This window comes from Thamnophis elegans, chromosome 11 (assembly GCF_009769535.1).
Source record: "Thamnophis elegans isolate rThaEle1 chromosome 11, rThaEle1.pri, whole genome shotgun sequence".
Lineage (NCBI taxonomy): Eukaryota > Metazoa > Chordata > Lepidosauria > Squamata > Colubridae > Thamnophis > Thamnophis elegans.
The window spans coordinates 21451763-21523851 of NC_045551.1; the positions used below are offsets into that span (position 1 = coordinate 21451763).

Below are 72089 nucleotides of genomic sequence, written 5' to 3' on the forward strand. Positions count from 1 at the left end.
AACTCTCAAAAATATGATCATAAAAGCCCTTATCAGCACAATACCAATGAGAAAGAAAAACAAGAAATCCAAGAAGAAACCAGCATTGCTGCACAAAGATCTCTCTGACAAATTGAAAGACAAAAAGGACAAGTGCAAAAAATGGAAAGAGGGACACACAACTGAGCAGAATATCAGCAGATAGCCAGAATCTGCAAATATGAAGTCAGGAAGCAAACATTCAGAATGAACAAAGACTTGCAACAAAAGTCAAAGATAATTTTAAAAGTTTCTTCCAACATATAAATAACAAGAAAAAAAAATCAAGGAAACAGTCCGTCTAAGAACATACTAGAAAAGATAATTTAAAAAATACAGATCTGCAAACATCTAGAAACAAGTAAAGTAATAACTAGCAGTCAGTATGGGTTTGTTAAAAACAGATCATACCAAACCAATCTTATTTCATTTTTCAACATAGTGACTAAATTAGTAGACCAGGGAAATACTGTGGACATAATAGACTTCAGCAAGGTTTTCAACAAAGTAGACCACAACATATCTAAACTAGAAAAAAGTGAGATAGATAGCCTCACCACAAGATGGATATATAAATGGCTGACAAACTATACTCAATGAGTAGTTCTTAATGGGTCTACATCTACAGAGAAGGTTCCATCTTAGGCCCAATACTCTTCAATATCTTCATAAACGGATTAGATGAGGGAATAGGAGGATTTACCAAATTTGCAGATGATACTAAGCTGGCAGGAATAGCCAACACTCTAGATGATAGGCTCAAGATCCAGATGGATCTTGGCAGATTTGAACACTGGGCCCAATATAACAAAATGAAATTTAATGTAGAAAAAGTAAAGCCTTACACTTAGAAAAGAAAAACCAAAAGTACAAATATAGACTGGGTGAAATCAGGCTTAATAGCAGTAACTGTAAGAGGGATCTTGGAGTCTTAGTGGCCAACCAATTAAATATGAGCCAGTAGTGTGCAGCGGCAGCCAAAAAAGTCAATGTAATTCTAAGTTGCATTAACAGAGGGATACAATCAAGATCAAGTGAGGTACTAATAACACTCTATAAAGTAAAACCATACCTACAATACTGCTTCCAGTTTTGGTAACTACACTATACAAAAGACTAGAAAAATGCAGAGAAGAGCAATCAGGATGATTAGGGGACTGGAGACTAAACATATGAAGAACGGTTACAGGAATTGGGCACGGCTAGTCTAGTGAAGAGAAGACCAGGGGAGACATGATAGCAGTGTTCCAATATTTGAAGGGGCTGCCACAGAGAGGAAGGGATCAAGCTATTTTCCAAGGCACCTGAAGTCCAGACAAGGAATAATGGGATGGAACTGATCAAGGAGAGATTCAACCTAGAAATAAGGAGAAATTTCTGGCAGTGAGAATAATCAATCAATGGAACAGCTTGCCTTTGGAAGTTGTGGGAGCTTCATCACTGGAGGCTTTCAAGAAGAGATTGGACTGCCATTTGTCATAAACGTGTAGGATCTCCTGCTTGGGCAGGGAGTTGGACTAGATGATCTACAAAGTCCCTTCCAACTCTGTTTATCTGTATATTAGAAAAGACTAAATGTGCTCACTCTTTCAACATGGAAGTTTCTCTGCCTTTGAATAAAATACCATTCTCTAAAAAGGGATATATAGTATGTGTGTCTTTCACTTCTGTCTTCAAAAAGAATTCAGAACAGGCATGTAGAATAGATGATGGTAATCTCCATATCTTGGTAGTTTACAAATTTAGACTTGTCTAGTCTCCTATGTTTATATAGCGCACACTTCCCATTTCTAGTGCTAAACAGCTGATTGTAAGTTCCCTGACCTTTGAAATGACAATTCATGCAGAGTTTTATAGCTGCATTTATTTATGAGTGAGCAATTTGGAAGGAAAGGTACTTACCTTGTGATAAAGATGCTGGCAAAATTGTAATGGAAGATCATTCCAGATGTACAATATTTGATTATGTGGCTACAATAGTATAGGTTTCAGTTTGGCTCATTTTATTCTACACTGCTACGGCAAAGGAGTCTTTGTTTAAAAAAATAGCTATTAAAGCCTTGATCTTTGTAACTGTGATTTTTTTCTATTCTTATTAATTTGTTTTTAGAATAATTCCCTGAAGTAACTTTATGTACATAGATTAGATTAGATTAGAGGTTTATTTATATGCCGCCCTTTTCCCTGGGGGGACTCAGGGCGGCTCACAATCCTTTTTTTTAGATTAGATTAGAGGTTTATTATATGCCGCCCTTTTCCCTGGGGGGACTCAGGGCGGCTCAAGCCATAGGTTTGGTTTGTTCTATAGCACCTATGTCTGCTACTTATTGCTTTAAAAATAACATGAGATCTAAGTAGGAATTTAATGTAACTTAATGAATATTGAAGTCAAGCTCAGTGATGATGTCTTCATGATCCATGGTTAGTGAAGCAGTTTTTTACCACTTTCTTCCATGAATCTGTGAGGTTCTGATATTGTTGACTTTCAATTCCCAACGTTCCTTTAGGAAACATGATTTACTGTGGTTCCATAACATCTGGAGGACCAGTTTGTTTACACAATGTGCTTGTAATTGATTTGAAAAAATACCAAGCACCTTTCTTTAGCATTTAGGTATTGCTTTGTTAAAGCTTTTGTAAGAGTCAGTTTGGTCTAGTGGATTAAGCTAGAAAGCAGAAGACCATGAGTTCATGCTCCTCTTAGCCATGAAAGCCAACTGGGTGACTCTAGGGTAGTCACTCTCTTTCAGCCCAACCCAGCTCACAGGGTTGTTGTTGTGGGGAAAATTGGAGGAGGGTATTAGGTATGTTCACCATCTTGAGTTATTTGTAAAAATAATAAAGGCAGGATTGAAGTAATAAAATAAAGCCAATATTTACTTGTTTTAATGTTTAGTAATCCACCTAATCAGAAACCAGAATGTAAAGGGAAACAGCATTCCAAAAAGTAGGGATGATGCTAGGACAAAACCTAATTTTATTTATATTTCAATTAATTTTCATTTTCATTTAGTATAATTGTTCTGCCATCCCATATTTATGCATTTTCTTTTTCTGTTACATTCAAAATTATAACATGGTACTATTTTGGAAGTCTTGTTAGTGCTTTTTCCTCAGGGCTGATCTGCCCCTAGAGAATCAAACTGAGAACAAGACAAGCTTTAAGCTAGCTATTCTCCATCATGTTTCATCCTTTTTATTAGAATACATGCCAGATGTTAAAAATGTTTTCACCATTGCAAAATCTGGAATTTCTATTTGTTTTGAATCTATTAATATCAAAACATTTGAACTGTATTACTTATATCATCAGGAAGTATAATGCTGCAGAAGAAGAAAAATGGTCGAGATTTTAGCAGTGATCACTTACATCATTACGATAGTCTATTTTGAAAATGTAAGGAAAATGTGGAGATTCCTTTTACATTTGTTCACCATAACAAAACATTATAGAGCACGTATGACTTATGTTGACAACGTTGATGCATGGGCTAAAGGAATTTTATAAAAACTTGGTGACATTTGGAGAAATCAGTGCTTCACTCTCCATGCACTCCACCCCACATATGGTAAATGCATACACCTGTAAACATAATGAAGCTTACATTTATTGAAATGGCACCACTTTCCACATTCAAATTATATACAATATACTTTTTCAGTCAGATGTGGCAAGGTAGTGAGACAAACCCCAGTAAACTTAATTTTCTTTACACCTTTTAAAAACACCATGAATTAATACTGCCTGAAAAATCACTGGGAACACCAAGTTGACAAAGTTCTTGAAAATGAACATATCAAGATCCTGTGGAACTTTTGGGTCCAAGCAGACAGACATATGGCCCACAACATGCCTGACATCACTATTGTGGAAAAGAAAAAAAAGTCTGGTTCTTTGATATTGCAATACCAATAATGCACAAACTGAACAGAAACAGCCAGAAAAAAAATGATATATTGCGATTTGCAAATTGGAGTTGAGTGATTGTGGTGGAAGAAATCAACGGCTGTGCCAATAGCAGTAGGAGTCCTTGGAGCAATACCCACAGGGTTGCTCAGATACATGGAAATTTTGAACTTATTAGACCTGAATATTTTGACTTTGCAGAAAACCACCCTACTTGGAACTGCCTATATACTCAGACATTATCTTAACAGCTCTTAGGTATGTGGTTAGGACTTGAATTGTTTTTATCAGTCCCAGACTGTAAATCGAAGACTACATAATAATAGTAATACTCTTCCACTTAGTTACATGACTCTAAGCATGTTTCAATGTGTTTCTTTTGAAGAAATTGTGGGGTTTTTTTTAGCAATCTGGCTTACTTTTACAGAAAGCAAAGAACCATGAATGTATGTTCTTAAGCTTGAATGTAGACAAATAGTGATTCTATTATTTTATCAATAGAAACTGAGAGACTTTGTAAAAATCTAAGATATCAGCCCAAGGGAGTAGAAAAATCTCATGCTGTACACATTTATCTGTTAACTGAATGCTAGTGCATGGCATTGTTCTGCCTTGGCCTTTCAAGTTCTTCAGTTTGTCCTGAAGCTCCACCTGAACTTCCACTTAAAAAAAGATAATTTAAATACCGATGGTGTAATAGACTTGGGGAAGATAAGAAGAAAAGTTCAGAAGGGAATAATAAAACTGGGTTTGCACTGAATCCTGTGCTTGTTTTTGTACATCACAGAAAATCCAGTGAGGGACAGGCTCATTCCAGCAATAAATAAAGTCCAAGCTTCATATATCAAAAATAACTTCTCTAAAATTATTTTTCTTTCATTAAGGCCCCTGCCTTTGTTTGAGTTTAGAGCAGTGTTTCCCAACCTTGGTCCCTTGAAGTTGTATGGACTTCAGCCTCCAGAATTCCCAGCCAATCATGCTGGCTGGGGACTTCTGGGAGTTGAAGTCCACACATCTTCAAAGGACCAAAGTTGGGAAACACCATGCTAGACCACCCTTTATCTAACAGATGTCCTCCAAATATGTTTTAATTCCAAATTTCAGAAATCCTGGCTTGTATGGGAATGGCAGATGTTGCAGTCCCTTCACATCTGCAAAGCATCAGTCTAGAAAATATGATCCACACCATGTGAATGAAAGTGGACCAGCATGTTATAATACAAAATCATAAAAACAAAATGCAGGTATGGACAGCCCTTTAACTCTGCATTATTATTTTTCTTGCACACTACCTAATTCTTGGTCTGATCACAGACCCATTTCTTTATGTACATACTGGTATGTACATTTGTTGCTGACTACATACAAATAGGCAGCAATAGTTAGTAAGCTCTTGCAATGAGTATTAATTTCATGCATACTGTGCATTTTCTTCATGACAGTTGTGGTTGCCATTAATAAAACTGAAGGTGACCATGGACTGCTGGTTGGTGCTCTTGAAAGATGTAATCCGGGTGGTGCTTCTGGCTGTACTCTGGGATCGAATGAGAAGACGGGTTTTATAACAAGATAACTGGTGATTAAACTGTTTCCGAAAACTTTTGCTGAGCAAGTACAAGGCAAAAGGGTTTATGCAAGAGTTAATAAATGCCAATATTCGAGCACAAAGAGAAGTGATAAAGTGCAGGACAGACGTATCCACTTCTGAATAATGGTACGACCGATATAAGTAGATGATATGGTTAGGGAGCCAACAGAAAGCAAAGATACAGACAAAAACTAGCACTGTCTTGGCGAGGCGTTTCCGAGATTCCATCTGAAAAGAAAAAAGAGGTATTAGTTCAACAATACCAAAGATAAGATGGAACCCTATGTTTAGTTTTAGTTATCTAGACAGTAATACCTGGATGCTCATGCTGACTTCCAGTTCTCTTGTCATTCATTTATTTTCTTAAAGAATGGTTTTTCTTTTGAAATTGGTCATTCTAAATAATACTCATGCTCTGCATCCCTGATTACAGCCATTTGAAGTCTCATCCAAGTACTAATGTTCTATAGGAATATGACTTTTATCTCCTTTGTATTTTAGGACCAGATTGTAGTGTAATTACGTAGACAGAGGCCTACATAATCTGACCCAGGGTACGTTTTGAAGTTAGTGCTCCATCTTTATGCTTGCTACTTGATACATGAGAAGCAGCCATGTTTCTGCATTAAATCTCATGTGCTACAAGACCAGATTTTGACCCTCATAACAGTCACTTATTGGCCACTATTATACAGTATACAAGCTTTACTGTAAGGGGCAGGGGAACTATACTTCAGCATGTTTAGTGATGGCAGTCTTTGTTTCAACCTGATACAAACTAGGCATTACACCAAATCATAATATGATTTAGTATTTTTTCCACCTATGTTTAGAGGTTCTTGTGTGGTGGCAGCTTACCTAGTCAGTAGGTTCGCAAGTGTGTTTCCGTAATGAAAACAATTACACAATTTGTGGAAAAAAACCCATAGTCATTTACAATGTATAAGTCCTTGCTACCTGTTTCCCATATACAGTATGCTTTCCTGAAGTCAAGCATTTGAAACTATTTTTACAGTTTTTATAATATTTATAGGCATCACGAGCAATTACTGTTACAAATGGTTCTACCCTTGCCCTGTATCTACTCAGGTATATATGATATCATGCAACCATGATCACTTTGATTTTCATCTCCCTCTTATTTTAATCTGGCATTCTTTTGTTCAAAGTTGTATTTCCTACTTGCCTTTATATACTGCATTGTCTTGAACAAAAGAATGCTATTGGAGATGAGGTCAGCACAGAATACTAAAGAGATTTCCTCATAGCAATTCAGAGTCACCGTTTGTAAAACTCTCCTTTGTCCTTTTAAACTGAGATATAATATTTTCTTCTGTTAGCCTCAGAGATATAACTATTTTTGAAAATGGTCCTATATGAGAGGAAGTATTGCATACAATTATGAATAAAACAACGCCTAATGCCTAATATGGTGTGTAACATAACAACAAAAGTGCAATGTGCAAGAGAGACCTAACTCTTTCTCATTACACCATAATCAAATCAGCCTCTTCTCTTAATGCAAGAAGTATTAACAGGAGTGTCAAACTGGGGGCCTGTGGACCAGATACGTCACACGCAGGCCACGCCCACCTCAGATCTGTGAATAGGAAAAACATCATGAAATGTCACGTGACAGCAACATGACGTGGTGAGTTTGACACCCATGTTTTAGATATGATGAGGAATAAGCTCATGTAGCTATGAAGAAATGAGCAAAATGGGGGAACAACCTCCCGTTGAAAGCTTAGTGAATACAGTAGTGAGTTGATGCTTTTGACTTATGTGCACTTTCTCCCTTAACCAACACCAGCAGTCAGAAGCAGCTGATTAAAGAATTAGAAACATTTTTAATTTTTTTAAGAAGGCCCAAAATAGGTAGGAAAACAAAACCTGGTAGCGATTAACCAATCATAGGTAGGAATAACAACATAGACAATCCTGGATTTTGTAGTTTTCTTTTTAATTAAAGCCTACATGAAGCTATGGAATAATAGGTCAACATACTTCCAGTCTGGAGTCAGAATAAGTAAGAACACAGTAACTAAAATAAATACAAATAAAATACTATTATAAGATGTTCCAATCCCAGCATATCATACAAATGGTAGCACAGAACTGGGTGACTTGTAAGGTTATTTTTTGAGGTTTTGTCTGAGACTAATAGCATAAATAGAAATTGCACTCCCTACCTGGAAATTTCTTCAGGACAAGATACATCTTCTATTCTGCTATCTCTAGGTACTGCAATGTCTACTATTCAGACATTTTTGTCTATCTTGTCAACAATTGTTAAGACTGGACTTTTGTGTGGCAGGTGCTTATCTGCTTCAATTCTGAAGTGCCACAGTTCTTTTGCTTCTTCTTGTTTTTCTCAATTATATTAGTTGCAGCTTTCATGTGGGAAGGAAGAAGATAAATGACTAATGTATCCATTTTTTCATTCAATTTCCATATTAGTATTCTTGGGGGTTGGAAGAAACCCAGGATAGCACTATGAGAAATACATGTCAACTGGACATGTAATGCAGAACTAACCTAAAGCATCCCAAATGGGTGAAAATCAAGCATAAGAAGCATAATGTGGTAAAACTCTATATCCATTCTTTGTTCCAGACTTGTGCCCTGAAGATAGGACATAGCCTTCACCAAAATGATGTCATCCCAATGTGTTGATGGTTGTCTATGCTGTCTGGAATAGTTCAGCCCCAGTAGAGCTGAATAAACTATTCTGAATATCTGGATACAGCACACAGTTTTATGCTAAACTTTCTTCAGTTTGGAGTCGTGTAATTTTGATAGTGGGTATGTATGTATATGTCCTTGTAAATCAAACATCACATACCTGCTTTCTAACCTGAATGGTTCCTTCTACTGGTAGATTGTAAGCACTCCGAATCAGATTTTTTGCAATGAAATAATAATATACTGAAATAACAGACAGGGGGATTACATAAAAGATGAGAAAGGAAGCCATGGAGTGAATTTTTGGATGCAATTCATTGGTAAGCGGGTAAGGTGTGCAACTAATAAATGTTTTATTAGCACCCTTGTCATAGAAATGATGCAAGTCTGAAAACACAGCCTCTGGAATGGCAAGCAGCATGGAGAAAATCCAGATTGTAGTGGCTTTCAAACAAATCTTCAGCAGGGCATGTGAAGCTTGGATGTCCATTGGTCTCACTATGGCTTTATACCTAAAGACAAGATAAAGAGTTCTGTTATTGACCAAATCAGAGGATGTTTACTAGGACAGAATCATTTTGAGTAGTGCTTTTTTTGTAAAATGTGTACAACTTTTTTTTTGGATGGTGGTGGTGGTGATTCCTTAAATATTAAAGCAGGATTGCACCTTCTGCTGCATTTTTCCATCCTAGGCACTGAATCTACAGTATATTGAATTGTAGTATCTCTTTTGTTGAACATGAATGAATAGTTGTTTATTTACAAAGACACTAAATCTTCTATGGAAACTGCAGAAGTCAAACTAGAGCTAATGATGGGATTCAACAATTAAATAAAAATTGCAGAAAACTCTTGAGCTGTAAGTATAAACAGGGAGAGTTAATCCTTTTCTTTGCCATAATCAATCTTTATTGAAAGGAAAGCATCTACCTTGCCAGTGCACATTTTGTTCTGTCTGCATATGATAGTTTAGATGGTGTCTATTTCCAAACCACAGAAATAAATGTTTATTCTTGTTTTTGATTTCCCATAGCTGATATTACATATTGCTAAGTGTGCATATTTATTCTATGTATGGTTAATTTTGGAGCTGTGTTTAACATCAACATATGCCAGCTAATGCTTACCTTTTGTTTCGCACCCAGTTTCCTTCCATGTTTCTTTGAATTACAATACCACAGACTGCATTGTAAATGTTGTTTCCTCAATTATGTAAAATTACTTACTTAATTACTGGACGTTTTGTGAAAAAGGTAAGCTTCATTGACAAATGAAGCAATTTGTTCAACAAAATTTTCCAGTATTTATTTATCAATTCAGATTGATGCAAAAAGATTTGCTTTGGGAAATACAGGGAGTTTCAGGTAAATTGTCATGGTTGAATTGCACTTATGTCATTATGACATAGCCAAAGGTTTGATGTAATATTCTCCAGCAATCTTCAGTTTCCTAGTTTTCCACACTTCAATTAAATTCCAGTGGAAGGCCTGGGGCTTTTTAATATATCAACACTACAGTTACTGCCAAAGGGGAGATCCACTATCCATGTTTTCCGCTCACAAATTTGGTACAGAATATTGAAAAGATTTTTTTGTGTGTTCAGAATTAATTTAGAACTATGGGTAATAGCCTGAGACCAAACAGAAAGAAGTCTATTTGTCAATTTTGCTCTTAATGCTACTATTATACTTTTGGTAGATCTGTGTATTGAATGGTTATGATAAATATTTTCAACACTCAAGGTTGGAAATTTATTTTTTTTCTTCACAAACTGATAAAACCCTACATGGCTATCATGCTCACAATTGTTAATCAATGACATTGATGTTTTGAGACCAAACAGAAAGAAGCCTATTTCTCTATTTCGCTCTTAATGCTATTGTCATATTTTTGGTACAGCCATGTATCTAATGGTTATGATAACTATTTTCATCATTTGAGTCTGGAATCTATTCTTTTTCTTGATAACACACTACATGGCTATTATGCACACAATTGTTAATCAATGACACATAGTGCTTCAAAATGTAGTTTTCAAGCAATGTGACCACAAACACCTAGTGCTGTTAAATCTGTTCACTAGGCAAGCAGTATGTCATAATGAAATTTGCCATGCACTATATAAAAATGCATTGCTACAGGATTCAAGGTAGCTAATGTATGTCAAAATGAAGCTATGAAGTTGAAACATGTCTGTGTGAAGGACATCTTGGTCAATGTCAAACCACAGACTGATTTATGTTTGTTCTAGATGGCCATTCTTTGATAAGAAAAAGCAATATTCCAAAAGCAATATTTTTTAAATGAATGTCAGTGGAAAGTTAATCAATCCTGTTGATCAATAGCTTATAAAAGGCTTATCTGTGTCTTAATATTGCTCACTTTGATTATTCCAGAATTTTAGTAAATAAAATCATGAAACAACTCAGCTAGATATATTTTTAGAAGATATACAATGAAAATAACTTTAAAATTATTTAAAATACAGGTAGTCCTCGACATATGACCACAACTGAGCCCAACATTTCTGTTGCTAACTAAGACATTTGTTAAATGAGTTTTGCCCCATTTTATGATTTTTCTTGCCATAGTTAAGTGAATCTGGCTTCCCCATTAACTTTGCTTGTCAGAAGATCACAAAAGGAAATCACATGACCCTGGGACATTGCAATTGTCATATATATGAATCAGTTGCCAAGCATTTGAATTTTGAACATATGAATTACAGGGATGCTCCAATGGTCATAACTGTAAAAAACACTCTTAAGTCACTTTTTTCAGTGCTGTCATAACTGTGAATGGTCACTAATCAAACTGTTGTAAGTCAAGGAGTAGCTGTAAGGTCCTTCTTATTAGAAAAAGAATATCCTTCTGCCCCATCACTAAAGTAAAAAGAGAACATGACTAAATGGGAAAAAAAATTGAGAGAAAAGAATGACTGAGGCAACATGATAGCAGTATTCCAGTATTTGAGAGATTGTCACAAAAAGGAGGGGTCAACTTATTTTTCAAAGCACCAAAGGAAAGGACAAGAAACAATGGATGGAAAGTAATCAAGGGTAGAAGCAACCTGGAGTTAAGAAGAAACTTGCTAGCAGTGAGGACAATTAACTAATGGAACAGGTTGCCTTCAGAAGTTGTGGATGCTTCCTCACTGGAGGTTTTAAAGAAAAGATTGGACAGTCACTTGTCTGAAATGATGAAATGATGCTTGAGCAGAAGGTTGGACCAGAGTTGGACTAGCTCTGTTTTGATTGATTTAAAAACAATGGCTATTATTTATATGTATATATATTAAATAGCAACCTCTGGAGTAAGAGTAATCTTGTAATCTGAGGATTGGTAGAACATGGGTGCAAACTGAAAGTTATGAGATGTATATGCAGATATCTATTTATGCAGTTCTTTAAAAATAATTTAAAAATAAGATTTAAAAATAAGATGCCAATATTCCTGGGAAGCAGAACTCCTAAAATAGAAATCTCTACCCACAATCCCCACTACAGGCTGAACCTCAGCTATTTTTATTTATTTTTTTGCTTTGTATCAGCTCATGACTTCTTTTCTCTTTCAGGAGCAGCCTTATTCTTGCCTCTGTTTCTTCTTCAGGTTGATTTAAAAATGTGAAGAAGAAACAGAGGCAAGAATAATGTAGCAACTGGATGATCTCCCACCAAATGAAAATAATAAGCTTTTATATCCATAACAATGATACAGTGTATTTACAGCAGGATATCTGTATCTGCATACCCCAGGACTTATTACAACCTGCTTTCTAATGAATCTTAGATCTATGTCTGAGTGATGTCAATGAGTAGATTGAAAATAGTGGAAGAAAAGCAGCTAGTGGAACTCCTCGTGAACTCTCACTTAACAAGATGTTAGTATTCATTCAGGGATGGGAACTATGGCCCCCTTTATGACCTGTGGACTTCAATTCCAGCCATGCTGGTTCAGGAATCCTGGGAGTTGAAGCCCACAGGTCATAAAGGATCCATATTTCCCCATCCTGGCCTGGTTTTATATGAACATTCCAGATTACTTTAGAAAATATCATTTCTTTTCCTAAAATGAAATAGAAATATCAGCTGTGGCAAAAATTTTCATTTACTTAGTCTAATATGGTCTAAATGAGAGGTGGAATTTTCCATTTGCAGGATTTTCCTGACTTTAGCTATGCAGTTATAGCACTCTCATTCTCTCAAATACATACTCTTACATGCACAAACACACACATACACAATAAAGGTGATAGAATTGGGTTTTATCATATGTAATTGCTATTGTCACATTTAAATTAGTCTTAGGAACTCAAACTTCGCAATTAGTTGTAATCCTATCCCATCTACTAGTTTGATTTCTTCTGATTGATAGCTTCTTTTCAGGTTTTTATTCAGGGATCAGGGGTAGGTTTTAACCAGTACGGATCGGTATGGCCATACCAGATAGTGAAATTTAGCCAGGGATGTGCAGTCACTAGAGGCAAGGGAGGCGTGGCCTCACCAGTCATGAGGAAAAGGAAAGAATTTTAAAGATTTTTTTTTTAAATAATTAAAGCCAAGGTAGTTGCTGCCAGATTCACAGTGACTTGGAACAATGCTTTGTGTTAACCATAGGAGGAGGCCAGAGAACTAGGGGCCTTTTTTGCATAAGGATTTTTTCGCCTTTTAAGAGTTAAGCAAGGGTTAACAAGCAAAAAATTCCCTATGCAAATGAGGCACGTGTTCTCTCGCCTCCTGTAGAGGGCATTTTTAGAGGCTTTTTAGAGTTCTCTGGGAGCAACTAGCTCAGTCTGACAGAACTCTGGCCTTTCATGAGGGCAGGGCAGGCAGAAGAGTTGAAATCGTCTCTGAAACAGCTGGAAAAGGTGCGTATGTGGGGAGGGGGGAGGAATTCAAAAAGTTTGATCAGAAGGCAGCAGGGGAAGGGGGGGTATGGCAGAGGAGCTGCTTTCAAGCCTTTGGAAAATATATCCAATCCAACTTCTATGTTTGTGTTTGAGAGTGAGTGAGTGAGTGAGAGAGGGATCCAATTTCTCTGTGTGCATGTGTCTGTTTGAGAGAGGGGGGAGGGAGGGAGAGAGGGAGGAAGGAGGGGGAGGGAGAAGAAAAAGAATGGGAAAACTTATTTTGCAAGGTGGAAAAATGCTGTCGCTTTAAATCAGAACTGAGCATGCCTGGCTGTGGAATTCTGGGAGTTGAAGTCCACAGGTCTAAAAAGTGCCTCACCAGCCCTAAAGCTGACTGCACCTCACTGAATTTAGGGTGCCTTCCCGTACTCGTTGGTCAGATTCACAGTGACTTGGAACAATGCTTTGTGTTAACCATAGGAGGAGGTCTATTGTTCTATATACAGTGTATACCGTATATACCCGAGTATAGGCCGACCCAAATATAAGCCGAGGCACCTAATTTTACCACAAAAAACTGGAAAAGTTATTGACTCGAGTATAAGCCTAGGGTGGGAAATGCAGCAGCTACCGGTAAATTTCAAAAATAAAAAATCAGTGTTATTTGAAACTCAAAGTTATGTTTATTCAAGGGACCCGCTTAATTAAAGTGTTCTATAATATCAGTATGACTTATAATACTGCAAGTCTGCAATATTAAAATACTTGTATAGGGGATCCCCGGGATCCCCCGAAGAGATCAAATCACAACCAGTATGCCACCTTCTTGGTATATTGTTTTTATTTTCATTGAGTTTTTAAAAATGAGCATTATTTCATCCTTTTTTTCTTTATGTTTGATTGGTATCTGCAATTTGTGTTAATTCTGTTCATACATATAATATAAATGAAAAACCCAGCTCTCTTAAAAAATATTTTAAGTTCTTTCTGGTGCTCCCTTTTAGAATTGGCCAACTAATATTTCTGTTCGCCCAACTAATGCCAGGCAGAGTTAACTGAAAAAGTAATTTTTCATGAAAGGACATTTTCCTAGGATTTTAATTGTTCTTACTGTCAGATTTCTCCTTATTTCCAGCTTGAGTCTCCTTCTGACAAGTTTCCATTGCTTCTTGTCCTGTCCTCAGGTGCTATTGCTGCTGCCTCCTCCTCCTCCTCCAACAGCACCAGCACATTTGCTGCCCAGCGCTGCGGCTGAGGTGAAGCCGCCAAAGCTCCCGCTGGCGCCCTCGCAGTGTTGGGCGGATATCCGGCAGTGCTGTTGGAGGAGGAGGAGGCGAACCAGCCTGCCATCGCCGGCCACCGCCAGCCCCGCCGCTCTTCCCGCCCCCTTCCAAGCCCCACAGTCCAGCGGACGGAGCAGAAGCAGCCCAGGGGCTTCGCTGCCGCTCCCCGCATTTTCTGGACGGGGATCCCTTGGAGAGGGGATTCCTTCCTTGGTTAGCAAGTACAATATTACCAGAGAAGAAACCTTTAAAAAAAAAAACAACCTCTTTTTAAAAGCATAGTAGCCTTTATTGTCATTGTACATCATGTATACAACAAAATTGGTTTTAGCCTCACTGGTGCAATCCATGAGAAAAATATACAAACAACATCAATAGTATAAAGAATAATCCAAACTCCTTGGATGTTTTGGGCACCTTTTTCCCACCTGGGCCTATTCACAGATGCCACTTCGGATCCTTTCTCAGGTTCCCTGGCTCCTGTTTTAGCACACTCCCTAATCTGGTTCAGTGGTCTTCAACTCCCCTCACCAATGAATGGGAAGACACTCCCCCCTCCATCCCCAAATCCTGAATGCCTTTGCCAACTGGAAGGAATGGAGGCTGAGAAGCAGAGTTACAGGGATTCCTTGGGAGAAAACGGCACATTTTTGGCTCTTTTCACCTCATTTTATTCCGTCCAGAAAATGCGGGGAGCGGCACGGAAGCCCCGGGGCTGCTTCTGCTCCGTCTGCTGGACTGTGGGGCTTGGAAGGGGGCGGGAAGAGTGGCGGGGCTGGCGGTGGCCAGCAATGGCAGGCTGGAATCCCCTCTCCAAGGGATCCCCGTCCAGAAAATGCGGGGAGCGGCAGCGGAGCCCCAGGGCTGCTTCTGCTCCGTCCGCTGGACTGTGGGGCTTGGAAGGGGGCGGGAAGAGCGGCGGGGTTGGTGGTGGCCGGCGATGGCAGGCTGTAATCCCCTCTCCAAGGGATCCCCATCCAGAAAATGTGGGGAGCAGCAGTGGAGCCCCGGGGCTGCTTCTGCTCCATCCGCTGGACTGTGGGGCTTGGAAGGGGGCGGGAAGAACGGCGGGGCTGGCGGTGGCCGGCAATGGCAGGCTGGTTCGCCTCCTCCTCCTCCAACAGGCAACAGCAGTGATCCAGTTGTAGACTCGAGTATAAGCCGAGGCAGCTTTTTTCAGCCCAAAAAGTGGGCTGAAAAACTCGGCTTATACTCGAGTATATACGGTAGGTAAGCTTCAATGTAGCTTTTAATCCAAGAAAAGTTTTTTTTAATATTTCTATTTACTGTATATACTCGAGTATAAGCCTAGTTTTTCAGCCCACTTTTTGGGCTGAAAAAAGCCGCCTCGGCTTATACTCGAGTCAGTGAAAAATTTGCCCGAAATGGAGGAGAAAAGGGCGGGGCCATGCCGCTGGGTGACGCTCGTGAATGGCCCAGTGCCCCTGTGAGTTTCCCCTCCCTCTGTGTCAGTTTGCCGCGCAGCGCGCACCGCACCATCCCCCCTCCTCACGTTCTAATGTAATGCAGGGCTGTCTTACGATTCCCCTTCCTCCCCCTCCTGCCGCTCTGCAACGATGTCCCACCTCCTCCTTGTTATGGCAAGCAGCCACATAGCGATGTCCCACCTCCTCTGGTACAGTGATCCAATGATAGGAATCACTGTGCTGTGTGTCATAGGAGGCGGGACATCGCTCCCGCGGCTGCACGGGACATCATCATCACAGCGGGACATCAGCATCATGAGGTGAGTGAAGTATTTCATTGAATACACCGCTAGTTTACTGTTTTTCTTTGAAATAAATATTCAAAAACATTATTGGTATCTATTTTTACTTTTGAAATTTACCGGTAGCTGCTGCATTTCCCACCCTAGGCTTATACTCGAGTCAATAACTTTTCCAGTTTTTTGTGGTAAAATTAGGTGCCTCGGCTTATATTCGGGTCGGCCTATACTCGAGTATATACGGTAATATAGAAAAATACTATACTTTAATTGTCACTTTTTAGGCGACCATCAGCATTTTTTTTTCAGTGTCCTAGAAACACCTACATTTTTTTCTAATACTTCTAGAAAAAATATTTTGAAAAATACAATATTGGGGACAGACATAAATCTCTGCAAGGAATTATTGTTTGTCTTGAAATAAATCAGGTGAATTCACATGGCTGCAAATTAGCCTGAATGCATTTGCTTCTTGTAGTGATCATTGCAATTGCTTTAAAGTGAAATCCTTAAGAATCGCTTAAATCACTTTGTGGTAAGATTTTATAAGTGAGTTCTGAATTGCTTGAACCAAGATATGTTGCTAAAGCAACCATCAGTCCAGAAAACAACATAATTTGTATATATTAATGAATGAACAGCACTGAGTATCAAGATATATTAAATGTAACTGTTTTAATATTTCAAGTTCATATTACATTTTTCTAATTATTTCATATTGTATCTGTATGTTGTATCTGTCCGCCCCGTGCCAACTCAGTGAAGCGGTAGAAGTGATGTGCCAGTGCCTGGAGGCTGTCAGGGTCTGGATGGAAACGAACAAGCTGGCGCTCAATCCCCACAAGACCGAGTGGCTATTGATGCTCCCTCCCAAAGATGGTCCAGCTATTCCATCTCTCAGCCTGGGGGGTGAAATTATACACCCCTCAGAGAGGGCCCGCAATTTGGGAGTCCTCCTGGATCCGCAGCTGACTTTAGAACATCATTTGTCGGCTGTGACCAGGGGGACTTTTGCCCAGGTTCGCCTGGTGCACCAATTGCGGCCCTACCTGGACCGGGAGGCCCTTCGGATAGTCACTCATGCCCTCGTCACCTCAAGACTGGACTACTGTAACGCGGTCTACATGGGGCTAAATTGAATTGAATTGAATTGAATATTGTATCAAACGATTAATATAATTATATTTCTGTAACTTTCTTCACTTCTATTACTGTTCTTTAATCAACTTTATCAAATATTTTTTCTCTATGCAAGTGATATTGCAAACGAAGCAGAAATAATGATTTTTTTAAAAAAATCAAAAGGATGATAAACTATTAGTACTACCTATTATAGAACTATTCATGTAGTCTAAGAAATTGAATACAACTTGAAAGGAATCTTATTTTTTAACAAACCAGTGGGATTTATTTCCCTATGCCTAGTCTTACAAACTTTTTGAAGATCATCTAATGGTGATACATATTTGTTGGGGATCCAACAGCACCCAGTCTTTAGTGCCTCACGATGCAGTAATGATTGAATTTTAATGTTACATGATCACAAGTTTCAGTGGGCTGTAAATGCACCATTAAGTAGCTATACCCTGTCTTCCCTTTTTCATTCATTTTGCCAACTTTATCTAAGAGATTGCTAATCCCAGGTTATTTACTTCTGCCTTCCTTCTAGCTATGCACATGTATTTTTCCCATGGAACAACAACTAATGGAGCAGAATCATTAACAAACATAATTAGATTCAACTAAAAGGACATCACACTGTCTGGATCCCAACTGACTTACAAACTTACAAAAATTATGTTCATCCCTGTACCTGTAGAGATCTATCCACACAGTACTTTTTTGTTTTAAAAGAAGAAAACAAAGAAATTGACTCCATATTATTTGAAGCGTAAAATGACAAGTGTATGAGGACTCCATCATGGTATATTTTTCTCAGCAAAAATAATAATAAAAAAGAAGCAACACATGTTCAAGAAATCTAAATACAAAACAAGCATATATTTTAGAAAGCCAGATAAAAGAAAATTCAGTACAAATTACTTTTCTCTAACAAAGTTGTAAAGAAAATGCCTAATAAATTTGTAGGTTGGGAAACAAAGACTTCATAGCTTGCTAAAGATGTGGAAAATGTGATAGATTTAAATAATAATTGGACACCTATGACAAGGGATTTAAGTGCTGCCAGGTCAGAGTAATCAGTGTGCTTCAAAAAACTCATTTGACAAGATCTCTGCCCTTTAAACCTAATGAATAATACAATCATTGATCAAACCTCATGAGCTAATAAATTAGCACTTTTCAAATCATTTTAAAAAGTCTCCCTAACCTAAAAATTTTAGCAAATGGATTTTCTCTTGTTCTGCACAATATTCCAATTTAAATTACTTGGAAATCACAGGACATTATCTCAATTAAAAAAACAAATTTCTAAAAGAAATCAAACTGTTACCATAGCTATACAAATATAATAATTTTCAAAAGTAGGATTTCATTTGAGTAGCAGGAGTAAACAAGAAATAATTCTGATAATTTGGAATTTTTATTCATGAGATGGGAGTGGGCATGGGGGAAATTTTAATTAAAGTAGCCCCTATTCTACCCTAAATTAAGAGATTACAGGGTTGTAAAAAGGGAAATTACAGATTGCAACGAAAATAACTATAATATTCTGCTATTGGAAGTTTCATAGTGCCAGATGTCCTTTTCCAAGTTACCTGAAAAATAGTTAAGAGGGACCAGGTATACTGATATAAACATGACATTTCATATATTTTCAAGAATAATTTGCATTATTCGAGACAAATGACTTCTTGACAGATGCTTCTAATCAAAATATTAATGCACATAAGCACTGTTTGTAACTGGGAACTTATTTATGATTGATACAGAGCACTTTCCACCCTCTGCTTAGGAGAAGTGATGACATTAAGAAGATAGAATAAACTATGCTGGGTGAAAAGCCATATCCCCAAGGTCCATTTAAAGAATAGCAGGGTGGAAGCAGGTTGATCCTCAGTGGGGATGCTCTTCCAGAGTTCTACAACCCTCCTGTCAGAATTCACTTGTTCTCTTTATTTAGCTTTGCGCAGTGGCAGCATCATAGCTAATGAGGTTTATCTGAGGCGTGATTATTGCTAATTGAATTGAAACTTTATTTACTTCTACTGTGGGCCTCTGACTTTGCTGTAATACAAGTAATTCTTTTCTTATAGCTGTTTCCAGATCATTTGCTTTCTTTTAATCATCACATCATAATGATGGCTGGTGTCCAATGGTCATTGCATAGAGATTGTCTTTATTCATTTTTAAACTGAAGAAAGATACTTGCATTTCATATAATCTACCCTATCCAACCTGATTTTTTTTCTTTATGCTAACTAGATAATGGGATAGTTGTGGATGATGAAACTTGAGAAATTGAGATTCAATCCAATACTAATACAACAGGTGTCATTACAAGAATTATGCTACAACAGTCATAGAAAAGAGAGATTGTGTCTTATTCCTGATATGGAAAACTGTATGGTCAAGTTAACTATGAGACTGCCTCTTTTTGAAGGTATCTGCACCAGGTCACAAAAGATACTCCAGGTCCCTTCCCTTAAATGTTGTCATCTAGTGGGACCTATAAAGTGCACCTTCGTAGTGGCCCCTCTCCTGTGGAATACCCTCCCCCAAGAGTTGGCAAGGCCCCAGCCTTCTAGCCTTGCAGATCATAAAAAGTTGGCTCTTTCTTCAAGGATGAAGATAGGATGAGGCTGGAGAGCTGTTTCTTGCATCATGGATTTTGGTTTTCGTTGTTGTTTCTCATATACATTTGTATTGTTGTTGCTGTGAGGTACCCAGAATGTTATATGAGATGGGTGGCCATATAAGTCAAATAATATTAAGAGAACAAATTGTAGCAAAAAAATAGTTTTGGAAAATACACAGCACATGAGTCACGGATTACCCACTTCTGCCTTAATTATTAAAGACTTTTAAACCCATCACAAGCACCATTAATTGGGTAAGAAATTATAGCAGTTCTGACATGAATACATGTGGGAACTCCTATATGCCACAATTTCTGGCCAGTTGCATTAATCTATCTCATGATTACCTAACAGTAATCTAAACGTAAAATCACTAGTACTCTATGTTACTGCAGCCAGGTCTCCTCCAGGGAGGAATGCACCCAGTTTATATGCCCAAAGTAGACCAAAACTTCTTTTTGCAACCAATATTATATTGCCGTCCAGTATCAACGCCAATTGAAGAGGATCCTTAGGCACAGATCTGATTCAAAAGTGGGGATGAAACCTCATTCAGAACACATCCTATTAATTCCCCAAGTCCCCAAAACTATTAACAATTAAATCTTGCTTTATGAAGTTTTCAACTCAGGGCATCTATTTAGGAAATATTGCCACAAAATAAAATGACTATATAAATGGGTACATATACTATATGTAAGTCTCTTGACACCTTTTATTCTGGTTTTGAACTTTTGGGCTGAAAATAGTACTTTGGAATAAATAATAGTAGTAAGAGCTTTTTCAAATAAGGCTAATTCTATCCATGGGTCAATTATCCATATCCTATTATCCCTGGGTAATTCTGTTATCCATATCCTATGGATAATTCTATCTATAGCCCACTCCAATTGTACTGTTTTATGGGAAACAGGATGGCATTATAATTCCATTCTATATTTATTTTATTCTGGCAGTGAAGTTTTGGTTTGTTCTTGGGATTGGTAGGGATTTTGGATAATCTCTCAATCTATCCACTTCTATTTTGTCAACATAAATATTTATTCCTTCATGCACAGTGCACGTAATTAAGCTTTGGCCCACACTCACAAATGTCATACAGTTTGCAGAAGGATAAATGTGTGATTCAAAATAGCTCTGGGAACTGTTTTCAACTCAGAACACTTTGATGTTTGTGCTGTGACTCTTAAATGAAAAAGATGAAACAGTGCAAATCCAAACACCTAAACCACTAGTGAATGTGAAGGGTCCTTGGTGCTCTCTGAGCTTGCTTGTTTTCTTGAAGACATTTCATTACCCTAACTAGGTAACATCATCAATCTAGTAAGGCAGTGACGTGCAGTGAGGTTTATGGTTGGTGAGGCAAGCGGGCAAAAGCCGCCCTATGTCGGACACAGCGGCAGGGCGTTCGGACACCCCGGTGCTGGGTCCGCCATAGATGCGAGACGTGGGGAGAAGGTTGAGCAGGGGGTGGGTGGGTTGGCTGGCTGGCTGGGGAGTAGGGATCATGGCCGCTCATCACCAGCAGCTTGGGTGTCCCAGCTCCATCCAAGCTGAAGAAAACAGAGGATTGTTCGTCGGAGGAGGTGGGAGGGCGAGGTGGTGGAGCGCGGTGGCGGTGAGAAGCAGTGTCTGTCAGCCTCTGCTTTGCTGCTGCTTCGGCTGCCATTGAAACGGGGAGGGGGGACATGGTATTTGGGAGGTGAATCATGAAGTGCTGGAGGAAGATTCTAGATGCTGACCTGACCATCTTACTGTGCATGTGGAGGAAGGGAGTTTCCCGCCAAGGTTAACTGTCCAGCATTCCATCCTGGTGATGACTTTTGAAGTTATCTCCCACCTGACAGTTGGGTGTATTATAATTGGACTATGGACTGGGGTGCCAAGGGGAGGGGATTGAATTATACATGATATTATTCGCTTTGGCGCCTAATTAACCAGATTCAGCTTAGCTTTGCTACTGTTCGTTTATAATTAGTAAAAGTACACTTAATTTCAAACAAATGGAGTTGAGTGGTTTCTTTCCTGATTACTAAATGAAGTGGCAGCTGACAGCGTCCCAGCCGCTGTGTCCGACAGAGGCATCTCACGTCTATGTCCGTCATAGGTGCGAGACGCCTCTGTCAGACACAGTGGCGGGGATGCTGCTTCTTGCCCCCGCCGTGCTCCGCCGCCTCACCCCGTCTCCTCCATCCCCGCCAATGTGTCCGACAGATGCGTCTATGGCAGACATAGATGTGAGACACCTCTGTTGGACACAGTGGCAGGGACCTGCTTCTCGCTGCCGTCGCGCTTTGCTGCTTTGCCCCCCCTCCCCCGATGAACAATCCTCTGCTTTCTTCATCTCGGACGGAGCTGGGACACCCAAGCTGCTGGCGATGATGGCGGGGCCACCTGAGCAGCCATGATCCCCTCTCCCCAGAGAGCCAGCCCACCCACCCCCAGCCCAACCTACTCCCTGCCTGGCCCACCGGCCAGCACAAGGCCTCACTGCTCTCCTCCTCCTCCTCCCCGCTCAAGTGGCGGCGGGCTCTGCAGGACAACGGGGTCTCATTCCTCCCCCGGCACGGCGAGGTCCAGCGGGCTGGACGCGGGTGCAAGGGGCCTGGCCCCGCGGTGCCTCCTCGCTCAGTTGTAGCTGGCAAAGAAAGGGGAGGGGAGGAGGAGGAAAGGGGGAGGGGAGCAGGATGGGGCTCCCAGTGGGGGGTGAGGAGAAAGGGAAAGGGGGTACAGTGGGCAAAAGAAAGAAAGTGCCAGCCCACCTGCAAAGGTGGGTAAAAGACCCGCATCTGCTGGCGGGCTGCCCCTCTCTTCTCAACCAAGGCTGCCCCTCTCTTTTCAAACAAGGCTGCCCCTCTCTTCTCAAACAAAAAGTTTGTTTGAGTGAAGTGAAGAACACATGCACACACACACACACACACAAACACAAACAAATTACAATAAAAAATTACTTACAAATTACATTAATTTTGAACTCCTCCCCCTCCCTCTGACCCACATACCTTTTCCAGCTGTTTCACAATCACAGAGGATTTCAACTCTGCTCTTGTCTGCCATGATGAAAGTGTAGAAAATGTAAAAAGAAAAAGGCAAGAGCTGCTGAGGTCAGGCTGGGCTAGCTGCTGCCAGAGCCTCCAATGGATGACTCTGCTTAACTGTTTAAAAAAGCCTCTTAAAAAAGTGCCCTCTACAGGAGGAGATGAGAGAACCACGTGCCTCATCTACCTAAGGAATTTTTTTGCTTTTAACCCTTGCTTAACTCTGCTCAAGTGATCATAAAGATAGACTAAATGAGGCACGTGGTTCTCACGCCTCCACCTGAAGAGGACACTTTTTAAAGAGGTTTTTAAAAACAGTTTAGCACTAAGTTTAGTTTAGTTTAGTTTAGTTTCACTTTATTTGTATGCCGCCCTTTTCCCTGGGGGGACTCAGGGCAGCTCACAATTCAAAAGGGGGGGGGGTAGGACAAACAATTCACAACATAAAAGCACTACATCATTTAAGAACTCAACAGTCATACAATTCGAGTAGGGGTTAGAGTCTTTAACCCCAGGCCAGCCGGGATAGCCAGATTTTAAGTGTAGCGCGGAAGGTCTGGAGGGTGGTGAGGGTCCGGATCTCCACAGGGAGTTTGTTCCAGAGGGTCAGAGCAGCCACCGAGAAGGCTCTCCTCCGGGTAGTTGCCAGTCTACACTGGCTGGCTGATGGAATTCGGAGGAGGCCTAATCTATGCGATCTTATCGGTCTAGTGGAGGTAATTGGCAGTAGGCGGTCTCTCAAGTACCCAGATCCAATACCATGAAGGGCTTTGTAGGTGACAAGTAGCACCTTGAAGTGCACCCGGAGATCAACAGGCAGCCAGTGCAGCTCGCGGAGGATAGGTGTTACGTGGGTGAATCGGGGTGCACCCACGATCGCTCGCGCGGCTGCATTCTGGACCAGCTGAAGTCGCCGAATACTCTTCAAGGGCAGCCCCATGTAGAGCACATTGCAGTACTCCAGCCTAGAGGTCACAAGGGCACAAGTGACTGTTGTGAGGGCCTCCCGGTTCAGGTAGGGACGCAACTGGTGCACCAGGCGAACCTGGGCAAATGCCCCCCTGGTTACAGCTGACAAATGGTGTTCAAAAGTCAGCTGAGGGTCCAGGAGGACTCCCAAGTTGCGAACCCTGTCTGAGGGGCATAAAATTTGACCCCCCCAGCCTCAGAGATGGAACACTTGGCCAATTCGTGGGAGGGAAGCACAACAGCCACTCGGTCTTTTCTGGATTGAGCACAAGCTTGTTAACCCCCATCCAGTTTCTAACAGCCTCAAGACCCTGGCTCATCACGTCCATCGCTTCATTGAGTTGGCACGGGGCGGACAGATACAACTGTGTATCGTCCGCATATTGATGGTATTTTATCCCGTGCCGTCGGATGATCTCACCCAGCGGTTTCATGTAGATGTTGAAAAGAAGGGGGGACAGGACCGAACCCTGCGGCACCCCATGTGTTAGGGGCCTAGGGGTCGATCTCTGCCCTCCGACTAACACCGACTGCGACCTGTCTGAGAGGTAAGAGGAGAACCACTGTAAAACAGTGCCTCCCACCCCCACCTCCCGCAGTCGTCGCAGAAGGATACCATGGTCGATGGTATCGAAAGCCACCGAGAGGTCAAGGAGCACCAGGATGGAGGCATGGCCTCCATCCCTGGCTCTCCAGAGATCATCAGTCAATGCGACCAAAGCGGTTTCTGTGCTGTAGCCAGGTCTGAAGCCGGACTGGAATGGATCGAGATAACTGGCTTCCTCCAAGGATCGCTGGAGCTGAAAGGCCACCACCTTCTCAACAACCTTCCCCACAAAGGGGAGGTTGGAGACTGGACGATAGTTGTTTAAAATGGCTGGATCCAAGGATGGTTTCTTCAGGAGGGGTCTCACCACCGCCGCCTTTAAAGCGGGGGGAAAGACCCCCTCCCGAAGGGAGGCGGTAACAACCACCTGGATCCAGCCTCGTGTCACCTCTCTGCTGTTTACAACCAGCCAGGAGGGGCACGGGTCCAGCACACATGTGGAGGCACCAACAGCTCTCATCGCCTTGTCCACGTCCTCAGGGGTAACAGCCTGAAAATCAATCCAGCGATGGCTTACCAGATTATCCCTTAGTGCCTCGGCTGGTTCTGCAGAATTGGAGTTCAGGTCCACCCAGAGCCGAGCAACCTTGTCCGCGAGGAATTGGACGTAATCCTCAGCCCTGCCCTGCAGCGGATCGCCCGTGTCCCTCCTATTTAGGAGGGAACGGGTTATCCTAAACAGGGCGGCTGGGCGTGACTCAGCGGACGCAATCAGAGAGGCAATATGTGATCTCTTAGACGTCCTGATTGCTCGAATGTATTCTCTGATGCAGGTTGTTAAAAGTGCTCGGCTCGAGTCATCCACTGTGGCTCTGGCAGAGTCATCCACTGTGGCTCTGGCAGCAACTACCTCAGCCTTTTTCCTTTTAATTTTTTTTTCTTTTCATGATGACAGTGGTGAGGCCCTGCCTCCCCTGCCTGCACGTCCCTGTAGTAAGGAGTGCTGTTTGCGGTGAGTTTATATTCTGGTGTCTGGCTCCATCCTACATCTTTGTTAGAGGAAAAAAGAAAAATGAAACCAGGCTTTTAAGATTCTGTTACTGTAGTCAGTGGTGGGCTCCTACCAGTTCGGACCGGTTCGGCCAAACCGGTAGTAGGTTGATGGCCTTAGTCGCTGGAACCAGCAGCAAACCAGGCCTGACACATACCCAAACCAGTTCTCCCGGCAGCGCCATAGGCGGAACCATTTTGTTTTTTGTTTCTGCGCATGCGCAGAACAATTTTAGTTGTAGTGCACATGCCTGTGTCGCATTCCTGAGCGAACTGGCAGTAGTCTCTGCCGGAACCCATCCCTGACTGTAGTGTGTATTAATAAAGCACAATTCTTTAAAGGATTTTATCTCTATAGATAAAAGTTATTCAGATTGCAACAAACCAAATAGAAATTTTCTGGACTAAACTGCAGATTGGAAAGCAATTATGTTAGTAATTTCATTTATCTTGAATTTTGTATTCCAGCTGCTGAATCCAAAATTGCACAGAAATGAGCATGCTAGGAAAATATATGCTCAGAGAGATCTGAGTGCAAGTCTAAATGAATGTTTTTGTGCATTTTGAAAAATCATATACTAAACACCCGTGCAACCAAATCAGAATAAGAATAGAAATGGAAAGGATCTTGGATGTCTTCTAGTCCAGTCCCCAGCTCAAGCAGGAGCTCCTATACCATTTTTGACAAATGACTGTCCAGTCCCTTCTTAAAATTCTCCAGTGATGAAGCACTGATAACTTCTGAAGGTAAGCTGGTTCCACTGGTTAATTGTTCTAATTGTTGTAAAGATTTTCCTTAATTCCAGGTTGCTTCTCTCCTTCGTTAATTTCCATTCATTGCTTCTTGTCCTGCCCTCTGGTGCTTTGCAAAATAAATTGACCCCCTCCTCATCATTGTGACAGCCTCTCAAATACTGAAATACTGCTATCATGATGGTGCAGTGGTTAGAATACAGTACTGCAGACTACTTCTGCTGACTGCCGATTGCCATCAATTTGGCAGTTCAAATCTCACCAAGCTTAAGGTTGACTCAGCCTTCTATCCTTCTGAGGTCAGTACCCAGATTATTTAGGGTAATATGCTGATTCTGTAAACTGCTTAGAGAGGGCTGTAAAGCACCATGAAGAAGTATATGTCGAAGTGCTATTGCTATCATATCCCCCCCTAGTCCTTCTTTTCTCTAGACTAGCAAAACCCAAATCCTGCCACCATTGCTCTCCAGGCCTTTAATTATCTTAGTTGCTCTTCTTTGCACTTTTTCCAAAGTCTCAACATCTTTTTTTGTAATGTCATGACCAAAACTGGATGCGGGTGTGGTCTTACTAAGCCTTTATAAAGTGGTACTAATACTTCACATGATTTTGATTCTATGCCTCTGTTACCTTCATATGGGTAATGTAGACCATGATCTAGGAAACCAACATTTTGTTGATGACACCAGTTTTTAAGCCAGTAGTTTGTTTCTAAAATCCTTTGCTTTCTCATTGGATGTTGGCCTTTTGTTGGAAGTACAGATTAATTTTTGTTTTCACCAATTGTAGGCTCATCCTGTAATTTCTTGTATCAACTGCTTTGGCACATCATAATCGAGCTGCTGCATGTGTGTAAGTTCTCCATAAATAGCAGTTTTGCGATGGAAACCTTAAAAGCACTCAATAGTGCTTTGAAAATGAAGTCAATAAAGTAACTTCAAAGCAGGAAGTAATCAAATTGAAAAATGTCTGAAAAGGCAAACTCCTAGACATTTTTACAGCTTCACAATATTGATTCTGTTCTGTGTGTACACTACCAAAAGGTGCTTTCAATATTGATCTTCTGTTGATAGGAGAAGAGAGGTAACTGATTTCTGGCATCCTGCCTCTCTCTTCAACAGGTAATCCCTGTTTTTATCCTTTCAAGGGATATTTCCTTTGCTCACTACTGAACATTCATACCCTAGACCAGGGGTGGGTTTCAACTGGTTCGCGGCGGTCCCTGCGAACTGGTTGGTCGGCGAACCCAGAAGTAAGTAACTTCCGGGAACGGCGAAGGGCCCACCCGCCCGCCCGCGGTCCTTACCCGGTTTTGACGAGTTCTGCGCTTCCACGCATGCGCAGGATGCATATAGCACCTGCACAATCCTCCAGGAGCAGCTGGAGCATCGCACAGACGCTAGTACACATGCGTGCACTGCGCGCGTGCATGAGGATGCCGCTGGCCCCGTTCCAACCGAACCGGTTGGAACGGGGCGAGAAACCCACCCCTGCCCTAGACCCAAATCACTGAATTAGAAAATTACTCTCTTCCAAAAGCATTAAGTAGTACCATTCACTCCACTCCCTTAAATGACTTGCTTTTTTTCCTTCCCTTTTCTCCATCACCTGGCATAATATGGTATGCCATACTCAGATACTGGCAATGTCATATCAAGATATTAGATATACTACATTGTGCTTTCAGAAGAAAAGTACAATATTAATAATATAAATATATAAATGATAAATTTTAAAGACTTTCAATGGGAAGTGTCTCCAGGGCAATAACAAAATACAACTATGATTGTGTGATTATTGTATATCAAGTATTTCATTCTCTCCCATCTTCATTCCTTTTAGATTATGAATCTGAAGACAGGGAATATTCACGTTTTGCTGACAGCTCAACAGTGATGTACAATCCTTCATTAACAGCCACAACTAGGACTGGCAACTACTTTTCCTGAATCATGGCCTTGTCACCTGCAGATTGGACTTCTGTAAATTGATGTACAAGATTTTGTCCTTGAATAGTATCTGGAAGCCTCAGCTGGTATAGATTCAGAGGTGGTATTTAGAAGGTTCACACTGGTTCGCACAAACCAATTGCGGAAATTTGGCGTGGGTTGCCGAACCGGTAGTAACCTCTGACTGGCCATACCCCTGAACCAGTTGCCAGATTGCTACTTGCTCAACCTGCCCACTTGCTGCTCATTCACTCCACCCGCTCAGCACTCGCTCACCCCACCGCTCAATGCTCACTCGATGCTGACTTTCCCCAACTGCCTGACACTCGTCCCGCGCATCCCAACCCTATATATGTTACCTTCACTTTGCCATGTGGCCAAGCTATGCACCTCATCAGTCCCCTCTGCACCTCATCCACTCTGCTCAGCTCACCAATGGTAAGTAAGCATGCCTCCTGCTCACCCTTCACCTTGGGTTGGGGGCCAGGGCCCCCAGGAATGCGCAATTCCCTGAGGCCATGGAGCCACCGCCCACCTTGGCTGGTTTGGGGAATGCACCATTCCCTGGCTCTGGCCTTGCCCTGGATCACCGCCCGCTCACTGCCCACTCCCAACCTTCTCTCCCTTTGCCAGTCACACATGTCACCCCGTTTCCCCTCCATTAGCAGCCCTGGGCAGAAAATAGGTAGAGATAGGTAGATATTTATTTTTTCCCTGCCTTTTTCTGTGGGTGTGGCTTGGTGGGGGTGTCATGTGACTGAATGGGCATGGGCATGAGCAATGTCAAGTTCGCCACACCCACTCATTCACATGATCCCCACACCTACAGAACCAGTAGTAAAAAAAATTGAATCCCACCACTGTACAGAATGCAATGGTGTGGGCAATTATATGCAATCCTAGAACAGCACGTGTTATCCCTCTGCTCTGCAGTTTGCTAGTTTACATCCAGGACTATTTCCAGATGCTGATTTTGACCTTTAAAGCCCTGCATGGCATGGGACTGGGATATCTGAGGGACCCTGAGTAGAATACCTCACCCCATTAGATCCGTCAGAGTAGACATACTAAGGGTACCATTGGCTAGAGACCAACATTTTGGGCTCTCCAGAGACATGTCTTCTTTGCCATGGCACTTTTCTATGGAATATTATTCCACTCCCCAAATTGGATTTGTTCAATCCATACTCCAGAAGTTCCTCAATACCTAGATATGTAATCAGGCCTGGGGCTCCCAGGGAATCAGAGATATGTTCAGATGGCTCCATTGCTAGGTACCCATTCTTTCATCCCTTTACCAAGGCCTGGTATATTTGTTCTTATAGTTTTTATTTTAATCTGGATTTTATATTTTTGTATTGCCTGTTTTTACATTTGATGTGATTCTAAGCTACCCAGAGTTGTGTATTGTGAGATTGTAAATTTGATAAATAAATGAACTCGATTATTAAGCAACAGATTTGTTAAGTGAAACATCATATGGCAGTGCCTAACTTTTGTTACTTCTGCTGTGGTGATTAAGTGAAACATCACATGACAAAAACTTGCAACAATTGGTTTCCCAATTGACTTTGCTTGTTGTAATGGATGATGTGCATGACCTTGGAGAAACAGGGGAAGAGATGCTCCCTAGGAAACAATCAAACAAGAGGGGCAGAAAGGCCATTAAGCCTTTCGCTTAATGGCAAGAGAAAGAAACTTAGGAAGAAGCCGTCCTAATGGATCAGGCACTTAGAAGTAGAGATGGTAAACCTGTGCCTTTAGATTTGCAAGATTCTATAATTGCAATAAAGCAGATTTAGTTCAGATTGTCTTGTTTCCTGTCTGACTTACATGTGCTTCTTGCAAAGTGCCCAAATCACAATCATGTGACCACTATGATGGTCATAACTTCAAGAATCAATCATAACTCTGCTTTTTAGCACCATTGTAAGTTTGAACAGTTGCTGAATGAGGCAGCCATTAGCTAACTACCTATATATTTAAAATGTTTTAAATAATACCTGTATTGCCTTATCAGAGTTCCAGCAGTCAAAATTCAGGAGAGATGTATGGTAAAATACAATATGCTCGGATTGTTTTACTGAATGCCTAGCAATATTTCTACCATCTGTGGCTGGGACCTTGCAATCTTGCTGATTTTAATGTGCAACAATGCTTGTGTTTCCCTTGATAATTAGGGAAATGCTAAGGACACATGGATATTGTTTTCTGCACCATTTCTATTCAGATGGCAAAGTTAAGTTTAATCATACTTCTTGCTTTCGTTTAGCATCATTTTTTATTTTTTTTAATTTCCAGAGTTAAATTAATTATATTAATTATAAGATTAGTTATGTTAATCACTGACTTTTTTGAGTTTTTAATATTATACTTTTTATTAGGCATATTAATATATGAATAATGTTATTTTTTATTTTTTGCAATTTATCTCCTATACTTCTCTTGCTTGCTTCTTTGCTTAAAAAATAATTCAATATTTTTTATTCTGAAGTGGCAGTTATTGTTTGCATATTCTGTCCTCATTTGTTTGAGTCCATCTAGTATGATCTATCCATACAAATGCACTTTAATGCACAAACTATAACTCTCTGTATATTAAATGAGGAATTTGCAAAAGGGTCATCATAAACACATCTATAGCACAGCTCTTCCTCATTTTATTTTTGCAATTCTTGAAAAATAAATTCCACAATTTAAAACAAATGTATGATTATGTTAATTCAAATCCAGTTTCTCATTTTTTTCTTCAAAGTGTAGATAACATCATTATATGCATATAATATCCATTTTATTCTATTATACAAGAATGTCTGATATTTTCATCAATGCTGTCATTTATAATTATTTATCTTCTTTTTAATTTTATAGAGCATTTTCTTTTGAAAACTCTGTCTGAACTGTATTCTAAGTTCTAATTCTATAGTGGCATCAGTTTATGTGTAGCAGTTTAGAGTACAGACTCAAGGGAATTTTGCTTCCAATATGAGATCCCGGACTATCAACTTTTAGTACAATTTTGCCAGAACTCCTTTTCATTCTGTTAAAACTAGTACTTTCAGTGATACTGATTTTTTGGAAATAGAAGGCTCAATTCTCTTCATAAATCCCTTTAAGTTGATTAAGATGCCTCTCCAAGTTAATAAATACATTTGAAATCAGCCTATAGAGAAGGTCAGAATGGACAGAAAAGGGCTTCTGTGTCTCCTCTGTGTAGGCCAACTGGAAATGAAGTTGGTTTAAGAAATCCTTTCACATATTTCAGTTCCTTCCATCATTTTGGCTACTCTACTAACCACTTTTTTCTGGATTCACCTAGCTCCCAATGTGCTCCTTTTCTCCTCCTATGTGCACAAGAAAAGCAAGCAGCAATAACTTCTCCGATCATGGGGGTGTGTCTTTTGAGGACTAGTTAAAAACAAACAAAAAGCCAGAACATATTTACAGTTCTTCTTCTCACTTCAATTACAAAGTCCAGCTTTTCCTGGAAGGCAGCCTGGTACAAAGTGGCCATTGAAGGCCAAGAGCACTAGAGCATACACCAGCCAACTGGTACAGGGGCATTTATTTAAGATAAAAGGTAATTCAGCAGATGGACTGGATTGCTCCAGTTATGCCAGCTAAACATTGCTTTTTACGCAGAGGGAAAAAAAAACTCAGTGGAGATCATCTTTCCAGCATGCTAAAGGTATGCAGGGTATGAGATTATCCATTAAGGCTTTTTGAAAATGGCATGTGGCCCATCCTGGAGCTGAGGCAACCACAAAGTTCAGATTAGTCCTAACTCTTTTTTACTAGTTGCCTTGCACACAATGCCCAACCCAGCATATTCCCTGAGCAAGAGAACGTGGCTCCAGTTGAATAACTGAATGGAAGCTCATTACAATTATAATAAGATACACAATGAATAAACAAAAGGTATAGGTGCTTTCCATATGGGCATTACTCCCATCATCCCCGGTCAGATATCCTATAGAGAGAGAGAATGGAAGGTTTGTAAGCCACCTGAAGTCACCAGAATTGGACAGCTATATAAATTTGTTTAATAAACAAACAAATAAATATAGGTAATCCTTGTCCTATGACCACAACTGAGCCAAAATTTCTGTTGGTAAACAAGACAATTGTTAAGTGAGCTTTGTTCCATTGTAAGACATTTCTTGCCACACTTGTTATGTGAATCACTGCAGTTGTTAAGTTACTAACACACTTGTTAAATGTATCTGGCTTCCCCATTGACTGTGCTTGTCAGAAGGTCACAAAAGCAATCCCATGACCCCAAGATACTGCAACTGTCATAAACACATGCCAGTTGTCAAGCGTCCAAATTTTGATCATGTGACAATGAGGATGCTGCAATAATCATAAATTTAAAAAATGGTCATAAGTTCCTTTTTCAGTGCCATTATAACTTTGAACAGTCACTAAATGTATGATTGTCAGTTGAGGACTAGCAGTAAAATATGTTTTAGTCTGAAAGGCATCATATTGGAGAAGCTTAATCAGAAGATCCCTGACTTCCATATATAGATAGATATTCAGCCCATCTAAGGGAGCCCAATGTATTATACATAAAAGTTCCACTTCATAGCTCTAAGGAAACTAAGAATCCAACATGGATTTGTGAAAAACAAACCATACCAAAAAAATCTTATTGCATATTTTGGCAAAATGACTAAATTAGTGAACCAGCAGAATCCTGTGGACATAGTATACTTGAACTCCAGTAAGGTATTTGACATAATCCATCTTGGTAAGATAGAAAAATGTGGGAAAAACACAGTGGTGGGTTCCGGATCCCGTTCCAACCAGTACGGCTGGACGCGTGCATGCATCTTACCATCCAGCGATGCCTCCGCTAGCCTCCGTGACACTCCAGCTGCTCGATGGAGTGGGCATTACTCCCCGTGTGCATGTGCAGATGTGCCAAAGACTTTAAACACTAGTAAGGAGCACTGGCAGGCAGATGGGCCCTCCAGAGCACCGTACCGGAGCAGTATCCGGTGCTCCGGACAGGCTCCAGTACGCCCGTACAGCGCCTTACCACCACCACCACTGGAGAAACAGCATCACCACTAGATGCATTTGTTACTGGCTTACAAACTTCACTTAACATGCAGTCCTCAATGATCATGGAGGGAGTATGCAGTGGAGTACCACAGGGTTCTGCCTTAGGCCCAATATTCTTCAATATCTTCATAAACAATTTAGATGAGGGGATAGAAGGGGAACTCATCAAATTTGCAGATGACATCAAGCTGGTGGGAAGAGCCAACCAACTCCCCACCAGAAGATAGGCTTAAGATACAGAAGGATCTTGACAGACTAAAACAGTGGGCCCTATCTAACAAAATGAGATTCTATGGTGAAACAAGTAAGGTTTTACCCTTAGGCAAGAAAAAAAATAAATGCACAGGTACAGAATAGGTTGTACCTCATTCAATTGCAGTAATTGTGAGAGGGACATAAGAGCCTTGTGGACAACCACTTAAATATGAGCCAGCAGCCATCAAAAAAGCAATATAAATGTTTTTCCTTTATATTTGGATTGTGTTCCTCATATTAATTTTATACATTTCTATACAGCATTTTTGCAAGTTACTGAAATCCATGCATGCATTTATTATTTTCTACAAGGGGTGCTGTTATACCTTATCTTTTGTTTGGACCATGGGAAATTTATGTTACTACATGATCATTATGTTTGTAGAAGCCACTCAAAGACTTATGCATATTTGAAGCTGCCTATGACCAGCTATCTGGGTGTGGCTGTTTTTCATATTTTTAGATAACAGTAACTTGCCGATGGAGTTATTTTTTAAAACAACCTTTCTAAAAAAAAAAAAAAAGTAATTTCTCCTTCCAAAGGACATAGTTCAATATAAAATTCCTCCACCTCATTCTGGATAATATGTGAAATGGCTTTGTGACAACTGTATTACATATCTATTATCTGTGTCCTTTAACAGAACTTTATTATACAGAAAGCAAAATCTGCTGGCTTTGAGACATTGGGGCTTTCAATGTCACAAATTCATTCTTCATGTTTAAAAAATGTACTGTGGTCAGATGACAAGACGATGGGATTAAGTAGAAAGGATTTTTAATCTTGTTTTGTTTATGAATCTCTTCAAAATGACTCTGTAGCTAATTCTAAGTGAAGATTCTCTTTGGTGCAAGCCAAGATAATAATCTTTCCTTACAATTTTAATACTAGTCCTTACTTTGTTTGAATGAGTTCTGCTTTATGCAATGAAATTTTTAAGTTGGATAAAAGGACACAGATAGATGTACAAATGTGGTACAAAATCACAGCATTGGGGAAAGACCTATGGTTGCTCTTTTCACTATCCTCCCTAAATTAGTTGTTTACATACTGCCCAGAAAGCAAACCCAACCCCAAAATAATTATGTAATTTACTTTGAAATTATGCCAGATGTCAATTCTTTGTCATATTTGTTTTGGACAAATAATACTAGATTTTAGACAGTTAATGTATACTGGTAAAAAGAATCTTGTGTTTTAAAAAATAATCTTAAACCAAAATAAATTTAATTATGAAGAGGTACTTTTTAATGGTTGCATCTAATTCTTTTTAGAAGAAGTGAGCTTATTTGAGCAATGAGTTTATATATAAAACTAAATGGGAAAATTATTAGACAGACTATTCATTTCCTTTTCTAAGTGGATGCCTAGTGAATAGGTTAATATAGATTTTTTTTCTACAGTTAATCTAATCTTAAGCAATTTTAAAAATCTGTGCAAAGCTCTCTTTTGTTCTGTATCATCATTCTAAATAAATGAAGCAAAAGGATTTAGCACCAAATAAAGCCGTTCCTTCTGTGACAATGAAGGTGTCTCATTAAACTCCTAAGATTTGCATTAAAATAATTAAATATGGATTTTGAACGTGTTTTACCTCAATTCATCACAAAGAAATACAAACTACAAATGTGTTAATTGTAAATTATCTTAAATAGATTTATCACTAGGAAACCTTATTTTTTCAATACAAAACATTCTTAATGTTACAAACATGCTTAGAATATTTCTTGAATTTTTAATTAAAAATGAAATGAGTAAATAATATTCCACCTGTAGCCCATCAAGTGTTAAAAGTTATTTACATAGATTTCAAATGTTAAAAGCAGTTTAAAGGAGCGTTTAGGTATGTAAATCCCATTGAATTCAAAGAGTTTACTTCAAATAAACTTTTATCAAATTTTATTATAATAATGGTTCTGCACAAAAATGATTACTGAAGTTAAAAGATATCACAGCCATCCCCCTTGGAAAGTTAACTTTCTTACCATATTTCACATGTAGCTTTAAGTGATACTAAGCATGATTTTCTCGGCTTCTCGTTATAAATTAGTCATAATCTTTTCCTTGATTACATTTCAGCCATGTTAAAACTGCAACATATGTTTTCCTTCAGACAATACAACTGAATCTCAAGAGATGTTCAAAAAGGCACTTACCTGTCTGCAGAAAGAGCCATGAGGGTGAAGATTGATACCCCCACTGAAGTAAGCTGGATAAAAGAAATAAGTTTACATCCAACTCGACCAAAAAGCCATTCAGGAGACAAATATCTGCTGGCATCCACCGGAACACAGGTGATCAAAAGAAGCAAGTCTCCAAAAGCCAGACTGGAAATGAACAAATTGGGGACATTCCTCATGGACTTTACTGTACAAAAGATTTTAATTAGGGTGATATTGCCAATTAGCCCAATCAAAATGATGATCCCATAAATAGCTGGAATTGCATATAGGAATCTGTAATAAAATAAGTCCTCACCCGAGAAAGAGAAGTTTGTATGTTCATCAGTAGAGACGTTACAAAGAATAAAGTCACTGAGTTCTGTATCTAGAAAAATGCAGTCCTCAGCCATTCTTGGGATTTGGCTAAGAAATGGGTGTTCAGTTTAAAAGGAAAAAGCATGAGCAAATTGCTTTGAATGGTTCGCTTTCCTCTCAGTAACTATTGACATAAGTGGATATATGTGATATTGCTTATCATGAAAGGAAAGATTCATAATATATAAGCTCATTCAAATGAGCCAGTATCAACCTAGTTTCATTTCCAAAACTCTTCTCTTTGTCAGTTAGCTAGAATAATGAATAAATATTTTCCTAGTTTGTCAAAAGCAAAAGATGCCATCGATGCAAAGCTATCCAGGTCCAAGGTCTAGCTTTCACTGCCAAAATATATATATCACATTTTGCAAGAACAATTGGTCGTTGCTGCCTGCCTCGTCTTTTCAGCCTGCATTTGTAGGCTGTGTTTACAGAAAAAGTAAGCAGCAGCTCTTTTAAACACACAAATGCTAGAGGCAGATCTCCGGGACGTCAGCACTGCTTGCTTTACTTCACACAATATTGCAAGCTTCCTTCAATGGATATATATTTAATAGATGTAGGAAATTTCCTGCCTGTTTTTTGGGGCATGCCAGCCACCTACTGGACAAGTTCATCATTGCCCCACCAAATAGAGTCAGAATCTGTTTGGAATATTTTTGTTCTAATGTTTCTCTGTAGGATACATCTGTGAAAAAAGCCTCAGACTTTTGCCTCTGGTTTAGGGGGAAAGAGAAAGAAAAAATATTTGATGCTTTATTTTAGAAATGTGAGTTAGGGAAAAAAGGCTCTGTGTATTCAGTTGAATAATGCAAATGATATATAACCGTGGAAGGCAAACTGATTTTCTTAATATTGTTGAACTCTAGTTTTTATCAACTCCATCTAGTATGGCCAGAAATGATGAGAATCAGAATCCAGCAACTTATGAAGGAGTAAACCCCACTGAATAGGACATGAATGCTGTCCAGCAAACAAGCTGAATTTTGGGCTTGTGGGAGGGCAGAATTTACTGCAATTACTACAACTGGTGCCCCAGAAATGATTACTTCTGAAATTATTTCTCTCAGGATTGCATTATAGATAGAAATATGTCTAGAAATTGCAGGTGGTAAGCAAGTACTAAAAAAAGCCGCAACAAGAACTCCTCCAAAATTAAATCAGAAAAAAAATCAGATATCAGGAAGAACTTGAATTATTTTTCTCAGATGATAGCTGACGCAAAAAAAAATAGGTTTCATTTGCCTGAGGACTCCACATCATCCAAAACTCCCATAAATTCAAGGAGTAGCAAAACAGGCAATTTTCTTGCAGTTAGATTTTAATCTTATCTCAAATGTTCAGTTAAGGCAATGTCAGCAGAATTTGATTTTTTTTAAAAAATAGCCAGGAAATTAAAAGGAAACCATTGGCCAATGATGCTTTATCCATTTGGTCACAAATGCACATTTTATCACTGCCACATTCACTCTGTTATTAAAGTTAGAATTTAGGTTAGCATTTATATTCTGCCCGGGTTCTCAATAATGTTGGTTTTAGGACAAAAGGTTGATGTAAATTTCTTTCCATTGAATCTTTAGCCCAAAACCTGATTGTTCTCAAGAAGATTTTAAAGTCTCTCTTTTTGAAACGGAATTTGTAGAAATATAACATATGTCACAGATGCAATTTAAACAACTAATTTGTAAAATTCAGAACTGCAGGGCTGTCATTAAAGAAAAACCGTATTAACATCAGTTTTGATACAGCTCTTACCTGGAACATAAAAGAATTTAACATATTGCAAAGAAACATATAATTATTTCCCATGACATAAGTTAATTTTTCAGTAAATATTAGCCTCCTCAAATTCCCCAAGATCTCCATACCATGAAAATTTCAGTATGGGGAGAAGAGGTTGTAGCTTTAACACAGGCAGCTTTATCTTCAATGGACAATGAATTATATTAGCAGGACTTTCAAAGTGCTTTAGGAGGAATATTAAAATAATGCAATATGGGGTTTTTCTAGAATTTGTTGGAGTTAGCTTTGTTTTCCAGAAGTAATGGTTTGGTGGAGATTGTGGGTGCCTTCAAATCAACGTTGACTCCTAGTGCCTGCCTGGTCAAGTTTTTGTGGCAAGGTTTTTTTCAGAACTTGCCTCCTTCCAAGGTCTGAGGGAGAGTGACTGCTCCATGGACCCCCAGTTGGCTTTGTATTTAAGATATGCTTAGAACTCACGGTCTCCCAGTTTCTCACCTGATGCCATACCCACTACATCAAAATGGCTCTTTTGTGTCATTACCACCTCATAAATGAGAAGCAATAAGGATGGCATCAGTTCTTGCAGAAAGAGGGTGTGTGTCAACCTGATGCCTCTGTGGTAAATAATCTTCTGAAGGCCTCCATTTGAAATGGGTACAAACCACTTCAGAATAATTTTACTTAGATTCAGGGGTAATTCTAATGGATCTATCTGAATAAATTCAAATTAAATTGCCCTTTAATAGTGCACAATCCATCATTTTGTTTTCACCAATGACGATCAAATACAAAGGCAATAAATAAGATGACTATAATAGTATCATCTTGTTCATGTTCCCCAGTGATGGCATAGACACATTGTTTTTCCTGCTACACTGCATTTTCCAATGTAAATATGTGCATTTACAAAAAGAACCAAGCTGATAAAGGCTGCCATGGGTGATTTTAATTCAGTTTGGAAAATAATTGAAGTCTGGCCAATCACAAACATTCTTTTTACCAAAATGCATATTATTAGTAAGGATACCTGAGCTGTCTCAGCATGAGTGTTGCTTGAAGGTAGGAGTGCACCAGGGGTGGGTTTCTCGCCCCGTTCCAACCGGTTCGGTTGGAACGAGGCCGGCGGCATTCTCGCGCACGCACGCGGCGTCCTCGCGCATGCATGTGGCGTGCGCGTGCACGCACGTGGCGCGCACATGCGTACTAGCGTCTGCGCAATGCTCCAGCGCGCAGGCGCTGTATGCGTTCTGCACATGCGTGGAAAGCGCAGAATTCGTAAAAACCGGGTAAGGAGCGGGCGCGGGTGTGCGGGCGCGCGCAGGCGCGGGGGGGGGCTTCGCCGTTCCCGGAAGTTACTTACTTCCGGTTTCGGCGACCAACCGGATCGCAGGGACCGGTGCGAACCGGTCGAAACCCACCCCTGGAGTGCACGTTGTTGTCCTCTATCAAACCTCAGCCCTCCAAGAAGGCAACCTCCATCATTTTCCTACTATGTATCAAAAGTAGTGTTTTCTGACACAAGCAATTCTGTTCATTTTTCCTGTTGTGCTTCAATGCACTGTAAATATACATTTCCACTCCAACTGGCACTTTTGTGCACTGTGACAGGAATGTTCCATCCCCTATGCTGATTGACCAATGCCCTCAAGGTCATTTTATTCTCCAACACTGAACTTCTGTGTTGCCTGCTCATTCCTGAAGGGACCTCATCTGGTGAACTTGCTATTTTTTCCCTTCATTTCATCAGTGGGCCTTTGAATTTCTTTTGTCAATTTAACTAATGAAATGGTGGATATTTCCATTGTTTTAAACCAGATGAAACTGACAGAAATTCTGCCATGTTCTTCTAGATCAAGGGATAATAAGAACGGTAAAAAGAGGAGCTAGGGAAGGAAAAATCAACTACAAGGGGAATCAGCATACAGCAGCTCATAAAGAAAATAGTCTATCAGTGGAAACTGCATGTCCCGAAAATACATCATTTTTTAGTATGGGTGGGGCAAGTAAAGCAGAGGCATTGCAGAGGCAATGGCAATCACAGTCAGGACAGAAGACCAGACAATTACAATGGTCAAAGAGAGAAAAAGGTTGAAATCCAGAATGCAGAATTCTAACATAGATTTCATTTCCAGCTAATTTATACAGAGGAGTCAAGTGGTATAAGGCTACAATGCCAAAAAAAAAAGCCCTAACTGACAAATTGTTTCCCATTTCTTTCCATTTTTTAATGCAAAACAGAAGGTGATTTGAATCTTAAAATGCCACATTTTTGTGAGTTCAAGATGCTTGCTTGATTTTTAATGGGGTTATATTCTTCAGTTTATGTTATATAGAATATTAATGTTGTTTTCCGAATGGGAATGGACTGTCTCATGTTAAGACCACTAACAAGTCAGAGGCACAGAAATAAAATTCACTAATTAATTCCTGAGATAATTCACATGATTTTATTGTAGAAATGATATTATGTTTAATCTAGGACTCAAAGTACTCTAAACTTTAAAAAATTAAAGTATTTTTGGTACTCTATTTATATTTTGTAAACTTCCAACAACTAAGAATAAAGTAAAATAAAAAAATATTAGGTTAAAAAACACTCCCAATGACTTTCATAATTATTGATTACAATGTTATTATCACATTAAAAAAGACATCAAATTAATTAAATAGTATTTATTTTTACTGATACCTCTAATTTGCTATAGAAAATATTTTATTGAAGAGTATATTAGAATTTAGAATTTAGAATTTTATTAACATTTATAGGCCGCCCTTTTCCCTGAGGGGACTCAGGGCGGCTCACATAAAATCAGGAGGGGGAATACAAACAATGACATAGACACATATAAGTAAAAATAATGAGCAACATTCATTCATCATTCGGGAGGGGCGGCTATCTTTGTCCCCAGGCCTGACGGGCTAGCCAGGTCTTAAGGGCTATGCGGAAGGCCTGGACGGTGGTGAGAGTACGAATCTCCACGGGGAGCTCGTTCCAAAGGGTCGGAGCAACTACTGAAAAGGCCCTCCTCCTTGTAGTTGCCAGCCGGCACTGGCTGGCCGATGGAATTCGGAGGAGGCCCAATCTATGAGATCTAATTGGTCGCAGGGAGGTAATTGGCAGGAGGCGGTCTCTCAAGTACGCAGATCCACTACCATGCAGGGCTTTATGGGTGACTAGTAGCACCTTGAAGCGCACCCGGAGATCGACAGGTAGCCAGCGCAGCTCGTGGAGGATAGGTGTTATGTGGGTGAACTGAGGTGCACCCACGATCACTCGCGCGGCCGCGTTCTGGACTAGCTGAAGTCGCCGGATGCTCTTCAAGGGCAGCCCCATGTAGAGCACATTGCAGTATTCCAGCCTAGAGGTCACAAGGGCCCGAGTGACTGTTGTGAGAGCCTCCCGATTCAGGTAGGGTCGCAACTGGCGCACCAGGCGAACCTGGGCAAATGCCCCCCTGGTCACAGCCGTCAGGTGGTGGTCGAAAGATAGCTGTGGATCCAGGAGGACTCCCAAGTTGCGAACCCTCTCTGAGGGGTGTAAAATTTGACCCCCCAGCCTGAGTGATGGAATATTGGTCGAATCTTTGGGAGGAAAGCACAACAGCCACTCGGTCTTTTCTGGGTTGAGTACAAGCTTGTTAGCCCTCATCCAGTCCATAACGGCCTCAAGGCCTCGGCTCATCACGTCTGCCGCTTCATTGAGTTGGCACGGGGCGGACAGATACAACTGGGTATCGTCCGCATATTGGTGGTATCTTATCCCGTGCCTGCGGATGATCTCTCCCAGCGGTTTCATGTAGATGTTGAATAGTAGGGGGGATAAGACCGAACCCTGAGGCACCCCATATATTAGGGGCCTAGGGGTCGATCTCTGCCCCCCACTAACACCGACTGCGACCTGTCCGAGAGGTAGGAGGAGAACCACCGCAACACGGTGCCTCCCACTCCCATCTCCCGCAGTCGTCGCAGAAGGATACCATGGTCGATGGTATCGAAAGCCGCTGAGAGGTCAAGGAGAACCAGGATGGAGGGGTGTCCTCCATCTCTGGCTCTCCAAAGATCATCGGTCAATGCGACCAAAGCGGTTTCTGTGCTGTAACCGGGTCTGAAGCCTGACTGGAAGGGGTCGAGATAGCTTGCTTCCTCCAAGGACCGCTGGAGCTGGAAGCCCACCACCTTCTCAACAACCTTCCCAAGAAAGGGAAGGTTGGAGACTGGGCGATAGTTATTAAGAACAGCTGGATCCAGAGATGGCTTCTTTAGGAGGGGTCTCACCACCGCCGCTTTTAATGCGGCGGGGAAGTTCCCCTCCCGAAGAGAGGCGGTAACAACCGCCTGGATCCAGCCTCGTGTCACCTCACTGCTGTTAGTAACCAGCCATGAGGGACACGGGTCCAGTACACAGGTGGAGGCACTTACAGCTCTCATGGCCTTGTCCACATCCCCAGGGGCAACATCCTGAAACTCAACCCAGAGATGGTCTACTTGATCCTCTTGTGCCTCGGCTGGAACTGCAGAGCTGGAGTCCAAGTCCGACCGAAACCGAGCAATTTTGTCCGCTAAGAATTGGGCATAATCCTCAACTCAATTGCCAGCTCGGCTACCGACTTGAGGAGCGAGGGGAGGGCTGCTGCAACGCTGTTGGGAGGCAGGTACGTTAACAGCAAACCCACTTGACCCATGAGGTCCAACTTCACCAGCAGGGATTCACACCCGACAAGCTCCGGAGCAGGGATCCTACAAGGTGCTAAAGACTCCCGGATAACAATAGCCACACCCCCACCCCTTCCCTGGGCTCTCGGCTGATGAAGCACCTGATCCACATCTGATTCATCTGAAGTATTTTCCTATAATTATCATTATTTAGGGCATGTCAAATTTTTCAACTTTCAATTTCCAAACATTAAGGTTGATCAAATATTGTGACATGCCTTGGAAATTGTAAAGATATTTTGGTTATTTTAATATAATGTAGATGTGCTTGGTAAATAACTACATAAATATCATTAGTTTTTATCATTTTGATTGTTTCATTTCACAGGTTCAACAGCCTTTCTCTGTGAAACATTATTTTGTCTGAGTGGGTTTACTGCTGGCCTCATTTCCTGTGAGTGTGATAACTGATCTACAATGATTTCTAAAAGAAGAACAAGACTGGGAATATATATGAGCAACCTAATTGGGACTAGCAGAAACTTATTGCCATCTGAACTCCCAGTACTGTGAGACATTCTCAGATATCGTTAAGAGAATAAAGTAGTGATGATGCTAGAAAATACCCAGCAGTCAGTCTGGCAAGAGACATATATCCCAAAGTGCTTGAAAAATGGGAACGAGTGAACAGTTCTTTTGTGACCCCTGTTGTAAATTCATGAGTAACTATCTTGAACAAGATCCAAGAGAGCTGAGATCGAGCCAAAAACATATTTCCTGGTAGAAGAAAGCTAGATGTCAAAGATACTTTCACTGTGAAACTTGACAAACTATTTGACATCCTCAACTACAAGTGTCAACTTATTCTGTGTGTCAAATTCGGCATCCCTGCTGGCAGCAAAAAAGAAGCCCACATTAACTGTACTTGACCTAAGGAGACAGAGATAGGAACTTGTTTTCATTAAAGGTCAGACAGACAAGATGGGGTTTTTTGGATGATACCAGATTGGTTTGCCAGATGTGGCCAATCAGAAACAACTAGGCAAAAGGCAAAAGCAGCAGGATGATGAGAGAGATTATACTAAATATAAGCAGAGAAGTATTCCAGACATTTTGATACTGAAAAATGAATATCTCTTATGATGAAAATGAAGGACAGATGACTGATGATGAAGATGAAGAGGAATGTGATAAAAGTTATGAAGAGGCCTTAGACCAAACACATGTGCCCTCTACTTTAAAAAAAACAGAACGTGATAGATTAGCAATAACAAATGTTGCTAATAGAAAATTAATAAAAATAGAAAATTAATAAAAAAATTAAAAAAATGTTGCTATGCTGGAGCTGATTGACTGGTCTGAAGATGATCAGAGCCACCTTTGATGTGCAAACTGACTACAGTGGAAATAAAGAAGTTTATTGACAAACTAATGCAAGTACCACAGTGGCCCTGTGATGCCCAATCAATAGAGAGATGTGTGAAACAAGTCACAGAGACAGCAAGCAATGTTTACACAAATGAGAAATGTGAGGGTTATATCAGAGGCCAAGAAGTGAGTTGGTGGCTGATGTTGCAGAACAAATCAAGACAAGATTTGATTAAACTCCCTTGAACATTTTTGTAACTCAGACAGTTGCTTTTTGATGTTAGTTTATGGTTGCATGGATTATTTTTTGCTTAGCTAGGTATGATTCATGCAGAAAATGTTTTTAATTTTTGTAGCACAAGGTGTAATTTTGAGAAGATAATGTTAACTGTATTTGTGTTACAAGAGACTTTTGTAGGGTATATGATCCGTCATGGGTTTACCATAAATGTTGTGTAATTGCAAAAATAACAGCAGATTTGAATTCTTGGTGTAAAAACACATATTTTTAGAATCCCTCACTGAAAAAAACAGCAAAAAATAATTTTCATCATGTTAAATGACACACCATTGTGTATGGTGGAAGGTACTACTTGTTTGGATGGTCAGAATTACATGTTTGTCCTAAGAATGGTTTGAAGGAAACTGATTAATATGTACACAATAATCTTTGCATTATTTATGGAAGAGCTTATGATAATATAAACCTATATTTTGGGATAGAGCACAAAAATGACACATAAAGAGGAGAGACTGGAAGTACCTCAACAAGACAGACAGAAAAACTGTGGGCTCTAAAGAGCCTCACTTAAATTCTGGCTGAAAAACTGATGCTGAGGATCTTTGAACCAGAACTTTCCTAAAGAGAAAGTGAAGAAGGAGCTGCATGTCATTGGACCCAGAGGAATGCAACAGGTTCCTTGTAGATCAGAGATTAGCTCTCTGAATCGGCGTCAGGGGAGGCGGCATTGTAAAATGACTACTACAAAGCTGAAGCTTCTGGACTTAGCATTTGAACAGGAGCGGTGTTTGGAAGGAGTGATGAGACCTGGTGAGAAGATTTAAATAACCAACTGACACAAATCAGAATTTGGAAAAGGCAAAGAATCTTATGAGTAGAAAATAACATTAACAGACAGATTGGGATTTTGGTGGAAAGAAAAGAAAGAAGGAAAAATATTGTGGTTTAAATCGTTAAGCCCAAAGAGAACTGCTTGCTTTAAACAACTTGGAGACAGAAATGAGAATTGACTAACCCATTGTAATATAAACTTTGGATTTGGATCTGAAAAGATTATGTCTTTAAAAGAGATTAACTGACAATTGGGAACCTCATGGGAAAAGAAGAAGGGGGGAATGGAAGCTAAAAATACTGACACCAAGGAGACTTGCTTTGTTTGAGCTTGTTCTAATTTACACATCTTAAGCAACCCTAATCAATGAGAGGTGGAAGATAACAAGAGGAAAAATCGAGAAAAAGCATTATTTTTTCCATTCATAATTTTATCTTTCCTGGATTTAAAACTGGATTTAAAAATATCAAGTTGTATTGCTGAAAATCATCGAGTTGAAAGAATTCGAAGCCACTTGCTGGAGGGAAGAACAAAGAAAGCGAAGTGTTTAAGGAGGGTTTGAATTTGTGACTGTGGAGGAAAAGAAGAATGTCTCCCCCTTCTCTTTCTCTCCATTTCAGCTGAACTGGAATATTGGAGCTGGATCAGAATTGGGAAATAAGAAGAAACTGTGGAACTTAAATTATAATTAACTGTAACTTTTGAACTGGACATTATGGAAAGTTGGGAATTTGAAGAAATACATGAAATTATAAAAAATATGCATGTCATTAAAATTAGATTGAAATAGAATTTTGAAGTTAGAAATTAAGGAGAAACAAGAAGCGAGGGAAGAAGAAAGGGAAGGTAGTGGAATTACAGAAGCAGACAAAGAAAGCAGACAAAAGATTTTACTGGGTTTGACAGTGGCACAAGGAAAATTGAAATGGGGGGATATGTCCCAACAAAGAAAAGAGAAGGAATTATAGAAGAAAGGAAAGGAAATGGCCAGACAGGAATGGAGAAGAAAAAGGAGAAATAAAGGAGTGATAAGAGAAAAGAGGAAGAGAAGATAGGAAGACAAAGGATACATTGAAAGACGCAGCAGTGGGTGATATAAAAGTTTGAGAAAGAAGAATATATACCAGTAGAAAGAAAAAGCAGCTTAGAGTTTGGGATAAAAACCTTGCTAGGAAGAAATGGAAAGGACAAGGAAAAAATGAAGATTGACAGGAGAGAGGAAGAAGGGAAGCATACACATATATACACAGAATCACATATATTAATATGAATGACTAGCTAATTGGATATTTAGAAATTACTATGTGGAGAATATAAAGTAGAGGTATGTGATTTACTCTTACATGATAGTTGAACTGAATTGCTAATTGATAGAATATGATGAAAAGACAATCAAATATAAATAAAAATATATGAAATATGGATACATATAGAACTTCTAAGAAGATAAATATAAGTGAGGTGCATATTGCTTGTTATTTTATATAGCAGATCAACGAAATTATAATATGCATTGAATAGCAAGGATTGTAATTAAAAGATAATTAAATGTAAGCTAAGTAAAGATATGGAAAAATGGAGGGGGGACTTGAAATACATTTAATGTCAGCATTCCAAGTATCATATAGAATTAAATCAGAGTCCAAGGCAAAACAATCCTTAAAGTTCCAATTTAATAAATCAAACATCTTAGCACATCTGTGTAATCCCAATTCTGGATGTTACATCAGATTCCCACCCAGTTGAAAGTTCATGATCTTGTCCCCACACCCACAAATCCATCACATGGTCCAATCTTCTTCTTCCACGCTGGCATCTACACCCAGCTGTTTCCGGTCAGGTGCAAAGGTGCAGAGACAAAAGATGACCTTGGTCTTCTAGAAAAGAATGACAACAACACATTCCACAATCCTACTCCTTTCTATTCCCCCCTGTTATCAACTGTACTAATGAAACAGCATAATGAAATAAGAGAAAGTATGGCAAGCCAAAATTCTAAAAGGAATATAATTGCAGGCCTGACAGGTGGCCTCTCCTCAGAAGAAAAATGTTTCATGAAAAGAGAATAACATAAAAGTTAACATATCACACTTAACCACCTCTTCCCCCCTCTAGGGGACCCTTTGGCTTATCTGGAAACTTTTCATGGAATTGTTCTACTAACTTCTCCACTTTTAAGTTCCAGCTTTTCACCCAAGTGGCTTCAGACAATGGGTAACCCTTCCATTGCACTAAATCAGTGGTAGTCAACCTGGTCCCTACCGCCCACTAGTGGGTGTTCCAGGTTTCATGGTGGGTGGTAGGAGTTTGCTGTAACTCTGCTTTATAAATTTTATAAAGTAAAGTTACTTCCCTACTTTATAAATCACCATTACCCTGGAACTGGTGAGCGGTTAGAAAATTTTATTACTAAAAGAGATACAAAAGTGGATGGTAGGTATAAAAAGGTTGACTATCCCTGCACTAAATACTGTAAGCGACCCCTATTCAGCCAGGAGTCTACAATCTTTTCCACCTCAGACTGTGTTTCCCCTTCTAGCACTACAGGAGGAGAGAAAGCTTGGGTGGATGCCCTTATGCTAGACCCATTTATTGGTTTCAACAAGCTACAATGAAATTCTGGGTCAAATTTCCCTAGCTTCTGGGTAGACTGAGTTGAACTGTATATGGGTTAACTATCTTCACTATTGGGAATGGACCTAGAAAATTTGGACCAAATTCCTTGCTAGGCATTCCTAATCTTATCTATTTGGTAGACACAAAAACTTTGTACCCCACATGGAAGGGGTTTTGGAGCTAGTGGTGTTTATCAGCTTGCTTCTTGTAGTAGATGGCTGCTGCATCTGCTAGAGCCTTCTTTGTATTCTCCCATCCTTTCTTTAGCATGTCCATCCATTCACTCAAAGACATGGAGGAGGGAGGTTCTCTTGGCAGCTCAGGCATGGCAACAAATTCCATGTCACTGGTAATCTGAAAACCCATTAATCCCGTGCTGCTGTGGACCACATCGTTGTACGTCACTTCGGCGAAGGGTAGCAAGTCTGACCAGTTGTCTTACTGATAGTCCACATAACACTGGATATATTGTTCCACCACCGCCTTGGCTCTCTCTGCTGCGCAGTTCATGCTGGGATGAACCTCTCAGCTCAGTTCTTGTGTAGACCCAATGGATCTCAGGACCTTTCTCCAGAACTTGGCTGTGAACTGGACTCCACGATCTGAAATGATCCTCTTGGGCAATCCGTGCAGGCGATAAATGTGTTTCACAAACATTTTCGTTAATTTCTTTGCAGACGGCAATCCTGAGCAAGCGATGAAGTGTGCCTGCTTGGAAACCAAGTCAATAACTGTCCAGATTACTCTGTTCCCACTGCTGTCTGGGAGTTCCACGATGAAGTCCATTGCAACCTCTTTCCATGGTCGGTTAGGGCTGGCCACTCGTTGTAGCAGTCCAGGGGACTTCTCCGGCAGTGGTTTCATCATTGCGCAAATAGCACAGCTTTTTAAGTAATCTTCCACCTCTGATTCCATCTTTGGCCACCAAAATTGATGCCTGGTGAGGTGGAGCGTTTTTAGGAATCCAAAGTGGCCTCCTAGTTCTGCCTCATGGCTTCGCTGTAGAACTTCCAGCCTCAAACCCATGGTGACGTACAGTTTGGACCTCTTCCAGGCTATTCCATTTTCCATCATTAGGATTTCCTGGTTGTTGTTGAGCCACTGGTCTGTTGGGAGTGCCAATTTCATAGCTGTCATCAGCTTATCCTGGCTTCCATTACTGTCATGCTGCAGTTTTCTCGACAAAACATCCCCCAACAAGTTTTTGGGTACTTGTTGGATAGGGTTTTTGTCTCTGCTGCAGGTTCTGGGCTCTTGGATTCAATCATCCCTGGCTGGCCCTTTTCCTCCACCGGTGGTAGCGGCTCAACTACAATCATCAATTTCCTACCACCATCTTCCCACTTTATCGTAGGCTTCCACTTGTCAAGCCATGCAAGCCCCAAGATTATTTTTTCCGGCATCTCTGGAGCCACAATGAATCTGAGAAGCTCGCAGTGGCGGCCCACTTGTAACTTCACCAGTTCAGTTACTAACATGGATTGGTCCCCTCCAATTAGTGTTCCATCTACCTGCTCAACCCGAATAGGATGGGCTAGAGGTCTTGTGCTTATGCCTAGTTGCTTGACAATCGATGTGCTAATTAAGCATCGAGCGCAACTGGTGCTCACAACTGCTTCAACTTCCCCCTCCAACCCTGTTTCAGGCACTTGGAGGTTGACTTGGAAGGCGAATGGGCGGATGGGTGCATTCACCATTGGGTCATCTTCAGCATTTTCCTCCTCTGACGCCTCCCCCTTGGTAGGACTCTTCGTCACCATAAGTTGGGGATCCTCTTCTAGAGATTGTTGGGCCAGATGACTCTTTTGTGGTGGCATCTGGGGCCTTCTCTTTACCACCATGGCGGTTGGTGTGCACATTTGTGGCAATGGGGCTGGAGCCAAGCATTCTGACGCTTTGTGGCCAAGTTGACAGCAAAGGTGACATTTTATTGGCTCCCATGAGGAAAGGAACCTAGTTACATCTCTAAACTTAGGAACCGCCTCATCACATTTTCCCACCATCCATTCTGTAGTTTGCCCCTTGGTAATCCCTTCTTCCATTGTTGAGAACCTTTCTCTGTAGGAAGTTTGGGTAAGAACCTGTTGGGGCATTGCAGGGGAGACTGGAACCGGTGGGGAGGTCAATCCCTCAGTTGGCCACTGCCCAGTTATATGCCATGGTGCCATCTGTTGAGGAAGGGCAGGTACCAATTGGAATCCCTTTCATCCATGACCTGGGAGTAAGACCCATCCCGAGGTTGCATGATTCAGAGGTTGCAGTTCAACCAATAATGGCTAGTTAGGGAGGGTTGTGTGCCAAGGGCCCCTTTGCTGTCTTGGAGGATTTCTGGCCCAAGGGGCCCTCTGCTGGCTTGGAGGACTTTCCCATGTTAATGGCCCAGGAGGTGCCCACTGGCATCTTATCCATCCATACTCTGGGAAGAAAGCCCAATTTAGTGGTACTTCATTCTCTAGTTGCAGCCCAATTTCCGGTGGCTGGCTAGTGAAAGATGCTGGCCAAATCCCATCTTGCTGGCTGGGTTGAAAATCCCATCTTGATAGGGATTCTGTCTTCAACCCAGTTGCAAGGTATTGGCTCATTTCAATTATCCCCATTTGGAAGGAGTCAAAATCTCCACTCCAGGGTTTATTCCAAGCCTTAGCTGGGGGGAAGGAGGGAGAGCATGCACTCACATTTAGTTGTCCAAAATGATCCGGGAAGTCCATCAGTGATGACTGCGTGAAGGTGGCTGGGATCTCCATTCATCAGATCATCTGGCCATCCTTTAGTCGCATTGAGAATAAGCTTCTCCATTCCCCTCTTCTATTCCCCACAGGCTGGGCTTCTTGCCAGCAGCAATAAATTTTAAAAGAGAGACTCCTTCACCTTTGAAGATTTGAGGAGAAGCGTCTCTTCTTAGCTTCTTATCTCAAAAGGCTTTCTCATAATTGTTCGCTGACATTTTATGCTGACCAGGTCAGTCAGCATTGGGAAACAGCAACCCTTACCAGCCCCCGCCCATGAGGGGGGGGTGCTGGTAATTTATTTTGAAGAAAGAATTGGGAAAATGTCAGCATTCCAAGTATCATATAGAATTAAATCAGAGTCCAAGGCAAAATGATCCTTAAAGTTCCAATTTAATAAATCAGACATCTTAGCACATCTGTGTAATCCCAATTCTGGATGTTACATCAGATTTCCACCTAGTTGAAAGTTCATGATCTTGTCCCCACACCCACAAATCCATCACATGGTCCAATCTTCTTCCACGCTGGCATCTACACCAAGCTGCTTCCGGTCAGGTGCAAAGGTGCAGAGACTAAAGATGACCTTGGTCCTCTAGAAAAGAATGACAACAACACATTCCACAATCCTACTCCTTTCTATTCCCCCCTCTCATCAACTGTACTAATGAAACAGCATAATGAAATAAGAGAAAGTGTGGCAGGCCAAAATTCTAAAAGGAATATAATTTGACACTTATAATGGAAAATTATTGCAATTACAAAGAGAGAACTAAAAATTTGGGGGATGTAATGATGTATAACTATACAATATTATGATGATAATAGCTGGAAATTGTAACCAGGTCCACACTTTGTCCAAAAAATAAGTTTTTTTGGGGGGTGGGGTTTAAAATATAATTGCTATATATGTATACTTTTTTTTTAAAAAGGAGGATATATGTTAAAATTATTAATATGAAAGATGTTTATTGAAATGAAATTACTAATACCATCAACATTAAATGGAGCCCGCTCAGATGCTGAAATACACCATGCAAATGAGATGAAGAGTGTGGAAGAGAGGAGAGAGACAAAAGGAAGAAGAGAGGTGAGGAGAGAGGATAGAGGGGGAAGAGGAGGAGAGAAAGGAGTGGAAAGGGGAGAGAGGAGAAGGAGAGAGGAAGAGGAAGTAGAGAAGTACGACAGAGGGAAAAAAGGAGGTAGGGAGGAGGAGGAGGAGAGAGAAGAAAGTGATGGATAAGGTATAAATATGGTGTATGGAGAGCAAAAGAGCCAGTGATAGTTTTTGGGGGTTGATGGTAAGATGAATTGACATAATATTTAATAATACAAAATAGTGTTGGTTATTTAATGGTATACATGTGGTTATTTGTATAAACATGGGGAAAAAATAAAAAACTTTAAAAAAAACAATGACATATAAAACATTTAATAAGTTAGCCACCGAAGTTAGACAGAATTCATGCTGGCACTACTACCAGTATAGTGTTCGAGTAGCTGGGGTGTTTGCTTAGAAACAGTACTATCTGTATAAATGTCTTATTTGTATAAGTGTCACTTATATAAATAGTGCAACCATAGCAATAGCACTTAGACTCTGTAGAGCAGGGGTGTCAAACTTGCAGCACATGGGCTGGATGCATCAAGCACTGGCCAGGTCCACCCCCATTTTAGAGAAAGGGAAAAAGGAGTTTTGATTCTCATCCAAGAAGCGTCTTTAGCTCTGACAGGACAGTGGGGAATCGAAGGATTTATAGGTTTATTTGTGTCCTCAGGGTCACCTGAGTGACCCTCCTGGTTTCTGTAGTCTGCAATTTTTTTTAAAATCTGGAAATCCATTCCTACTCCCACAGCATTCAAAGGGTGTTCAATTTGGGATGAGCTGAAAAAGCTTCTTGGATGAGAAGCGAAACATCTTCAAAGAAAAAGAAGACAATATAGTTGCCTCCTGAAAAAGAACCTTTGGGATAGTACTTACACTGCTCCAAAGTGCCTGCTCCAAAGTTTACAGAGTCAGCATATTGCCCCTAATCTGGGTCCACTGACCTCAGAAGGCTGGAAGTGAGTTAACCAGCAATACTGCATTCTAATCACTGTGCCACCATGGCTCTGATTGAACCCAAAATTTTTGTTGCTAAGTGAGAACTTTATTAAGTGAATTTTGTCCCATTTTATGATTTTTCTTGCCACAATTGTTAAGTGAATTACTGTAGGTGTTAGTAATACATTTGTTAAGTGAATCTGATTTCCCCATTGGCTTTGTTTGTCAAAAGGTGGAAAAATTACCCCAGGACACTGCAACTGTCATTAATATGAGTCAGCTGTCAAGGATCTGAATTTTGACAATGTGACTATAGGTCACTTTTTCAGTTGTTGTAACTTCAAATGATCACTAAATGAACTGCTGTAAGTTGAGGACTACCTATACAAGCCCATAATAATAAAAATCATCATAAAAACATATGTTTTATAGTTTTTGTATACTCTCTTGTAATTGTGAAAACATGTAATTTTAGAATAAAATGAGCTGGAAGGGACATTGGAGGTCTTCTAGTCAGTCCCCTCTCGAACAGGAGAACCTACACCACTTCAGACAAGTGACCATCCAGTCTCCTCTTAAAAACCTCAGTGATGGAGCACACATGATTTCTGAATGCAAGCTGTTCCAATGGATAATTTTCCTCACTCTTAGGAAGTTTCTCCTTAATTCCAAGTTGCTTCTCTCTTTGATTATTTTCCAATAATTTTTTTGTCCTGCCTTCAGTTCTTTGAAGAATAACTTGACCTCCTATTCGGTGTGGCAGCCTCTCAAATACTGGAATACTGCTATCATGTCATCTCTAATTCTTCTTTAGTTTAGACTAGCCAAACCCAAATCCTGCAGCCGTTCATCATATATTTTAGTCTCCAGGCCTTTGATATCTTAATTGTTCTTCTCTGAAGTTTTTCCAAAGTATCAACATCTTTTTTGTAGTATGGTGACCAAAATTGGTTGCAATATTCCAGGTGTGGTCTTACTAAGGTTTTATAAAATGGAACTAATACTTCACGTGATTTTGATTCTATGCCTCTGTTTATACAACCCAGGATGGCATTAGCTTTTTTGGTTGCTGCTGCACACTGCTGGCTCATATTCAAGTGATCATCCACTAGGACTCCAAGGTCCCTCTCAGAGTTACTGTTTTTGAGCCAGGTCTCATCTAATCTGTACTTATACCCTTGATTTTTCCTGCCTAAATGTAAAACTTTGCTTTTCTCCACATTGAAATTCATTTTGTTGGATAGGACCCATTGTTCAAGTTTGTCAAGGTCTTTTTGAATCCTGAACTTGTCTTCTGGGGTGTTGGTGATTCTTGCCAGTTTAATGTCATCTGTAAATTTGATGAGTTCCCCTTCTATTCTATTTATCTAGTTCATTTATGAAAATATTGAAGAGTACTGTATTATTATATGTGGTTAATCTTTGGTGAGATTCACAGCCTTTGGGGCTGGTTGGTAGCTCAACAGCTCGAGTCCTAACCAAGGACCTAGGAACTGTTAAGGTAGCGTCGGAGGATATAAGCTGTTCCAAGTAGGGTGGTTTTTTGTAGAGTCAGAATGTTCAAGTCTGATAAATTTAAAATTTCCAAATAGCGAGGTAGCCCTTTAGGTATTGCTCCAAGGGCTCCAATTACAATTGGGACAACACACGATTTCTTTTTCCACAGTCGCTCAACTTCAATTTGCAGGTCCCGGTACTTTGTGATTTTTCTCTTGCTGTTTATCTTCAATTCGTGCATCTACAGGTATTGCAATGTCAATGAACCATATTTTTTTCTTTTCAACTATTGTTATGTCAGGAGTGTTGTGGGCCAAGTGCCTGTCAGTCTGAATTCTGAAGTCCCACAAGATCTTGATTTTCTCATTCTCTAAAACCTTCTGAACCTGATGTTCCCAGTGGTTTTTGCTGTACTCAAATCCAAACTTTTGACACAATTTCCAGTGAATGATCTTAGCAACACGGTCATGGTGTTGTAGGTAGTCAGTTTGTGAAATTTTGCTGCACCCACTGATCAAGTGGTCGACTGTCTCGTCTTTCTCATTACAGAGGCGACATTTGCTGTTGGTGGTAACATGTTGAATGTTTGCCTTCATGCAGTTTGTGGCTAAGGCTTGTACTTGAGCTGCCAAAATAAAGCCTTCTGTTTCTTTTTTCAGTGCTCCTGATCTTAACCAGTTCCAAGTTAGCTTTTGGTCAGCTTTGCCTTCAATACTTTTCAAGTATTGGCTATGCATAGCTTTGTTTTTCCAATTTTCAGCTTGCTTCTCAATTACTTCTTTCTTATATTCAGCTTTTGACTTAGTTGTCTTTAAAAGGCCTCCTTTATTTACTTCCTTAATCATTGGTTCTTCACTTGTCTGGATGTAATCATTCAAGCTGTGTTTTTCTTCTTCCACAGTCTGTTTTATTTGTAGAAGTCCTCGACCACCCTCTGCTCTTGGTAAATATAATCAGTCAACGTCACTTTTATGGTGCAAAGCATGATTCATTGTCATAAGCTTCCTTGTTTTTCTGTCCAAATGGTCAAACTCCATCTGGATCCAATCAATTATTCCTGCAGAGTATCGAATCACAGGTATAGCCCAAGTATTTATGGCTTTTATGATGTTTCCTCCATTCAATTCGGACTTTAATATCTTACGAATTGGTCGAATGTACTTGGCTGAAGTTAATTCCTTGACTTTATTATGCATTAAGTCAGAGGCCTCTAAAATCCCCAAGTACTTGTAGCCGTCTTCTGGTTTTACTGCCTTTGTCATTTCTTCATTCTCAAGTTCTATTCCATCATCTTCTATGACCTTGCCGGCTTTGGTTGCCATTGTTGCACATTTGTCAATTCCAAACTACATACCAATGTCTTGGCTAAATTCTTTTGTGCTTTCAATTAATAAATTCAGTTCAGCTTTTGTTTTACCAAAGAGCTTCAAATCATCCATGTACACCAGGTGCAAGATTTTCAGTCCTTTCTTTCCAAGTTTGTCTCCATAGTTCATCTTCTTCAAAATGATTGTCAGTGGTAGCATTGAGAGTATAAAAAGTAGAGGTGAAAGGAAATTGCCCTGGAAAATGCCTCATTTAATTTCAACTTCACCCAGTACTTCTTCATTAGCTATAAGCTTTGTTTTCCAGAGGTTCATTGAAGTTCCCATGAATTTTTGTATGTTGCTGCTGATGCCAAAGATTTTCAGGCATTTCTTGATCCAGCTATGGGGAACTGAATCAAATGCTTTCTTATAGTCTATCCAATCCATGAACAGGTTGGTTCGTCTTTTCTTTGAATTCTTTAGGATTAGTTTGTCAATTAGCAGTTGGTCCTTTGTTCCTCTTGAATTTTTGCAGCATCCTTTCTGTTCTACAGGAAGCAAGTTATTTCTTTCCAAGTATCCATAAATTTGGTTTGCAATGATACCAGTAAGGAGCTTGTATGTTGTTGGCAAACAGGTGATTGGCCTATAGTTTCCAGGATCCTTTCCTTTTTCTTTATCTTTTTGGATCAAAAAATGTCTTTCCAGTTGTCATCCATTCATCATTTTCAGTGTTTTTAAGATCTGGTTCATTTGGGCTGCCAATCTTTTGTGCACACTTGTAAGTGCCTTTAACCAGAAGCCATGTAACTCATCTGGTCCAGGTGCACTCCAGTTCTTCACTTTTCTTGACTGTCTTTGCACCATTTCTTTTGTTACTTTCACATCTTCCATTTTATGCACTTTAATAGAATCCTCAATCTGTTTGATCCATTTTGCATTTCTGTTGTGGTTCTTGTTGTTTTCCCACAAATCCTTCCAGAATTTCAGAGCTTTCTCTTTTCATTTGTTGTTACTCCATCTCCACTTTCTAAGCTCTTATAAAACTGGTGCTGATTTGCTCTGAACTGTGAGTTTTCCTTGAATTGAGTTACTCGGCTTTCATATCTTTTAATCTTTTCAGCAACGGTAATAACCCTCTGTTTCAGCTATTCAATTACTATCGCAATCTCATTATTCTCCAAATTGTATCTTGCTTCCAGGTTGCTTTTGACCTGCTTGTTCCTTAGCTGACCTTGCCTTAGGTACAAGTCTCCACGAAATTTTTTGATCTTCAATTCCAACCGAATTTTCCATTTAGGCTTCCTCTTCTTGCCTCTTTGGTTCTTTTGTATTTTCAAACCCAATTCTTTGGTGGTTATGAAGGCTGCTGCATACATCAGCTGGTTTGTTTCAGCTAATGTAGTGGTTTGAATGGTTTGCACAGCCTCACTGACCTTTTTTAGTACCTTTCTCAATTTTTTCTGGTTCACTTGGTTCAGCTTTGGCAAATGTGTTCTTTCAGCATCTTCCATTTGATGCTTTATTTTCTCAGCTAATTGAGCAATATCTGTTGGTGTTTGTTCTTCAGTGATTCCTTGTTCTTTATCTTCATCCATTTCAGCATCCTCTTCCTCCCTTTCTTCCTCAGTTTGCTTTTGAGTCTGCAAATCATTCTTGATGTTACTTTTCTTTTTTGATATACTCAGACCATTAGTTGCTTTCTCTTCAATTCCTATTAATTCTGCTGTAGTGAAAAATTTGTGACTTAGAATTACACGTTGTTGGTCCAGTAGTTTTTGTTCACTGATACCACAGTCCATGTTTTGCTGGCTCAGACTGATAGTAAGCTTTCATAATAGAAATGTTTTCTTCCCTAGTCCAGATTTTTTGCTTTTTCCCTTTTTCTTCCAGTAGCTTGTCAGCTCCATGCCCTGGCTGCCTAGCAGAAGGAGCTGAGCCCTGTAGCTCATTTTGCGCAGAGTGCCCAGGAGCCATAGCATCAAATGGAACCCTTGTTAATCCGGGCGATGGTTCAGCCGGCATAAATTTCATTTTTTTTCCGTATTCACCATATTTGAATGGGTTGTGGAGCAAATTTTGTCTGGCCCTTCACTTAAGACCTGTCGGATATGGTTGTACCTGTTCAGCATATCCCTTAGGATCATTAGAGTGCACAAGCCCCTCCACCACGACAAGGTAAAGCTCCTCGGAGGGGGGATTATAATTATTATTATTACTATACAATTGTATCACAGCGGCCAGTTGTTTCACCGGGTTTGGCATTGGTTACTAGTCGGGCCCCGCCCAGGGGCCTAGGACATCATATTATTTTTATAATATGCGTGCAGATCCAAGCAGTGTGGCTTTTTGCACTTGACTCATGGTGATTTTGTCAATTTTTAACTGTTTTAAATGTAATTACAGTGCTTTCGGAATAGCACCCAGTGTGCCAATTACCACTGGAATTACCACTGCTGGTTTGTGCCATAGTCGTTGAATTTCGATTTTTAAGTCCTGGTATTTTGCGATTTTCTCGTGTTCCTTCTCGGCGACCCTGCTATCACCTGGTATTGCGATGTCTATGATTGTCACCTTATTTTTCTCAACCAGTGTGATGTCTGGTATATTATGTGCCAGCATTTTGTCTGTTTGTATACGGAAATCTCACAAGATCTTGACCATCTGATTTTCGGTGACTTTTTCAGGCTGATGTTCCCACCAGTTTGTTGCTGTTTTAATATTATAATTTTTGCACAAATTCCAATGGATCATTTGTGCTACTGAATTGTGCCGCAATTTATAATCAGTCTGAGCGATTTTTTTACAGCAGCTGAGTATGTGATCAACAGTTTCATCAGCTTCTTTGCAAAGTCTGCATTTGGCATCATCAGAGGATTTTTCGATTTTGGCCTTAATGGCATTTGTGCGGATAGCTTGTTCTTGCGCAGCGAGGATTAGTGACTCTGTTTCTTTCTTTAATGTACCTGTTGTTAACCATAACCAAGTTTGTTCACTGTCCACTTTATCTTTTATTTTTTCCAGAAATTGGCCATGCAGTGCTTTGTTCTGCCAACTCTCCATTCTTGATTTTATCACATCTTTTCTGTATTCTTGTTTCATCTGTTGGGCCTTCAGTAGATTTTTGTTCTTTATTTCAATTAATAGATGTTCTTGTCTTTCTTTTAAATAATCAGCCAGTGCATGTTTTTCTTCTTCAACTGTTTGCTTCACTTGTAATAATCCTCTGCCACCTGATTTTCGGGGCAGGTATAATCTATCAGTATCACCACGTGGATGTAAACTGTAGTGCATTGTCATTAGTTTCCTGGTTTTTCGGTCCAAAATGTCCAAATCAGCTTGTGTCCAGTTAACTATACCAGCTGTGTATCTTATAACTGGTATTGCCCAGGTATTTATGGCCTTGAATGTATTTCCACCATTCAATTTAGATTTCAAAATTTTCCTAACTCTGTTGGTGTACTCTTGCCTGACAATAGTTTTTACTTCTCCATGCTTGATGTTATCCAACTGCAGAATGCCTAAGTATTTGTAGGCTTCATTTTCATTGCATTTAATAAGTTGGCCATTGGGCATTTCAATTCCCTCACATGCAGTGATTTTGCCTCTTTTTATGGATACAGTGGTGCGTTTTTCCATGCGAAACTGCATTGAAATATCGGTGCTGAATACTCGGACTGTATTTGTCAATGATTGGATTTCTATTTCTGACTTTCCATAGAGTTTCAAATCATCCATATATAGTAAATGCGAATTTTTTTTCAGTTTCTTTGGCTGTTTGGTAGCCTAATTTCATTTTTTTTAAGATTACTGATAGTGGGATCATTGCGATGATGAAGAGAAGAGGTGAAAGTGAATCACCCTGGAAAATTCCTCGCTTGATATTAACCATTCCGTAGATCTCATTCCCTACTGCCAACTCAGTTCTCCATTGTTTCATTGCCTTTTCAGTAAAGGATGTAATATTTTTGCTAATGCCAGTTGTTTCTAAGCATTTTATGATCCAACTATGTGGCAGTGAGTCAAATGCCTTTTTGTAATCAATCCAGACCATATTCAAGTTTGTTTTTCTGTTCTTACAATTTTCTAATATCATTTTATCAATTAGGAGCTGATCTTTTGTGCCCCTGCTCCTTCTTTTGTTGCCTTTTTGCTCTACTGGCAAGATGTTGTTTGTTTCCAAATAATCCATCATGTTATCTGCAATAATGCCTGTGAGTAATTTGAAGGTTGTTGGCAAGCATGTTATTGGTCTGTAGTTTTCAGGTGTTGTTCCTTTAGTTGCATCTTTCTGAATCAAGTATGTTTTTCCAGTTGTCAACCATTCATCAATTTGGCCCTTTTGTAAAATTTCATTCAGTTGCCTGGCCAATATTGCATGTAAACTGGTCAGATATTTGAGCCAGAAACCATGTAATTGGTCCTTTCCAGGTGATGTCTAATTCTTTACCTTTTTTACTCAATTTTTGACCATCTCAGTTGTTATTTCTAATACTTGCATTTGTATGTTGCCAATGCTTTTCTCAAAGTCATGTATCCACTTTGCTTCCTTATTGTAGTCCTTTGCATTTTCCCACAATTCTTTCCAGAATTCAACTGTGGCCTGCTTTTCTGGTTTTTCACTTTTGGTGTCACCATTCACATTAAGACTTTGATAAAAACGCCATTGGTCTAATCGAAATTGCTGATTTTGTTTATATTGGATGATTTGTGCCTCATATCTTTCAATTTTTCTAGCTGTTGCTGTTATCCGCTGTTTTACAATCTCTACAGCTTCATTGATGTTTCTTGTATCCAATCTATATCTTCTTATTAGCCGATCTATGGTTTTCTTGTTTTTAAGCCGTTGCTCATGCATGTTCTTTAAGTTATTAGCATCTGCCCTTAATTTTTTTACTTTTTGTTCTAATCGGATTTTCCACTTTGGCTTTGATGCTTTTTCTGTTGTGTGACTAGGTACTTTGATTTTAATGCCTAGTTCATTAGTGACTATTACAGCTGCGCTGTACATTAACTGGTTCGTTTCCAAGATGGATCCTGATTCAATTGTTGAAAACACTGCATTAACCATTTTCATGATAGGGGCCAAAATTTTCTTAGGCACAGTTTTTAGTGATGGTAAACGTTGCCTTTCCTCATTAAGCAGAAAATGCTCCATGATCTTATCCTTCAATTCTTTTTGTTTTTGAGTTAGTTCATCAGTTGGTTCAGTGATAACTGGTTCTAGTGGTGGTGGTGTTATTTCCTCCCTGAGAGCTTCTTCTGGGAGTTCTACTATAATGTCTTTAGTTGTGTCTTGAATATCAGTTATTTCTGCTTGTGATATTGTTTTTTTGGTTTTGCAATTTGCCTGAATTTCCTCAAGTTTAACTTCACTAAACACTTTATTCCGTATGATAAATCGCCTTTGATCTGCTAGTCGTTGTTCACTAACATTTGAATCTGGATGTTGTTCTTTCCATAATTCATACATTCGCTTTAAATAACCTCTTTTTTCTGGCTCTGAGTTGTAGTAACAGGCCATTATGGCACGGTTTTCATCTGCACTATATTTTTGTCGTCTTGTTGGCTGGTCCACTTGTAGCCCACTTGTCGACAGATGTCCAGGGACCCCAACATCCGCCGCGGCCCTTGTTAACCCGCGCAACGACCGATGCGGTATAAAATTTTTATTCGTTTCTCTCACCATATTGTATGGGTTGGCGGGGCTTTTTTTATGGGGCCAGTTGCCAACCTGACCCCAACCCTCCTCCTTTATCATCCGGGCTTGGGACCGGCAACGGCGGAGTTGTTGTTGTTGTTGTTTTTATACAATTGTGTCACAGCGGCCAGTTGTTTCACCGGATTTGGCATTGGTTACTAGTCGGGCCCCACCCAGGGGCCTAGGATGTCGTAACGTATTTTCGTAATATGTGTGCAGATCCAAGCAGTGCGGCTTTTTGCATTTGACTGATGGTGATTTTGTCAATTTTTAACTGTTTTAAATGTAATTCCAGTGCTTTTGGAATAGCACTGGAATTATTATTATTTTATTATTATTATTATCATCATCATCATCATCATCATCTTTATTCATTAAACATGAAACTCAGCCAACAGAACATTCAAAAATGCATTATAAATACCAGTGACTGGTGTTAATGGTTGATACGGTTTGCTGCCAGCATCCTAGGTATCAACCAAGTATTTTCTTAAAATATAAGATGTTCCTAGTAGCAGTTTTTTTTGTAGTGCCGCTGGTGTTATTGCAGGAAGCTGCAATTTGTTGATGTATCTTATAAAATTCTTGGACATGGTGCCAAGTGCCCCGATGACAATGGGTATCACTGTTACATGCTTCATCCATAGCCATGTAGTTTCGATGGCCAGATCGCGATATTTCATTATTTTTTCTAATTCTTTTTCTTCGACTCTGGCATCTCCAGGAACAGCAATATCAATAAACTGTACACTTCGGCCCTCTACAACCATGATGTGTTGTGCTCCAAATGATGATCCGTTTGTATTTGAAAGTCCCACAAGATTCTATGACTATAACTAAGTGTTAAATCTATTTAGATAGCTGTATAAAATCTCCGGGGGGAAAAATGAAACAGAATATTATGTTCTTACTACCCCAATGATAGCAATGGAGCAACTAAAGTTTACTGGACCATTGCAGGGTCTTCCTTTCTCCTAATACCAAGGACAGCACCAACATTGAGTTGACAATGTTTTCTCAATAAATCACAAAACTTTGTGTTCTAAGAGTTCAGGCAATATTAGCAGTTGTTCCTTACTTTAAATACAAATTCCTTCCATTATACAAAAAGTACAACTTTTGATCCAAAATATGTAAAAGTGAATTGTAGTTTAAAAGAGAGGATGTAGATTTAATTCAACAGTAACCACAATGTTGTGATACAGGAAGTCTTCAATTTACAACTACAAATTGAACGCAAAATTTTATGTATGAAGTTACTATATGACCTGATTCTGTTTATGACTGTTCTTATAACGGTTGTTAAACAAATCATGAGGTTATAAATCTAAATCCTACTTATCCAATGGGTGCTTTTGCTGGAAAGCAACAAAAAAAGTTGCAGAATGTGTCACATGACTTTGGGACACTGCAACTGGTTGCAATGTGAGCTGGTTGTGAAACACAACCATGTGACACAGGGATGGTATAGTTGCCATAATTTGAGGATAGGTTGTAAATAACTTTTTTCAAATCTTTCATAATTTTGAATGATTGTTAAATGAGTGGTTATAAACTGAGTACTACTTGTACAGTTTGAGAATATTTTAAAATAAAATAGTTACTTTTTGTATTTTCTTACAACAATATTGTACTACCAATTGATTGTCTGTGATTTTGTGTAATGAATCTGAGAATCTGTTGAAACACTAGTCCATTTTTAAATGTTCTTTCTTACAACAACCTGTTGCTTTTCATGCCTTATAGAGAAGAGATATATGACACTAAACACTCATGCTGAACAGGCCCAGTCATTTTTCAGATGTTTATAAAAAACAAGCAAACAAAGCAGCCACTGCCTAATGAACTGAGTCTATCTTTCCAGGCTACTCACTGGTGCCAATTATAATTTCTTTTAAAGCATCAAGTGAAGGCAATATTCTTTTATCTGCCTCTAAGGTGAAGATAATATTCTCCCAGCAAAATTGAACAAATGAATAATTTGTGCTTCTGCTGGTCTCTGTTTTGTTTTGGTTGTGGTTTTCCTTTCCTTTTTAAATGACTTCTGTGGATTGTTAAGTGCTTTTGTTGTTGATTAGTGAATTTTTACTGTTATGGATTTGATGGGATGAAATGGATGGAATAGGATGAAGATACTGGACCAATGTATCTCTCAGAAGATATGCAAAATGAACATTTAGACAAAAGGACAGTGCAAGTAGTTGGTTGATAATTCAGTCATTTCAATAGGTGATAATTCAGACATCTTAATAGGTGGTAAATGTTCTGTCTTGATAACAAAATCCTGTGATAATAGATCTACACTTTAAAATTAATTTTCTTTCTCGTATTGTACCATATTGTAAAAATATTCATTAAACTTGTATCACATTATTAAATATACATCTATATCATCTCTTTTTTTCATGGGTTACAAACTGTATGTGCAATTCAACACAATATATAAAGTTTCTCATTCTCCCAACACAGAAACATTTAAAAATATAGACCACTAACATGTAATATTCTACTTCTACATCAAGTGTATTCAGAGTTTTACATTTTTACAATAATTCAAAACAATTTTGTGCTGATGCACCCTACGGCACTGTATGATTTTGATACTGCAATGCACGGGCTGCACATTCTTTTGGTTATAAGAGCATGCTTGGCTTTTCCTGAAGCAGAAGCAATAAATCAATAAATAAATCAAGAAACCACTCTTTGGAAGCCTTGGAAATCATGTCTTCTTGACATCCAATTTGAGCTATAAGGACTTGACAGGATCAGAGGTCCTGATTAGAATATGAAGAGGAGCAAAACTTTAGCTTTTTTGTTGTTTCCCATTGCTGAAAACTGAACAAAGACACCTGATACATTAGGGACAAAAATTGGATTCAAATAATATTGATACTGTGTGAACAAAATTGTCAGATTCATTTAACATCTATATTTTTTTAAAAAATCACGTAGGGGAAAAGTAGATGTTCAAACATTCAATGAGGATTACACCTAGCTTGATAGTCCCAAGGGTGCTTTTTCAAGAGGGAACCGGACTTTCTAGTTTTTCTTTGAAGGCATTTTGCTTCTCACCCAGCTTGGATAAGAAGCAAAATGTCATAAAAAAAACTCCAGAAAGTCCAGTTGCCTCTTGAAAAACCACCTTTTGGACAACCATGACCTGGATGACTGAGAATCTCCATAGACACCTAGCTTGATAGGTTGCATGTGATAAAAATGCACTGTAATAAATCACTATTTTACATTTCATTTATATTTGCAAAACTACCTTGATTTCAACAGTGTCTGAAGGTAAAGCAAGAGGAGTGAGAAAATGCTACCATGGTCTCATATGGACCTCAGGGTATTTCATTCGTTATTATGATCAAAGACCTGCATTTGTTTTCCACAGTATCTATTAGAAGCCAAAAGAATGGTATATGTGTCATGACTTTACTAGTCACCTCATGGGATGTAGGATATCACATATTTCCCATTGATCCTCCCCATGGATCCCCACATATGCCAAATCTCTATTCCCTTTGAATATAGGCATTGTTAGATTCACTATTAGCTTCATATCTCAATAAGGTGATACAGTCATCAATATAAATATTATTTGTCTTGCAGTCATTTATATACACACCAGCCACCCAGGTATTATATGCAGAAATGAGCAATAGATCTGACTGCTGTTCTTTTCCATTTCAGTATTTTATTTAAAAACACAGATATTTCTCCCAGTCTCTACCTCTGATATTAATTTTTCAAATATCTTTAAAGGCACTTTATCAGTCTTTTCTGTTATTATTTATGAATACTGCTCAATGGCTTTTAGCACTTATAGCAGTGATATAAATCCATTTGGCTCTGAATTTTTCTTCTAGTTTTATAAAATTAGACCAAACCATAAATAGCAATAGTAATAGCACTTAGTCATATATACCTCTTCACAGTGCTTTAAAGCCCTCTCTAAGTGATTTACAGAGGCAGACTATTGCCCCCAACCATTTGGGTCCTCATTTTACCTACCTCGGAAGAATGGAAGGCTGAGTCAACCTTGAGCCTGGTGAGATATGAACTGCTAAATTGCAGGCAGCAGAAATAATCTGCTGTACTGCACTCTAACCGCTGCACCAACATGGCTCATGTATTACAAGTTGTTGTTGTTGCTGTTGTTTTGCATATTACTTATGGTTGTATTTCAGTCATTACTAGCAAATGAAAAAAGGCATTTGTGATTTACGGTAACATGGATTAAGAATAATTGGCAAATTTGAAAGAGTGTTTTGGGGAGGGATTCATATGTTCCTGTCTTTAGTTTGCAGGGACATTAAAACAAATCCAAATAAAATATTTGTTATTAATTCTCAGGCAGGCAAACTTTCTCTGCCTTATTTTTCTAATGAGGCTTCTTTTATTTCTTTATTTGAAAATAATCAAGCTGTGATATTTTACAAAGACAATTTCTGAATTTTTCTCTTGTTTATCAATTAATAATGATCTCATCAAAATTCTTTCTATTTTGTTTGCTGCCAACTGAATAGAGAAAATATCTGAGAAAACTGTTTATGATGATTATCCTATATTAGGTTCAGTTCAACAATAGTGACACCAGGGAGTATCTTCTGACCCTCCAGATATTTCTAAACTTCAATGCACAGTGGTCCTAACTAATATGTCCCCTTCAGCCAGTCATTTCTGCCAATAGTGAATGACATTTGGAACTATAGTTCAGAAATATTGGGAGACTTACAAATTTCCTCTCTGAGATATATCCAAGACTTTAGTCTTTATGTTGCAGAGGTATTTGTCAAATTTTGAATAAAGAATTCCTTTGGGGCAACAGTATAAAGTATAAAACATCTCACTGAATGAGCTGTTACACTATTTAAACATGTCTTTAAAGTCTGAACATTCATTAAGTTTGAAGTACAAAATGGATTTCAGACAGTCCCAAAGAACATTATGAAGCCTATTCTAAAAGCAGTCAACTTCCTTTATGATCACTGCTTTTGATTTTATGTTTATAAGAAAAATCCGTTTGGTAGGCAGGTGATAAAATCTCTGTGTATTACATACACCTGTACTGACAAATGTATTTTCCTTTCAGCTATTCTTGAACTCAGAATAAACTCTGAAATCCTAGAACCTACTACGGTGCCTATAAATGCAGTGGTAGTATGGTTAATGCATACTTATCAGAGGTGGGTTCCTACCAGTTCGCACCTATTCGGTAGAACCGGTTCGTCAAATCTACCGAACCGGTTAGAAGAGGTTCCACTAGTGGACCCAGAAAGCAGGCCTCACCTACAGAAGAGGTTCCAAAATTTTTTGAAACCCACCACTGATACTTATGAACCATGAAGAAAGAATACAATAACATTTGAAACAGTGAGGGCTATGGATTAAAGCAGTTAGATACAATATGAGCCCAGAATTCTATTAGCCATAATAGAACATACTTTCCCGCTGAGACTTTATCCATGAATAGCATGACAGAAACTGGGGTATTAATATAACCCCTTGCAAAGCAGCACAGGCATTTTTCCTAATGGCATTTCATTATAGTTTATTAGCCACCAACCTTCCTGGGAAGATTGGGGCTAGTTTCTAATACAAAAAGGCAAACCTTCTATTTTTTTTTCTTTTGAAAATTAGTATACCCAAGAAATTTGGAACTTTTTTTTAGTGAGAAACAACAATCTCAGAATGACAAGAAGGGAAAATGATTATGAAACTGTTCATTATGTGCCTGTGGACCCTTTGTATAATCAGTATAATGTTCTGTCCAGGGCATTAAACAGTTGCTTGGCAGAATAGGAAAACATAATGGAAGCATTTAAGTCTTTTCATGACAGAAAAGAAAAGAAAAATGGGGGCCAAACTTATACTGTGCTCCACTGGAATTATTCTTGATTTTAAAGTGTTTTTCTGTTTTGGATGGGTGAAATAGGGAATACATTTGCCAATCTATATTTGTAAAGATGCCCGGATATGTCAGAGAGACCACTAAATAATATCATAGCAACATATTATAATATATGTACAACTATAGAGGTTAAAATAGCAGTTTATTCCTTATTTAAGTAATCCATTTTAATCCTTATGTTATGGCATACTGGATCTTTCATTTAAGTTAAATTACATTGCTCTCGAAGTTTCATTTTTAAAAAAAATGTTAAGCAAGTTATAAAATATTTGCTAGATTTCACAGGATAATTTAATACCGTGTTTCCCCGAAAATAAGACAAGGTCTTTGCTCCACGAAATATGGCCTTGGGCTTATTATAGGGGGGGGGGGAGAGCTTATTGGTTTGGGGTTGCCGGGCAGCTGCTCCCTTGCGAACTGGCTCCCGAAGAGCCGGGCAGCCATGAGGTGACCACACTAACGAGCAACCACCTGGCAAACTCGCTCTCCATCCAGGCAGAGTGCCATTCACTGACCTAGGGGGTATCCCTAAGGCGCCAAGGCACATGGCGCTCTGCCCGCTCCCCTGATCCCATGGCTTGGCACATTCAGGATACCCCCTAGGTCAGTGCATGGTGCTCTGCCTGGCTGGAGAGGGGGGCCAGGGCGCTGCTGCCGTGCTCCAAGCATAACTTCTTCTCTGACTTCCCAACTCCAAAACTCGACTGCCAAGTCTTCCAGCAGCAGCCGCTCTAGGAGTGCACTCTATGGTTGTGGGCCAGCTGCCGGACAGAGAGTCTTCGAGACAGAGAGTCTTCCAGCAGCCAGCCCACAACCATAGAGCATACTCCTAGAGCTGCTGGAAGACTCATCAGCTGAGTTTTGGAGTTTGGAAGCCGGAGAAGAAGTTATGCTTGGAGCGCGGTGGCGGCCGCAGCAGTGGCGGCCTGGCCCTGCAGGGAGAGCTGGGCCAGGGCATGGTGAGGCTGGGAGGCATGCTTGCTGGGGGTGGAACAGGCGCTTGCGCAACCCCCCTCTCCAGCCAGGCAGAGCTCCATGCACTGACCTAGGGGGTATCCCAAATGTGCCAAGCCGCGGGAGCTGGGGGGCGCGCAGAGCACTACGTGTCTTGGCGCCTTAGGGATACCCCCTAGGTCAGTGAATGGCGCTCTGCCCGGCTGGAGAGGGGGGTTGCCGGGCGGCTGCTCATGAGTGTGGTCACCTCATAGCTGCTTCGCCCCTCAGGCTGTGCCTGGCTCTTCAGGAGCCCGCTCACAAGGGAGCAGCCACCCAGCAACTCCCCCCTCCGGCCAGGCTGAACGCCACTCCCCAACTTAGCGGTATCCCGAAGGCGCCAAGCAATGTGAGCGCCTTTCCCTCCGCAGCTCCCACGGCTTGGCACCTTCAGGATATCACTAGGTCGATGAGCGGTGCTCTGCCTGGCCAGAGGGGGGGTTGTCCAGGGGGCTTATTTTTTGGGGGGGTTATATTTTTGCCCATGTGAAATTATACCTTTCAGAGGATAGAGGAAAGCTAAAATTTCAAATGTATATGGATCAATAGTAATTCATTACAGTTTAAACTCTGATTATGAGCAATTGATTTGCTCAGTAAATTTTTGCTGTTGCTGATTGTCAGGGTCATTTAATTGGAAAGATTTGTGTCCTTTTGTAAATGTCAATCTTTGGTTTGAAAAAACTCAAATAATCTATAGCATCAATTGGTTATTGATTTATATCATATAAGCCGTTTCATGAGCTGACATTTGTAGAAGTACTTTCATTGTCTGAACTGGATTTTTTTTTTGTTTAATAGCAGTAGCAATAGCAATTAGACTTATATACCACTTCATAGTGCTTTACAGCCCTCTCTAAGCAGTTTACAGATTCAGCATATTGCCCACAACAATCTGGGTTCTCATTTTAATGACCTCAGAAGGATGGAAGGCTGAGTCAACCTTGAGCCAATGAGAATCAAACTCCTGGCAGTCAGCTGAATTAGCCTGTAATACTGCATTCTAACTATTGTACCACCACAGCAGCCGTACACAGAAACAGTAGACTGCTGTTTCCAAGAGAATAAAGACTACAAAAGATAGGGCTTGAAATACTGACAACCAAATGATATCACCCAGAAATGGCATCAATTCTATTATAGTGAGAAAACACTTTCAAACAAAAGTGAGGTAAAAACAAACAAAACTTCAAACCCAAACAAATCTAGTGAAAGGCAGAAGAGGAGGTAGAAATAAGGTTTGTCACTTGCAAATGATGATGGTGGTGGTGGTAGTGGCAGTGGTGGTGATTTTGATGTTATCCATTCAGTTGTGTCCAACTCTTGGCAATTCTATGGGCCAGTTCTCTCCACATCTTCTGATCTTGCACTATTTCTTTGAGTTCTTCTATGTTCTGGTTGATGTCTGCTTTGATAGTGTCCAGCCACCATATTCTTTGACAGCCGGGTTTCCTTTTACTGCTAACTCTTCCAAACATAATTGCTTCCTCCAGTGAATTCTTCTCATGACATGGCCAAAATAAGGGAGGCACTTTTTGTGATTTTGCCTTCTAGTGACATGTCCAGTGTTATGTACACAAGTACATTTGCTGCCCAAGGAATATTCAGGAGCCTTCTCTGCAGTGACGTGCAGTGAGCTTTATGGCTGGTGAGGCAGCAATTTTTTTAGACTTGTGGACTTCAACTTCCAGAATTCCACAGCCAGGCATGCTCAGTTCCGACTTAAAGCGACAGCATTTTCCCCCCTCAAAAAATAAGTTGTCCCATTCTTTTTCTTCTCCCTTCCCTTCCTTCCTCCCTCTCTCCTTCCCTCCCCCCTCTCTCAAACAGACACACACACAGAGAAGTTGGATCCCTCTCTCACTCACTCACTCTCAAACAAACACAAATACAGAAGTTGGATTGGATATATTTTCCAAAGGCTTGAAAGCAGCTTCTCTGCCATACCCCCTCCCCCGCCATTTGCCTGCTGCCTTCCGATCGGAGCCTTTGATTGCAGGTGGAGCCACGTTGCCTTTTCAAACTTGTAATCATATACTTTTATCCAGCTTTGTGTGTGTGTGTGTGTGTGTGTGTGTGTGTTTGAAAAGGCAACGTGGCTCTGCATGCAATCAAACTTTTTGAATTCCTCCCCCCTCCCCCACACAACACCTTTTCCAGCTGTTTCAGAGAGGATTTCAACTCGGCTTTTGCCTGCCCTCATGAAAAGAAAAAAAGCCTCTAAAAATGCCCTCTACAGGAGGCGAGAGAACCACGTGCCTCCTTTGCATAAGAAATTTTTCATCTTTTAACCCTTGCTTAACTCTGCTCAAGTGAGCATAAAGCTAGAGTAAAGGAGGCCCATAGTTCTCTCGCCTCTCACTGCAGTTAAGCACTAAGCAGAGTCATCCACTGTGACTCTGGCAGCAACTACATCAGCCTTTTTCCTTTTAATTATTCTTTTCTTTTCCTCATGACACTGGTGAGGCCCCGCCTCCCCTGACTGCACATCCCTGTGATGATGATTTTGGGTAATGAAATGTCTGCAAGCAATAAACTAAGCTCAGAGAACACCAAGGACTCTACATTTCAACCCTGAGCTACAAAGATTCTCTTCCATTATATCTCATCTTGCAAATTTAAAACATGGGGGAAATTTTATTTTCTACAGTGTTTCCTATGTGGCAAGTTGGTGATGTTCTTTCATTTTTTTCAACAACTAGGATGATAAAATATTGAATTAAATTGAATTCTTCGGCTAAAGGGGATACCACGGTGGATACAATTTTCCCAGGAAAACCTTCATGTAGGATTTTTTTCTTGTATCTGCTGTTTCAAGTTTATAAAAATGCAAAAAAAGCAGATGAGACCACAACATATATGAGGAACCATGGGGATTTTAGAGTAAAGGTTTGCCATTTGCCTTTGGTATTATAACTATGATATCCTTATTTTGGTGGCATGAGGGCACCCTTTGTCCCCCTTCATATTCAAAGGTGACAAATTTCTTGTGAGCCATATAAGGCTCACCCCTAGCACCTATCCACAGCTAGATAAAATATTAAGGCCGTGTCATGAAACACTGATTGTGATGACTTTGACTGCTACACATATATATATCCAGGATCCCAATCCTTGTGCTGAGGCGTTGAGTAGTTGAGGTGCTGAGTAGCGGAGGAGCTGAGGTGCTGAATTGCGGAAGTGTTGAGAAGCTAAGGTGCTGAAGTGCAGAGGTTCTGAAGTGCGGAGGTTCTGAGGTGCTGAAGTGCTAACGTGCGGAAGTGCTGAAGTGCTGAGGTTCTGAGGTGCTGAAGTGCTCAGGCACTGAAGTACTGAGGAGCTGAGGTGCGGAGGTACTGAAGTGCTGAGGTGCTGAAGTGCTGAGGAGCTGAAGTGCTGAGGTGCTGAAGTGCGGAGGTGCTGAAGTGCGGAGGTGTTGAGGAGTTAAGGTGCTGAAGTGCGGAGGTTCTGAAGTGCGGAGGTTCTGAGGTGCTGAAGTGCTGAAGTGCTGAGGTTCTGAGGTACTGAAGTGCTGAGGAGCTGAGGTGCGGAGGTATTGAAGTGCTGAGGTACTGAAGTGCTGAGGTACTGAAGTGCTGAGGTGCTGAAGTGCGGAGGTGTTGAGGAGTTAAGGTGCTGAAGTGCGGAGGTTCTGAAGTGAGGAGGTTCTGAGGTGCTGAAGTTCTGAAGTGCTGAGGTTCTGAGGTGCTGAAGTGCTCAGGCACTGAAGTGCTGAGGAGCTGAGGTGTGGAGGTTCGGAAGTGCTGAGGTGCTGAAGTGCTACAGATCTGAAGTGCGGAGGTGCTGAAGTGCGGAGGTGCTGAAGTGCGGAGGTGCTGAAGTGCTGACTTCTGAGGTGCTGACGTTCTGAAGTGCGGAAGTGCTGAGGTATGGAAGTGCTGAGGAGCTGAGGTGCGGAGGTGCTGAAGTGCTGAGGAGCTGAAGTGCTGAGGAGGTGAAGTGCTAAGGTGCTGAGGTGCTAACGTGTGGAGGACCAGCGGATCCAGGTAAGGACACACTTCTGGAATTATGGTCCAGTGGGTCACAGGTCACACTTCTAGATCTGAGATGTCATTGCCCACCTTGCACCAAGCCTTGATGACATGTTTGCTTTCAGTATTTAGTGAAATTTGGGGGGAGGGGGCAGACACCTTGGTGGATGTCTGTAAAATCCTGTTGCCAATCCCCATTTTAAAGGCAGATAAATCATAGAATAAATATAATCAAGAAGACCTCTGCTATTTGTCGACCTCCGTTCCGATCAAATTTTGAAGAAAAAAAGCTTGAAACCTCAATAGCTGAGCTTGTTTTGCATATGAAGCTTTCATCACTATTGCAAATTTTGTTGATGCAATTGTGATGTCATGCGACCTCACAAAAAAGGTACTGTGAGGAAGTAACTTGTTGGGATACCTTTGCAGATTGGCGTTTGGGAACAAAGTGAGAACTTTTCCCACATACTAAATAAAAGAAATGTACCTCTAGAAATTGTTTT

At 40.2% G+C, this 72089-nt stretch overlaps 1 protein-coding gene and 1 non-coding gene across 2 annotated transcripts; one reads left to right on the forward strand and one right to left on the reverse strand.

Moving 5' to 3' along the window:
* Positions 1 to 3604: 3604 nt before the first annotated feature.
* Positions 3605 to 36397, reverse strand: GRPR (gastrin releasing peptide receptor). The gene is made up of 3 exons (XM_032226077.1): positions 35603 to 36397; positions 8359 to 8710; positions 3605 to 5741 (listed from the first exon to the last, which is right to left on the reverse strand). Exons 1-3 carry the CDS (start codon positions 36016 to 36018, stop codon positions 5337 to 5339), a joined length of 1173 nt encoding a protein of 390 aa, XP_032081968.1. The 5' UTR covers positions 36019 to 36397; the 3' UTR covers positions 3605 to 5336.
* Positions 19137 to 19282, forward strand: LOC116515157. Its single transcript, XR_004256210.1, has one exon. It is a non-coding gene; the product is annotated as a U4 spliceosomal RNA (small nuclear RNA).
* Positions 36398 to 72089: the final 35692 nt, after the last annotated feature.

Coding starts and splice junctions, on each gene's coding strand:
- GRPR (XM_032226077.1), bottom strand. CDS start 36,018: ATGGCTGAGGACTGCATTTTTCTAGATACAGAACTCAGTGACTTTATT. Junction 8,711..35,602: donor ATGGCTCTTTCTGCAGACAG/GTAAGTGCCTTT, acceptor TCTTGTCTTTAG/GTATAAAGCCATAGTGAGAC. Junction 5,742..8,358: donor CCATTCAGGTTAGAAAGCAG/GTATGTGATGTT, acceptor TTTTCTTTTCAG/ATGGAATCTCGGAAACGCCT.